The following is a 60948-nucleotide window of genomic DNA, read 5'->3' as shown; positions in this document are numbered from 1 at the left end:
GATTTATAGTTTTGAAGATTATTGCATTACGACTTTTTCATATTTGCCAACAGAGTAAATACACCAGCATGAGAGCTTTCAAATTCCCTTGCCCTATCCGATTTTGAAAATTAACCAACCATGTTTTAAAAGAAAAAATCCCCTGAGGATCCGGAAGGAAGCCCAATCTAGACCCAAACCAAGTCGCCCTAGCATGGAGACAAAAAAAGAGAACATGCTCTAGAGATTCCACAGGACTAGAACATAAAGGACATGTGGGGTTGGACATACATTTTCTTTGTAAAAGATTTTCCCTGTTGCTAAAACATTATGGCAAACTCTCCAAATAAAGGTTCAAACCTTAGGAGGAATGGGAATCTGCCATATAGAATTCCAAAAGGATGGTGGTGCAGTAGTCGAAGAGGATTGGTCTTGTCTCCCTATATTTTCCTTTAGCTTTAACTGGTAGTATACAACCGTTACTAACACTTGCCTATCTTTAAAGTGATGTCGCACATATTCAAGTTCCTTATAAACTTCTCCTAGAGGAATTTTGAGAGTCACATTGCTTTCTGCAGATGAAAAAAGAGTCACTTAAAATAATAGGGGTCCATTGATGAGAAAAAGGATTGATTAGATCAACAACATACATAATGAGACTATTCTCAGGTCTGAGACTTGATATCTTGAAACCAGATAAAGAAAGAACCCAAGGTTCAGACTAAACATTCACAAAACTTGGTCACGTAATATTCCAACGGATCCCTTCTCTTATTGCTTCTCTACCTGCTACAAGGCTTCTCCAACCCCAAGAGGCTTGTTGTCCAACTCTTGCTTCTAGAAAATAAGAGAAGGGGAAATAAATACCTTTCATAATTCTTGCCCATAAAGATTGGGGATTTTTTATGATATGCCATGCTTGTTTTGCTAGGATGGCTTTATTAAATAAACTTAAATCTTTGAAACCAAGCCCCCCACTTTCTTACTCCAAGAAAGTTTCTTCCAACTCACCCAGTGTATTCCATTTTTTTTTTCTTTAGACTGACTCCACCAAAAGCGAGCAGCCATCATATGGATATCATGAATAAAAGTTACAGGTAGTTTAAAAGAAGACATAAAGTAAGAATGTATGGCTTGAACAACAGCTCTAATTAATATCTCCTTTCCTGCTTAAGACAAAAGCTTGTTTCTCCAACGTTGGAGTTTGTTTTGAATTCTTTCCTTCAAGAATTGGAGAGCTTGCTTCTTTGATTTACTCCATTCTATAGGGAGACCAAGATATCGCGAAAGGGAACCTGAATTTTTAATCTCCAAGATTCTGGATATATCTTGTTGACTTTGAGGACCCGTATTCCTACTAAAAGTTACATCTGATTTTAACATATTAATTCTCTGCCCAGAAGCCCCACCATAGTCATTTAAAATATTTCTCAACTGATAAGCTTCTTGAACCGTTACTTCTCCAAATAGAATATTATCATCAGCAAAGAGAAGATGTGATAGTCTAGGACTGCTAATTTGAAAGCCCCTTAAAAGATTCCTCTGCACCGCTAGATCTATCATTCGAGAAAGAACATCAACCACAAGAAGAAATAAATATGGTGATATTGGATCACCCTACCTAATCCCACAGGAAGGTTGAAACACTGATGATTTCTCTCCATTGACAATAACAACATACTACATTGTTGAGATACAAGAATAGATCCACTTCATCCACATGGTTGAGAAGCCCATCTTGTCCATAACCCTCATCAGGAAGTCCCACTTAATAGAATTACATGCCTTCTGAATGTCTATCGTGTATGCTCCTATCAGGGACAAACACTGCTTGCAGAGGGGAAATGATATCCTTAAGCCACGGTCTCAGATGATTTGCTAAAACTTTCGAGATAATTTTATACTCAACGTTGCATAGAGATATTGGCCTGAAATCTGCAAAACATTGCGGGGAAGCCACTTTTGGGATAAGGCAATGGATGTTAGATAATTGGCTGAGAATAACACAATTGTGATAAAAATCCTACACCATTTTCACAACATCAATCTTAATTAAATCCCAAAACTTTTGATAAAAAATACCTTGAAACCTGTCTAGACCTGTGCACTATGTGCACCCATAAAAAAAAGCAGCAAGCTTTATTTCTTCCTCAGAGAAAGGAGCAGTCAGACTCTAGTTCATATCAATAGAAACTAAAGAAGGAATAGCTTCAAGGACCTGATCTGACCCAAAGGATGTGTTAGATTGATAAAGTTTTTGGAAGTAAATGAAAGCCTCTTGTTGTATTTCCCTTTGCTGATCAAGCCATAAGCCATCCATACTTCTAATCTTAGCTATGTAGTTTCGATGTCTCCTCTGCATCATAGTTGCATGAAAAAATTTAGTATTTTTATCCTTAAAAGATAGCCAGTTGACTCTGGACTTTTGGAACCAATACTTTTCCTCTAGCTCCCATAGGTCTTGCAGCTGCCTTCGAATAGCTATTATCTCTTGATCAGTATTATTTACCGAAGGGGAAGAGAGAAGCTTGTCCAGTCTTTTAGATAAGACTTCTATTCTCCTGCGAGAATTTTCCAGATGATCACGACACCATGCTTCAACTGTTAATTGACATTCAGATAGCTTTTTCACAAAATTATTTGAAGATGTATCCCATTTATCTCTGATAGCTGGGAAGCAATCTTGGGATTCTAAGCATCGAATATCAAAGACAAAAGGCTTCCTTATAAAACTAGGTTTGTTTTGTAATAGGATTAGAGGCCTATGATCAGAGGCCACAAGATTCTCGTGCATCAGATGACTGTGGCTAAACAAATTTCTCCATTCCCCATTACATAAAGCTTTATCAATTCTTTCCATAACTTGAGCTCTACCATCTTGCTTATTCAACCACGTATACTTCTGCCCAGAATAACTCATCTCCTCAAGATTATAGTCAAAAAGAAAATCCAGATATGCATGGGCCGATGATCTATGGATACCTCTATTACCACATTTATCCGCTTGAGAGCTACATATATTGAAATCCCCCATGACTAGCCATGGAATATCAACACTCATCGCCATCTGTTTTAATTGGTTAATAAAAGCAATTCGACCTTGGACATTTGGATTTCCATAAACAAAAGTGACATACCACGTCTGAAGTTTGGTGAATAATAGCATTAATCCATCAGCTTGAAGAATTCAATATATGAATACTCTTTCCTTCCTTCCACCAAAAAGCAAGACCTCCTAACCTCTCCACCAAATCAACATTAAATGAGTTATGAAACCCACGTCTCCTCTTCCATCTATCCGAAAAGGATTTTTTTTTAAAAGATAAAATCAGGCTTGTACTTAATAGTGAGCTCCCTCAGAGCTTTCATTGTCAAGGGTTGCCCAAGCCCTTGACAATTCCAACAGATTGTGGTCATGGTGCTTTTGGTGGCATTTGGCTAGCCACCAAAGTCTCAATAGTATTTTCGTCCCCATTTTGTCTCAATGATAAACTCTCTAGAGATAAAACCCGAGGCCCCCCTTCTACAGCCTTCTTTAAACTTACCTGCTCAATATTCAAACCACGTCTAGCTAAGGATTTGAGTTTAGGCTTTTAGGAAATGGGTCTTGGTGGCTTTCAAAATAGATTGGTTTCAAGCTGATTGCTATCTGGTTGTAATAAAGATGGATTGGGATCTTGTTGGCAAATGGATAAGTTTGTGAGAGTAAAGACTAGATTGCCATATGGGATATGGTCGGGCTTATCAGAGATTTGAGCCCAAGAAAGGCCTAACAAGGTTGAAAGATTAACACAATGTGGACGAAGAGATATAGAAGGAAGGGGTTTTGATTTTTTCTTACATGTCTCAAGCTCTTCTTCCTTTTTGCATTTTATTACATGGCTTCCTAATTCATACAAGTAATTCCAATCACTAGATGATTTTGTCCTAGAAGAGGCCGACAAGACAGATTCTCTAGGGATAATCGTGTACCTTCTTCTCTCTGCCATTTTCACAAATGGAGATATTTGATCCTTGTACGCTGTCAATTGAGGCAACCCATCCAATAAAGTATTTGTCGCAGAGCTCGAGACCCTCACATCTGAAAGCCTAGTAGGCGTGGCTCTCTAAACTAGCTCTTTGATCAACACCCTGCCATAAGTAGGTAGCTCATGAGTACTGTTAGAAGACCCCTGATTGATAGCCGGAGTGAGCAATTGAGAGGTACGCGCCGCCGTCATCACCATCACTTCCCCTCTTCTCTTGCTGGATTCTCCCACTAGATTCCTCCCTGCCTTGCCTGTTTCTAGAAGAAAAGAGCTCTGCCTTCATCCACGGCCCATATTCTTGTCTCTTTCTTCAATTTTCATCACTAGAGACTTCAGAGACATTTGGGCAAACCTGAATCTAGTGGCCCGCACATAAAGTACATATCTGAAAGCCTTTTATACTGAAAACAAAGCCTTTCTAATGACCCATTTTCCTTTCGATTTGAGAAATCTTTAAGTAACGATTTAGAAACATCAATTAAAGCCCTAATACGAAGACAAGATCCTATTGATACATCATGGTTGGAGGCAATATCTACTTTCTCTAACCTTTTAAATAATTTTTGCATTTTGTCTCATCATTTAGTCAAGGGACAAGCCATGAATTTGAATCCAAAATTGACATGAGGCAAAATCAATTTCTTGAAGTTTTAGATTTGATGTCCAAATTTTCAAAATAAGCAAATAATTATTAATGGACCACGGAATGCCTTCCATGGTTCTGAGTTTGTCTCACTCATAGAGAAAAGTGAAGACAACGCATCAACTTTGAATTCAAAAAGTAAAGTTTCAGATATTCTTTATAATATTTTTAATATGAGTTATCGGAAAGAACTTAGACAAAAAAGTGTTCCTACTAAAACAAGAGATGAGAGAGAAAATGCAGTTTTGTTATCAATATGCAAGTTTAATGTTATGTCTTCCTAAGAAAGGTGATTTATTTTTTCACAAAGAGTATTAATGTCAACCAATGGAGAATCCATTCCAAGAGACACAAATGCTCCTACAAAGAAAATAAAAACAAAAAGGGAATAGGAGATAAAAAAAAAAGACTGACCCAGAAAAAGACTGACCACACTTAACAAGAGGGAACATATACCCATCTCTTCTTCCAATATTATAGTAAAATCAATAATTTGGACTTGGTATTTTAAAAACATATTAATGAAAGTCCTATTAAACCAAAAAAAACACAACTTTATAAATTTTTACATTTATAATTAACATTTTTAATTTTAGATAAAAAAATAAAATTTCAAATTTATTATAATTATAATAATTTTTAAAATTAATTTTAATCATATTTAAATTAGTTCACATGATACTCCATATATCATTATTTTTATTATATAAATAACTTATTTAACTTGAATTAAACTTTAAGTAAGAACTTAAACTTTAATTACTTAAAATCCTCAATTAAGATATTTATTTAAATAAGAGAGAATTAAATATTTCAATTATATAATTTAAAATTTTTATATAATTAAAGATTTAAATATTTTAATTAAATTTTAATTTTAGTAAATCAAATTACTTATATAATAAAAATAATGACATGCAGCATACCATATAATTTAATTTAAATTTAGTTAAAATTAATTTAAAAAATTACTACGATAACAAATTAAAAGTTATTTCTTAATTTAAAATTAAAAATTTTAAATATAAATATAAAAAACCGTAAATTTATGATTTTTTGGTAAATCTTATTGATTAATTTCATCAATTATTTAGTCCATTCATCCGAACTTTGTATTAATTAATAATAAAATATTTTTATATCTAACATAACTTGATCCTCCCTCTCTTATTTCTCTATCCTATGTTTCTGCCTCTTTGTATTCACTCTCTATGATAATAGCAAGCCATCAAAACTGTAGAGGGAGACTTCTTGCTTTGGATTTTCTTCTTTCTGTGGGCTAGTCCTTTCTTTTCTTTACTATCAGTTTCGTAGGTATCTCCTGCCCTATCCGGGCAAAGGATAAATCTCCCTTTTTCTGGCTGTAGTGCAAATTACTCTCACTCTAATTCCGCCTTAGGTTGTACATATTTATATTTTTATGTGTTTTTTGTTATTCTACTAAATTAAATTGATTCGAAAATTTAATTTAAATTTATTTATTTTTTTTTTGAAATGGGAGATGGGGGATTCGAACCTGAGATCTATCAGATTTAACCGGATGCACTTACCATCAGGCTAAGTCTGGGAGTGCATTTAATTTGAATTTATATTTTTATTATTTAATTTTAAATTTTAAAAAATTTAATTAATTTACTCAAATTGATTTTAATTTGGAAAAATTTAATAAAATCAAATTAAACTAATTAATTATTAATACTATATTATTTTTATAATTTAAAGAAATCAATCCCTAATTAATATTGAAATACTTCAAATTGAATCATAAAATATCTAAAATAATATGTAAAAAAATAAAAAAATTATTAAAAAATTAAATCCATTCGAATTGAATAAAACCAAATGAAATCAGACCAAATTCATTTAGATCTAATTTAAATTAGAGTTTGGTTTCCATAAAAATTTAAATTTATATTTTCAGTTTATTTAATTCAATTCAATTTTCCTACTCCACCAACTAAATCCTCACCATCTGCCTCAGATTGCGTCGGTGACAATGAAAGCTACAAGCAAGGCCATCAACTGCACAATTCAACTTGGAGTTATCCAGTAACCTCAATCATTGTCACCGCTAATTGTCAAATGAAGGCAGTGCAGGGCAAACAATACACTGACCAATCATCTAAGCGTTTCTTAGGCATTCTGTGAAACTTAACATTAGTAAGATTTATACATGGGGAACTTGGAAATTGCTCCAAAAGATGAAACACCTTCTGAAAAATGCTTCAGCAGCATGCTAAACCAGTGGAATTGATGCAGAAAACCAAGAATTTACACTATATTTGGATATTCCTGTATGTCCGAGATAACAAATGAAGATGAAGTCTAATTCATCCTTGATCAAGAAAGTACCTAAAGCAGAAAATTTGATCACTAAGAAAAACAGCTATTTGATGAGATTGTATGCGTCCTCAGAACAGGATACAAGATATGATTTTTTACCAAGTAGAAAAGCTAGTCAATCAGCATAGGCTCCAACACTCCAATTTATTCCTCCTCAGCCAGAAAAATATTCTGGGGCAAAATTGTGGAACAAAAGCTGATAACCTTGTGAAACTTGTTCACAGGTGATGGCAATTGGGGCACTTTCCTCCAGCTACACTTGCCATACTCGTTGATGATCTCACAAATGCAAGCTGGGTACTTCTTGTGATACTCTTCGTTGAATACATAAATCAGATTCCCCAGCCCAACACATTTCAAGCTTGCAAACTTGTCATCCTCCTCATTATCTACCAACCCATAAAGCAAATCCTGAGGCATAATAGCAATTTCACTGAATTCCATGTTCTTCTCATCAATCCTCCACAAATTGAAAGATGGCCCTCGAGGCCCATTGCACATACCAGCCAAAACAAGCATTTCTTGACAAGCAATCAGGAAAGCAAAAAGCACACCAGGTGGCCTTAGTGTCTGCACTTGGCTCCAAACATGCTTATCCAAATCGAAAAAAGAAACAAAAAATGTGTAGATTCCAAAGACAAAAAATCTACCTTTGAACAGGGCAGAGGATAAAGTCTGAGATGAATTACCAGATCGAAAATCGGCAGGTAAAGGTGGACAGAGTTCCCAAGAATCGCACGAGGGTTTATAAATTTCAACGGCCAACCTGTCCTCGATGTCAACCAAATTGCCAATGAATCGAACGCCGCCAACAACTATAAATTGGGGCTTCGATGTGTGAGATTGAGATGTTTTAGGGTCAAAGAAAACGCCAAGAAGAGGATTGATCCTGGAAAAGCAAAGGGGAGAGGTGGATCTCCAGCGGGGTTTGAGAACAGGGGAAAAGGAGAAAGAAGGAGCGGTGGAAAAGAGGAATCCGTTCGAGCCAATGAAGTCAGGGGAAGGGAAAGGAAAGGAAGGGAGACGAAACCAGGAGTTGGAGGAGGGATCGAATGCGAAGGACTGGTTGTTCTTGGAGGAGGTGTTGTGGAGGCCGTGGAGGAAGAACCAAGGGAGATGGTGGTGGGGGAGGGAAGGGAAAGAAGGGGTGGAGATGAGAGAATGCCAGAGCTTGCAGACGGCGGAGGCACGGAGGAGGGAGGGGATAGGGAGGTGGGAGAGGATTAGTTCTGTGAGGTCGGAGCTTATGGAGCTGAAGGGTTCCGACATTGTACGGATTTGGGTAGCGAAGAAGGCGAGAGAGAGAAGAGGAGGAGGAGATGGGGTTGGCTGGTGGGAGAGGTAGTTGAGAACGTGACTGGAGAAGCGTCAGAATTGAAGAAAATGAACCAACAGAACCCACTGATGAATTTGCAATAATGGGAGTTTATTATATTTTAATAATTTGGACTTTTGAGAGATAATTATTAAAATAATATTTTTTAAAAAATTATTTACCAGTGTGAAATTAAAACAACATACAAAAATAATGTTTGCTTTAGAAAATACCAATTAAATTGGTGTTTTTGAAAAATATAGAAAAAGCCAATTAAATTGGCATTTTACAATTACAGTCGCATCCTTTATTATTTTATAATAAAAAAATCAATGCTCATAAAAATTTTAATTTTATTAGTGTTTTCAATAGCAGTGATGTCAGCTCTTCCATGAGAAATAGTTTTATTAAAAATTATCATTAATTCCTTATATATCATTAAAATTAATTTGATAGTTATTATTTATTTAAATTTCAATTAAAATTCTTAATATTTTATAAAATTAAACCTTTAGTCATTACAATTCTCTGAATTCTAATTATACTAAATTAGAATAATATAGAAAAAATAATTTTATATAATTGCATAAAATTAATTATAGTTATCTAAATTATAATTATATTAAACTGTACTAAAAAATTAATTTTATATTTCTCTAAATTATTGTATTAGAATGGTATTGAAAAATTAATTTTATACAATTATATAAAATTAATTGTAATTTTACGAATGATAATTATATTAAATTGAAATGGTACTAAAAATTAATTTTATATAATTATATATAATTAATTTTAGTTTTTCGAATTATAATGGTAATAAATTGGAATGGTATTGAAAATTAATTTTATATAATTATATAAAATTAATGGTAGTTCTCCGAATTGTAATGGTACTAAATTGAAATAGTACCAAAAATTAATTTTATACAATTATATATAATTAATTTTAGTTTTGCACTAAATTGAAATAGTACTGAAAAATTAATTTTGTATAATTATATAAATTAAATTGTAGTTTTAAAACTGTAATGGTGTTAAATTAGAACGGTATTAAAAAATTAATTTTATACAATTACTTTTTTTTTCTTAACGGTAATTGAATGATATCAAAAATTAATTTTATATAATTATATAAAATTAATTATAATTTTCTGAACCGTAATTATATAAAACTGGAATAATACCAAAAAATTATATAGAATTAAATTTTCAATATTATTTCAATTTAGTATAATTACAATTTAAAGAAAAAATTAATTATATAAATCAATTAATTTTGGTGATATATAAGAATAGGGGTGAGCATTCGGTCGGTTCGGTTTAAAAACGAACTGAACCGAATAAATCGAAAACCGAAATTTTAGTGTTTATAAAAATCGAATCGATTTTGGTCAGAAACCGAATCGAACCGAATCGGTCTGATTCAGTTCAATTTAATTCGGTTTGATCGGTTTCGAATTTTAATAATTTTATTTATTTTTTACACTTTATTTTTAGTATTTTAATTTTAATATGATTTAATTTCTCTATATTATTGAAAAAATATATTATTATTACTAATCGGTTCGGTTCGTTTTTTCGATTTTTTTTCTGATCAAAATCGAATCGAACTGAAATCACTGAAATTTTTAAATTAAAAATCGAACCGAACTGAAATATATAAAAAACCGAACTAAATATTTAAATCAATTCTATTCAGTTAATTTTTTCAATTTGAACCGAATACGGCTCACTCTATATAACAACCTAATGATAAGTTTTTGAGAAAATCATTCCTCATGGAATAGTTGACGTATTTAGGCATAAATAACTTATTATACAAACGCTTAATTTGGTGGGCCCTAATTCAACTAACCTTTCGGCACATATCTTGTCATTTATCATCCATCCATTTATTTATTTTATTTTATTTATTCTCTTTTACTAAAAGTCTTTATTAAGAAAAAAATTAAAAATATTAAATTTCATCTTTTAATTTAAAATTATTTAAATAATATAGATTCAATCATATTTTAAATCCTAATAACTAGTGGTTTTATTTAGTTTTTTAATGATAATTTAAGGTTAATTTTAAATTAAAAAATAAAATTTAATATTTTTAACATTTTGATGGACAAAATTATCCTTTTTATTTATTTTTAAGCTAATAAAACAAAAGTCTGTTTTTTGTTTTGAATCCACAGTCCATAAATCCAAATTGCATTACGTCAAATATTTTGTAATTTACAACTGGGTGAATTACATTATTAAATTTTAAGTTTGATAAAATAGAAAATTAATTTTTATTAGTCTGAAAATATAATAATTTTATTTAATTTTATAATGTAATTCTTTTCATCTCAAATATAGGCTAGTTTTTTAAGATGGTGGCTATTCATTAGTTTGCTAATATATATTTTTATTTAATAATTTATTATTCTGAAAAATAATTTAATAATATAATCTTTTAATTTTTATTAGAGTAATATGAATGAATGTGATATTTCGAAAAATGAGCTTAAATATGATTTATTAACCTGTAAAAATGATGAAAGTGAAATGATTGATGTTTAAAGCCAACCACTTTAATATTTAAAATAATAATTTTTTAAAAAGAAATTAATAAAAAAATGTGTTAAAATGTATAAATTATTTATATATTTTATCTTTATTTTATAATAAAATAATATTTTTTAATATTTTTTTTAAAATTTAATTAATATCCACTATTAAATAAAAAATTTTATAGCATTCTTTAATGATTGATCTTAGAAAGCCCAAATTATAATTATATGGAAATATGAGAATAATACTTCTAATTAATTATATGAAAAAATAATATTTTTGAACATTGTATATTGAAATAAAATAAAAATAGTTATTTTATTTAATGTGCATTTCTCATTTATTTAGGACAAGAAAAATTAAAAAAAATTATACTAATTAAACTGAAAAAAAAGTTAAATTTAAACATGCTGAATAATTGAAGATTATTCCATTAAACATGGTCAATAAATTGAAGATTTTCAGCAAAGTATTAGGGAAAACTGTTGTCAAAACTACAGAATTTATATATTTAATAAATACTAAAAGAATAATATGATTACAATGAAAAAATAAAATTTTAGTAATTATTTTTAAAAAATTTATTAATTTATCTCTATGTCAAAATTACTCTTAAAATAATTATTATTCACTTTATTTTGACTTATAAGACTAAATAATATATATATTTAAATATATATACTAAATAATATATAGTTAAAATTATATGGAATAAGTTAGGTTAATTGATTTTTTTTATAAAAGGGTAAAAAATTTAATTTTATAAAATATAAAAATATTTTAATAGTATAATTTTTAAATATGAACAAACTAATAATATTTTAAAATTTTAATTAATAATAATTTTTTATTTATTTAAAATTAAAAAATTACCTAAATATGTCTAAATAATTTTAAAAAGTTCGCCTTACCCCTCTGTAGATCCGTCCCTGGCGCTACCCATATAATAGAATTGCTCATGAAGAAGTACTTATAGTATTATATAATACTAAAAGAAAAGTTTTATTCAATTGCAAAAAAAAAAAGATATTTTTATGAATTTGGTTAATAAATACTAAAAAATTTACTAACGAGTCAAATAATTAGAATTGCCAAAATGGACTAAAAATATATATTTGTAAAAAATAAATAAAAGGGAAAAAAGAATTGATTACTTCGGATGTATAGATACCAATGATGTAAGTATTTCAGAAAAAAAAAAAAGATTAGCAATGACGTAAAGAAATCATATATGTCAAGTCATTCTTTCTGTAATAATGAGCTTAATGGTCCTTCCATGGCATTGGGTGGCTAGAGATATGAATCTTCTTATATCCATACAAATTAAAAAAAGTTGGTCAGATTACTATGCAGGTAGGCCATCTTCATTAATCTGCTTCCATTTTCAGATCCTTACAGCTGATGTTACAACTAAATCATCTACTTAATTATCTCAAAATTAACCCTCCCAGCAAAAAAAACAAAACAAAAAAAAAATGATCCTAGCACATAATACATTTCTTCAAGCATTCACTTGATTCATCCATGGAGAATCATCTACAGGCTTCTTGTTTCCCTTCATAGCTCTAGCACCACAACTGCAAATCAGAATACCATCGAAATTAATTAGTTATGTTGGAGAGAAATAGAGAGACGTTGTTAATTATATGATTTAAATTTTTGAATATATTTTTTTCATGGGTCAGAATCATGATCGAATCCAGAAGTTTCACGTTGTGACCCAGATAAAATATGTGAATATTTTACGAAATTTTGAAAAAAATATATTAGAATTAACATTTTAAGAGATTATATCATATTTCGTAATTTATTTCAGTTTTATCCATGAATGTAAATTTGTGATTGTGATTGAGAGTGCATGTGTATATTTTTAGTATCATGAGTTTGTCATAACAGGAGTAATAGGCAGCCGGGTGATATGTATCTTACATTCGGAATCTGTAGTGATCCAGTTTCCTTTCCTATCATGGAGAGGAGTAGAATTGAGTGAAAGCATGTTCATGGCCAGATCAGTCTTGGAACAAGAACCCATTGAAATGGCTGAATATACAGAAGAAGTGGTGGAGCAGCTTTCAACATCCCATCTGAAACTGATCTTTGGTGATTCATTGCTCAGTTGATCATCATCTGGCACTGCTTTAAGTGTTGCTTTATTTCTAAAGTGTAGAACCTGAAACATGAATTTCCTTCAGTGAAGAATATCCAAATCATGCATCCCAAAATTGTAAACTAACTTTAAAAATATTTATTACCTTTCTTCCTATGAAGTTCCCTTTCTTCTCAGATTTTGCAGCAGAAGCCCATCTGAGTAGCTCCTTCATTCTAGACATGGCTTTGGTTTTATCCCCTTTAAGGGTATTTTTCTTCTCCAATGAGCCACGTTGGCCAATATTTGAGTTAGCTGATAAGGAAGACAATGATGTTGTATCAGTTATAGGCAGAACTTTATTGCCTGCATGAGTAGCTGAATCCATTTTATTATTCATGCTTTGTTCTTTAGCAATTTCTTCTTCTTTCTTCATCTTCATAGAGTACACCCAATGCTGCTGCTGCTTCCTTCTATTGAAGCTATCAAGTCTTTTCAAATTGATTGTGCTATAGAAGCAAGCAGATGCAACATCCTTTCTGCATAAAATTACAAATTGTCTAAAACCCCTTCTACTAAATTTATTTTCTTTGCCTCTTGCTGATCTTTGATGACTCCCACTGTACTTAAACAGAATTATATCTCTTCCTTCAGTTTCTTGATCTGAAAATTTTCACAAATGAAAGGGACGTGTTAGCCATTTTCACAACACATGCAAATGATGAGGATTTAAAGTTCATCTTACCAATTGTATTGTGCTTATTAGACTCCCTTGCTTGTTCTTGTGGTAGCTTAAAGAGCCAATGAAGAATCTGCTATAATGGATGAGGAGGGGACATAAGCTGTCATGTGAAGATTACTCATTTTTTTCTTATCTAATTTTTAAGATACAAAGCTCACCTGCATATTATGCTTTGATATTTTGAGACCCTTTAGTCATATATAGAAGGGTGGTTTGGCTGTAGGAATGTGTGTAAGAAGCTGAGATAATGGGTGACCTTCTTGGTCAAATGGACAGCAGAGAGTGATCTATCTGTGATGTCTGTGTGCTAAAGATTCCTGTCTACACAATGAGGCTTTTAGGAAGAAGAAGACAAAGAAATTGGGGGGTGAATCTAGTGAAGATGGGGAGACAACTAGGCAGTGAGTGGAGGAAAGGTTGGCTTGTGATTCTGTGGAACATGGGATTTATTATAAGATGATCATGTGGTTGGTATCAAGGAAATAGATTGTGATTTAATTAATAGCTAGAATGAGGTGGCTTTTCTCTTTGCCATACACTTGTACATCTCCCAATTTACTCATCTGGGTGGTCCTTAAGATTGCTTTAGTTATAACAGATTTACTGTTCTTACACTTTAGAGCTAGTAGAACTAGTAGAGCATCTGTCTATTTTGTTAAGAAAGTGAATTCAAAGTTGCTTTTATTGGATAACAAAATTGAGGGAAATTATTATATCGTCTAATTCATTAGAAGTTCTAAAATATTCCCTTCTTGTCATTGCTTCTCTTTTCTCAAGGAAGATAACTTGCTAGATAAGATCAAGATAGCTCAAACATGTGCCAATTATGCATGTTTTAATATAAGGAGGCTTGAAAGATCATGTGGGAAACGCTAACCAACATGTGTCAAATGACTGAGCCAGCTAGGCCAAAGGCCAACTCCATGGTGATGTGGCTCAGTGCCCATCTCTCCACATGTGAGGAAGGAGATATTTTAGGAAACTGAAAGTTATATTAGTGAGAGCATTAGTTGCAGTGGGCACTAGCAAACGATTCCCCATTGGCAATGGGGCTTCACATGGAGCTCAAGATGTGTCAATGTTGTTGTATTAGATTTCATTATAATTAATTCTTATGGTTTGCAGAGAAGAACACGTCAGCTTTCTTGGATTTTAGCCACTTCTTATAGCATTGCTTGTCACCTTCACTCAGGGTGTTAATTGTGGAAGTCACTCTCTTCCACTGTGTTTGATGTTGACGTGGCATCATCGGAGCATAGGAATACATCAAGAATGTCCTCCGGACTTCCAATTGTATCACTCTTAGGTTAAGGTTCTAGTGGTGGGATTGCGTTCCACGTTCTTTATTTATACATCAAATGCCAATAGCTTTCGATAAAAAAAAAATGCCAATAGCTTCTAGTTGGGCTGGCTAGTGGCATATAACCTCAATCTTAGAACTTAGGATCGGCACAAATGTGTTCAATAGTGCAGAATGATCTCTGGATGCCAACACATCAGTGCCAATTTGACTGAACGATCACAATAGTTTTCTACTGACTGGTTTTTAATTTCTTAGCTTCAATTGAAAGTTTGCTGTCGAAGGTTGCCTTTGTAAGCCCATTTTGAATGCAGCGACGGTTGGAACAAAGGTGATGGCTTCCCTATTTTCTCCACACTCGTATATTTGGGGTTTCTGCTTGGAAGATACTTGGTTTAGGTTGGGTTGCTATTTTTTCTGGGCCTTGTTTGTGTAAATCTAGTGTTGGCTGGCGTATGGGCTGTGTTGGACTTTGCTCTCATATCTCGTGTTTTAACATGCGGCTTCTATGCAAAATATTTACCCTTTATTTAGAATTAAAAATTTTATAAAAATTTAATTCAATTTATTTCTATCAAATTTCATATTTAAAATATAAAAATTTATTTTTTTAATTTATAAAATTTTTACTTTTAAATAAAATAAAATTATGTGGGTCTTACTCTTTGAAGTTTTCAAGTATCAGTCTTTTAACTATTTTAGGCTTAAACTTAGTTTAAATATGTGGGTCTTAATATATTTTAAATAATTTTTTTTATTTTAAATTATATATTAAATAAATATATATACCTAGATGCATATAAAAGTTTCTCATTAATTTTTTTTCCAACAGCGAATTTATCTTTCAAAATAATGATAAGAATAAATAAATAAATAAAGACTTCAAAAAAAAAAGAATAAATAAATAAATAATAAATAATTCTTTCAAAAAAAAAAAAAAATCAATAGAAATTCTGGGGCTATTTCGGTCATCTCGTCATTCCCCACCAGTTAAATGGCCGAGGCGCCGTGAAAATAAATGAATATCGCGGCTAAGATCACCGCTTTAATAGCTCAGTTCACTGCCTAAGCTTGGTTCCTTGAATCCCATGGCCAATAATCCCTCTCAGCTCCTTCCATCAGGTCCATTACATCTTCTCTTATTATTATCTGCCATTTTTCTCGAGAAAATCAACCAGGAAAATGTAACTAGCTACTTATTATTTATTTATTTGGGAATTTTTATGTTTTGCAGAGCTAATAGACAGGTGCATAGGGTCGAAAATCTGGGTGATAATGAAAGGAGACAAGGAGCTCGTTGGTACTCTTAGAGGCTTCGATGTCTATGTCAACATGGTCCTCGAAGACGTTACTGAATAGTATGTCGCTCTTCTTCCTCTGGGGGTTTTCTCTTACAAATTAGGGTCTAAGAAATGCATTAGCTGTCGAGAATTCATTTTTTGTTTTTGGTTCGAGTTTCATATATATTTTTACATATGCCATTCTCTTTGAATTGAAGCAAGAATCTTCTTATAAATTTGCGATTGGAGGGGTCGAAGTAACTGATGCTTGCTTTACTTAGGGGACTTGTTCTTGAGGTTATTTCATGTTTACGGTGCTAAGACTACAGATAATGCTTGTGGTAGAGCATTGCAGAATGAAAATTTTTGCTCAAAACTTTCACAAATAGAACTGATTGGTTTAACTGAGCATACTGTTTGTTTTGTTTCCTTATGATACTTTTTGATAAAGATTAAAAAGAAAATCAATCTAACTTATATATATTGATTCCTTTATTTATGATACTGGTTAGGTGCTGTAATTAGTCTTATGATTATTTTACTGTTAGCTAATTACTGATTAGGTCTGCCTCCCCCTTTTAACAAGTTCAACCTAGAAGTGTGTGGGTCATAGCATGCAAGGGTTGCTGCTGATAGGTACCTAGCTAGTTATGGCCATCAATAGACAATAATGTAACTTGGACATGTTTGTTAGCTGGGATTTTAATGCCCCCTGAGCTTTGCTATGGAGATCATACCAAAAAATTGATTATATCAATTTACTTAATTCTGTTAGTATTCTATTCACACTACAGTCTTCTAGATGGAACGAGAGATTCATACTTCTCTAAGATTTTGAAGTTTTAGTTTCCTATTCTGCACTAAAAATTCAAATATTTAAATACAATGTAACTGCCAAATAGAAAATTGATTGGTAAAGAAATGAGACTAAGTAGTTTGAGTGCAATAGGAATGCAGTGTCAAAGATTTATCTATGGTCAGCTTCTCTTTCTTTAAAGGATTTTGATCTTATATGTAGATAGTGGGGATTCATGGTTGGGAAGGCTGAAAGTTGAGGGAAAGAGGTTGGGTTAATGTGTTCCTAATAATCGATTTTTTTTAATGAAGCCTATATTGATTTTATTTATGAAGCCTATTGTTTTATTTTTGCACTGTATCTTTACATGATATGATAGTTTAAATGTGCGTTCCTGATTCTGTAATGAGCTAGGCTCATTGACAGGGGATGTATAACTGTCTCTTGTGGATGGGAGAGTAGTTGAAGCCTGAATATTATGTACTAATGGAGGTAATGATCTTTATTTGCAAGTTTGTTAAGGTAGTGGATTGATCATTTTGATACAAGTCTTTTGAGGTTTAGCAATCTAGAGGAATGTGACCTGGTTTGAGTCAAGTCTTACTGGTGAAGATAAGCATTTGGAAGATATGAAGTGATGATATTTTATTTCATGCCACTTTTATTTAAGACAATGTTGCAAGGGAAACAATGGAAACATAATATGGGAAGCTATTTGCTTGGTGATGCAATCAAATACCAAGAGATCTGAGAGAATTTGAAAAACAAATAAATAATTTGTCCTCTAATTTTCTAACATTCAACTAAAGAAGTGTGATTGTGTTCATTACATGTACTATAGCACAATGATGCTTTTGATAATCTGATGATGAAAGTTCATTTCATAAAATAGCTAAAATTTATTTTATCATCAGTTGGAATCTTCTTTGTTGATCTGTCTCCCTCCCTCCATGCACAACTCACACATTTTCTTGGGTATCTGTTTGTTTGTTGATTTTACAGTGAAATCACAGCTGAAGGACGGCGGATTACCAAGCTTGATCAGATATTACTAAATGGAAATAACATTGCCATTGTAAGTAAACCATATTATTAATTTGGGATAAATATACCTTGGGAGCTCGTGCTTTTAGCACTCTCCCTGTGGATTTTTTTTGGTTGCAATTCACAGCTTGTGCTTTACATCATTAGCACTTAGATAACAATCAGCAACACCGTTTAAAATGTTGGCGTGGCACATTAAAGAAATGTTTTCTTTTGACATGCCATTACATGGGTCTCACTAGATTAAATGCTTAAATTGTAATTATTAAAATTATGGGTGAACTAATCTAAGGCCTTGATGTTTTTATTATTTACAAGTTTGTTCATATACTTCGACAAATTAGTCCCTGAATACTGCAATTGTTTACAGGTCGGTCCTTGTATTCTGACAAATTGGTTCTTCAACCATTAATTACAAATTGATCTCTCTCTCTCTCTCTCTCTCTCTCTCTCTTAAATGCATCAAAACAGCAGGAAACTTCAAATTCATCCTGTGTCGTAAATTGGTGGAGAAGCCAAATACCCAGAAGAACTCCCAAATCTAGAAGAATGCCCCCCCCCCCCCCGGGAAAAAACCCTAAATCGATGAACCCAAACTAGGAAAACACAATCCCACACTATATGGATTTTGATGCATCAATCTGAAATTTCTAAAACCAAGTTCTCTTCAGATCCATGTGAAACATCAAAACTAATCACATGAAACACCATACCTTCCTCATCAGCCTCCATCATCCACCATCACCTTTGTTGTATCGCAAAAAGAAACCATAAATCAACCCATTGAATTAATAATTTACAGAATTTGCAGGAATCAAAGAAAAGTTTTATTGCAGAGAAAGCAAGAAATAAAAAATAAAAAAGAAAACAAAATGAAAACGTAAGGAAGAACCCGAAGAGGAGTAGAGAAATAGGGTCTACTGCAAATTTTTCATTGAGTGAATGATCAAGGGCTGATGATTATGGTGAGACTATTTATGAATGTGATGAAGGGAAGAGGACAATGGAATGGATCAATCTGGATTATTTGTCACTTAAGTGCTAACTGTGAAAAACACAGGCCATGAATAGCACCGGAAAAACCAACCTGAGTGCTAGAAGTGCAAAATCTCAGAGTACTTTAAAGTACTTATCCCATTAATTTTCATTTTTGACTTGAGCTCATCAAGTTGTAAAATCGTGTTCCACTTTGGCTCTACCTTGAGCATCTAGAAAAGCTATTAATGGTACAAAACAATTCCTGTATATGTCTACTCTCACACATATGACAATTGTAGAAATGCTATCAGATGAACCTTCTGTAGATCATGTAATTCCCATGCTTACTAAAGCCAGTATATCTATCAAAATTCATAAGCACATGTTTGTGTTTGTGCCCCATGAACCATTTTCTAGGTTTCTTTTTTTGTTTTGTTTGATTTTTGTAGCAGGACTGACATTAATCTAGTCAATTCCCATTTATAAATGCAGAAACATGGATGGGATAGACTAACATTTATTTTGCATTGCAGTTGGTTCCTGGTGGTTCTCCTGATCCAGAATGATAGTGTAGCGGTTCTCTGCTGGTTTTAGTTTTTTCATATAAGTGATGATGGATACATTCCCATTTTCATTGAAAATTTTAGCAATTAAGAGATTCTTTCTTCTCTTGACATGGATGTAGTTCCAAGTATTATGGTGTAATAGATGATGTCTGTTTCAATGATTAGTATTACTCTGGAGTTGATAGTATAATCCTCTTCTTTCCTCCTATAGACATTTGTGAAGGCTTGTTTGAGGGAACTAGTTCCGGAGACCGAGATGGTGAAATGTATTGCCAAGTTCAATAGATTTTTGAAAATTACCATCAAATTTCAAAGAGTAGTAGCATTGCAGCTTGTGAAGAACCTTACAACCTTATTTTTTTATTTTTATTGATTTCGTTTGAATGAAATTTGACTGCTTTTTTTTCTACAGAACACCGAAACGATATAGGGATTTTTTTTTTTCAAAAAAAAAAAAGATTAAATAATTGATTGTCAAAGGATACGTAAATTTGATAGTAATTTATAAAAAAGATTAAATAATTGATTTTCCAAGGATACGTAAATTTGATAGTAATTTATCTTAAATATATTTTTCATGTGTATATATATATATATGTATATTTCTTGACAATTGCCAGATATATTGCATTTAAATTAATATATCATTTTGTTAATTAGATAAAATTTTGAAAGTTATGTTACAATTTACGTTTTTTTTTTTTTTAAATTCCATCTAATTCTTATTTGGTTATAAAAATTCAAGATTGTAGACTTCTTGTTAACTAAATATGTGAGGATAAATTAATTTTTACCTCTGAGTTATGTTAAAAGTATTGTATGTTCTTTTATTTTTAAAATTTAATAGTTTGATCTTATATTATGTCTTTGTCACTTGAAGGAGTTTTCTATTTATATTAAAAAATAATGTATTTTTTAATTTTGCTGTAAGTCTAAAATATATATGTGAAAAAAAATTAAGAGATAAATAGTTAACTTTGGCATAGTTTAAGGAGAAAAAATATATTATTTAGTAATTTTTAATATAATTAATAGAAAATTAAACGAAATCAGGAAATGTAATTTTAAAAATAAAAAAATTGGTACCATTTCAAAAAAAATAAAAAAATAAAAAAATTGGAAAAGTAATTCTAGAACAAATAATTCTGAAATGCACAAGGAATTATCATTAGCCAGCAAATAGGAAAGGCAGGAAGTGGAAGGAGCAAATTTGCAAATCAAGACGAGGGACGGAGAGAGAGAGAGAGAGAGAGAGAGAAAGTGACACGATGAGCTACACCTTAACGACGCTGACGAAGAAGAAGGATATAGACGCTATCATCAAAGACACCATCGACAAGGTCCTCGTCCTTCGCTTTGGCCGCGCCTCTGATGCCGTCTGCCTTCACCTCGACGACTTGGTGTAGTTTCTCCCCCCCCTCCCGCCCCTTTATTTTAAGGTGGTGTTTATTTTTGGTTTCTCAATTTATTCCAATTTTCAGCTATCAAAATCTGCTCGAGAGGTTTCCAAATTTGCAACTATAGCATTAGTAGATATTGATTCAGAGGATGTTCAAGTTTACGTCAAATATTTCGATATTTCTTTGGTGCCTTCTACCGTTTTTTTCTTCAATGCTCATCATATGAAGATGGATTCTGGGTATGGCTGCTTTCTCTTTTAATCAATTTCTTGTTTTTTTTTGGGAAAATTAGCAAACATCTGTTCCTTTTTTCCCCCCCTCTCCCAGAACTGCTGATCATACTAAATGGATTGGTGCCTTCCACACAAAACAAGATTTCATTGACGTAGTGGAGGTATATTCATCTCTGGTTTTTGCTAGTTAATTTGCCTCTTTAATTTCATTTTGTATGCCTTTTATTCACTAAATTTTAGTACAAGAGACCTAGTAGCATTTATGCACTAATATTTGAGTGATGATGCTGACCCCTTCTTTTTTGGAATGATGAAAATTGTTTTTATGTGTTATTGAGAAACTCTCCTCCGCCCTCAGAAGCGTTCCACTTCCTTTATTATCAGGTCTCTTAGTAGAGTGCATATGGAGGTTGATTGCTTATCTGCTTAGTAAGCAATTTTTTATCAGAGGTCCTCAATGATGGTTTCAGACTGCTTAGCTCATTTTCCCTATATGAACTTAGAGGTGAAGTAGCAACTATGCAGTACTAGTCCTCACTCTTTGGTAGCATGACTGCATGAGTACTTCCCTCTTTGATGTAATTCCCTAATGGAGTTACAGTATTTTATGGTGGGAGTAGCTGGGAACTTCTGATCTTGCAAATGAGACATGTTGATAATTTTACTTGAGCAAGCAATTCATGTGAAATACCAATAATGAATTGATAATCTTTAGGCACTTGTCAGAGTAGAGAGTTGGCAGATTTTGCTTTCTTAAGAGCAAATGGTTAGCTAATAACTCATCAATTTTGAATGCTCAAGCAAATAAGTAAAAGACAGCTAAGCATAGGAAAAGAGTTAATTAAGTGAGAAATTTCTGAATATTTTTTGTTCATGTAGTTCTCTACATGATATGAAGAACCTAATGCATGGAGAGTTGGGAGAACTGCTACCTATTTATCAAAGATCTGGCATGCTATTGTGGCTAGTTTTCCTGCGAAAAATCATGGAATTCTTAAACAATTTGAGGGAGTTGATTGAGAGAGCTATGAGGTTCAAACAGGTCTTGGTAGTGACTGTGACGAGAGAGAGAGAGAGAGAAGAGGGCTTTAAGGAGAGAGGGAGGGAAAGGGTGTAATGTGGTAAATAGAAAGGGTAAAATTGGCATAAGGTGTCTTCTGTGCCTATTCATTTGGATCCATGAACGGGGATAAAAGCTTTTCAGTGGAAAATTTGAAATACCTGAAAGGAAAGTACAATTTCACGTGTACTTTTTAATGTTTGGTTGAATATTTTCTTTTCTTCTTTTTCTGTTCCATATTTTAGTTTATTTAACTCTGTATTTAAATGCAACCTTTATTTTGTTTATGTTTAATTCAATTCACATATTTTTCTAGGGATCATAGTTGAATTACCTTTTTCTTGCCTCTAGGGGATTTGATTCTAGACTACAGTATACAGCACTAAAGTTGCTTATGACTTCTGCAGGCTATATTTAGGGGGGCAATGAAAGGCAAAATGATTGTGAATTGTCCTCTGCCTCCGGAGCGGATACCAAAATATCAGTTGTTATACAAGGACTTGTAAATGTAATCTCTATAGGTCTTATGTAATTTGTAGGCTTACATTGTACCGCACTTATGATTCTCCAATGTCATTTTTGAACGTATATGATTACAAGTATAACTAAATTTTGCCTTCTTTTGTTGACCGACTTCCAATCAGTTACGTGAGAGCTTAGCATTGCTTGCTTGCTTGATTATTAAGGCCAAAGGGATTATTGTGAACCTATTGATAAACTTCTGCAGTTAACCAGCGTCTATATTTGATGGCACTTGCATTATATTACTGTTATCATTTTTGCTGATCTTTTTTCATCAAGGAAAAATTAGGATTAGCACATTACAGATTTCATCTCGGTCAGCAACTTCTCAATGGATATTAGATGATCTATGGAGTGGAATTGAGTGCACATGGATGAACAATGAAAATATGTCATTAGCACCGTAACTTGTTTCCTGGAGCTGTTTTTATTCAAGCAAAACCTTGGTCTGCAGTATTACAGGTTTCATTATTTTACATGACATGGTTCATATTAATATACCTATTGCCAAATATCAATGCATATGGATGGTTCTTACCGAAAAAGCTGGTTAATTGTGTCAGTGAACCTCGTGGGATTAAAGGGATAAGATGGAAAGAAACAAATCAAGTTAGTTCACTGCCCCTTTTAATGTAAAAGACAGATTATCATTTTACGAGTACTAAATCATTTGAAGCAAAACATTGGGATCCGTACTAAAATTGCAATAGTAATCTAAATTTTTATCAGTCATGAAACTGAAGTACGCAAATATTCAACTTCTACACTGGAGAGGAAAGCTGACATTTTCCAACTTGCAGCACCCATGAGATGTCTACTTTATTCGATATCCTCTAGAACTACATATGAACCAATGAGCGAGAAGAAAACACACGTCTAAAGAGCATCCTTTGATAGAAGCTTGTTATTTTTAACCATTCGAGCATTGCATAGCTCATCGACACAATCTCCTCTCTCAAAAACAGCAGCAGCCCCCATACCTGTGCCTGCAATTGTGTCCAATGCTTCAAAATGTTAATAGGTGTAGCCAATACCCAAGTCAAACAAAGATTGTGACATGATAAATTCTACTCATTCACTTCCTCTTAGATGATTTTATCAGCTTTAAGATTGCTTCTCCATTATAAACAATGCTTTTGTTTTAAATGCTTTCATATGGATCAATTATTCCAGTTTCCCATCTGGTGGTTATAGAGCATCATTCTTGATCATGTTGTTATAAAGAAATGTGCATCATCTGAAAGATTTCAGCAGAAAGCCCAAGCTACAAAATTTACTAATTTGCATATCAGACTTGGTTGACTTTATCCCACTTTGGTTTCACAATAGTAGTATATTGTCATGCCCTTAGAGATGGGGGAGAGAGAGAAACCTATGCACATTGAGATTACTCCAAAGCGGCAGTCCTTCCCGCGACGCTTCATTTCATGCAGAAGAGTTGCAACACAGCGGGCACCTACAAAAAGCAACAGATGATACAGATCAAGTATTCTAACAGACAACAAACTGTTTCAAATCAAAGTAAAATTTCATTACATGCTATATTGTCTTATTTATTTATGTATATTCCTGGGATGATAATTGTTTTATAGCTGATCATGCATGATCCGTATATGTGTGCATGTGTTTCTCATGCATTCATGGTATATAGGTATATCAGCAAATTAGAGATATCACTGTTAAGTACCTGTAGCACCCAAAGGATGCCCAAGAGCAATTGCGCCACCATTGACATTTACCTTTTCTGGATCAAGCTCCAGTTTCTTACAACAATAAACATACTGGGATGCAAATGCCTGAACAAAGAACAATTATTATGATGTTCTGAACCCAGAACTGCAGTTTACTGACAGAACCACCAAAATTATAATAAGCAATCTTTAATCTGCTCTACCTCATTAATTTCAAACAGATCAATATCATTAAGTTCTAGTCCAGCAGCTTTCACTGCAGCTGGAATTGCAAAAGCTGGGCCTACTCCCATAACAGCAGGATCCACACCAACAGCAGCAAAACTCCTGCAAGAAAAGCAACTGAGTGATAGAGCAAGACATGCAGGTTTGTTTCTCAATCGTAACCATAAAATATGGCCCCACCCCATCCCTTGCTTAGATCCCAGATGATGCATAATGTGATGCTGACTATCATGTACTCAATGACAAATAGCTGAAGGCATACCATTGCCTCAAGAAAAACAGTAAAAATAAAATAAAATAAAATAAAACTGAACTTTCTCTTAGAATTCAGTTTCTTATATGTGGCTATACAAGGCCTCTGTATATTGTTGATATGCTCAGATCAGTAAAGATATCTTGTGTGATCATCCCCTATATCTCTTGTTTTTGTTTGTTGTAGCAACAGAACACTTCAGAATACCCACAGAGTGTGCTAATTATAGCATTTTTGTGTAGAAAAGGAAGTGGAATGAAGTTGAAAAAAGGGTATAGTTAATATGTACTATTGTCAAAGAAAGAAAAGTATGATATAAACACACGAGTCACCCTAATTTCTCAATTAAGGTTTATAATCAAGTGTACTACCTTGCAAGCATCAAAATAGCCATATTTGACATTTGCTAAAGTAGCAAGAAGAAATAAGCACCTGAACACACCGAGAACTGGAAGTCCCTTCTGCACAGCCACACTTCTTTTAGTAAGAAGGACTGCGCCAGCACCATCACTGACCTGGCTAGCATTACCTAAAGATAAAATTGTCTTCAGATTGTCAGTTGCATAATTATGGAGAACAAAATATTAACTGGAAAATGAGGAATTATTAAATACCAGCAGTTGTGGACCCATCCTTTTTGAATGCAGGCTTCAGCTTTGCCAGATCTGCCATGTTTGTGTTTGGTCGAATTCCATCATCCACTGAAATTGTGACAGACTTCTCTTCACCAGTTTTTGGGTCTACAATCTTTGAACAGTAGTCATACGTAAAAAAAATGATAAAAAAAGAAGATAGAATAGAACCTCATAAGCCAGCACTCTCCTCTTGTTTACCTTTGTAGAAACTGGAATGATTTCATCTTTGAATTTTCCAGATATTGTTGCAGCAGCAGCTTTCCTATGAGATTCAACCTATTTAAAGGTAAAGTGTCAAGATTATTATAAATCATGTCTCCATAAAAAAAAAAAAAGGAAATTAAGGTAAGCTTAATGTTCTGTGCAACTTACTGCAGCATGGTCTTGCTCTTGCCGTGTAACACCATACCGCTGTGCAACATTTTCAGAAGTAATACCCATAGGAAGGAGACAATCTCGAGCTTGTACAAAGGCATCTACCTTTTCACAGCAAAAAATCCAGTTCAGATATACCATTAACCAATTTCAGTCCTTCAGGGAAAAAAAATAAAAAACAAAAAAAAGAAAGAAAGAAAGAAAGAAAGAATAGGGAATTACTCTTGGGTTAACTTGGGGAACCCTGCCAATTGCATCCACTGTCATGCACTCCAACCCAGCCCCAATGCCTAACATTGGGCAAGAAGAAAAAAAGTTGAGAGCAAAGAAGGTTATTAAGATGGAAAGATATTCCAAAATTACTCTTACCAATGTCATAAAATCCAGCTTTTATGGAAGCAGCAACATCAGCTACCGCCTGCAGGCCAGAGGAGCATTGCCTGTTGACTGTTCTGATGGGCACCGTTTCTGGAAAACAGATAAATCATTTACAAAAGAGAAACGTAAATTTGAAAAAAATATATATGATGCATTGTTTGAAGAAAAACACAGCAAAGTTGCAAGCAATCCAAAAAACTTTGTCTATGCCTTCAAATTATACATGCAACATATGTATCCATATTCTACAACTATGAATACAGAATACAGGGTCCAATTACAAATAAAGAAGGGTTCATTAAGAAGAGTACACAAAGGTCATACCAGGAAAACCAGCATAGAAAGCTGCCATCCTGCACTCAGTTGCCCTTTGTGAACCAGGAGGAAGAACTGTACCAACAACTATGTCCCCTACCTCACTTGGATTCACATTTGTTTTCTCTATCAGTGCCTACAATTCAAGTTCTATAATTTGTTAAGGTAGGCAGGGAAGTGATTAATGCCTTCAATACGGAGCAAAGAAACATAAAAATAAACTAAATGTATTAAGACACTAGATGCAAGAGAGTGGATTCATCAGTCTTCTCCAAATTGTATAAAAGAAATTATACAATTCCTGACCATTCATCAAAAGTATATCTAACCTTCAAAACAGAGCCAAGTAGATCATCAGGATGGGTATCCTTGAAACCACCTCGCTTGGCTTTGCAAATGGCAGTACGGTAAGCACTGTTTAATATGAAAAGTAGAATAGACAACAGGGATCAGAAGAGGACAGAAATTCTAAAAATAAAAAACAACACAATTGTGAACAAATATCCAGAATTGGTTTAGTTCTTAAGATTTAACATCTTTCTCTCAAGAAACTTACCCCACTATCACTACATCATCACCAAAAGCAGCTGTACGGTGATATGCAGCACTATCTCCAGCCGCACAAACTGAAGTCTAACAAATAGATAGAGATAATAAGAAACAAATCACCGAAAATCAAATCAAATTGATCCATATGCTAATAACCTAAGGAAGAAACACTGTTAACTAAAACCACAGCAGCAAGATCATTCATGTTAGCCAAGTCAAATAAATAGAAGATCTTAGTAAACGTCACAAGTCAAAGGAAGTAAAAATCTTTTATTTTCTTTTCTTCTCTTTTCCCTTACTCTTAACTGTAATTGAAATTGGAAGATACCAGCTCCTCAAAGCTTCCATAGTTAGCTCATACCCTCCAAGTGAGATTTCACATGAGCAGAATCCATTTTGACAATGAATCACAGGCAAAAACAACAGATTTAATTCTTCAATCCATTTAAAACCCTTCAATTTAACCCACTTCTGATTGTAAGCAGCAATAATTAAACAGCATACATACACCAAATATGCCAAAATGAATCAAAAGCAACTTACAGAGAAACAAGCTGACTCATGGGATTGCGAAAGAGAAGAAGAAGAAGAAGAAGAGGGTTGCAAATGACCAAGAAGAACTTTCTGTCTGTTTACTGCTTTCTCCATTTTTCTCTCTCTCTCTGAAAATGGGCAATGACTAAAAGGTATTACAGTTCTGAAGTGAGATGGGCATCTATAAAAATCCAAACTTTCTCTGGATTGGAAGAATGAGAGTGGTCCCAATCACCAAATGAAAGAGGAATCTGCAAAACGACGACCACGACTAATGTAAATTTCTAAGAAAACAATCGTGGGTGTTTGGTATGTATCAGGATCACACGTTCACATTTCCACTCTCTCTCGTTCCACGCTTGAGACTTCTATATCAAACTTTTCTCTTTTATTTATAAAATTTAATGAAATTTATAATTTAATTTTATATTTTAAATTCAATACTAAACTTTTTGATTTATTTTTTTTAAAAAATACTTATTGATATAAACTTTATATTTTTGTTATATTTTTATATTTTACAAATTGATTATTAAATATTATATAATTATTTGCAAATAATCTGTTTTATTTTTCAAATTAATCCTCCATATTAATTAAATTTAAATGCTTTAAATTTGAAAAAAAAAATAAAATTAAATGAGAATCTAATAATTACATTTTGCCTAATTAAATCAGAAAGTTAAATTGATGATGAAAAGGTTAAAAATTAGTTATTTGAGCTTGAATATATACGAAATTACATTTAAAATCGTGACTTAATTTAATTTTTTTCAAATATAAAATATTAAATTTACTAAACATGAAAAATTAATTTGTAAAAAATATAAATATTTATAAATTACTATAATATTCAAATAATAATTGATTAAAATAGTAGAAGACATTGTACTATTTTTTTTGAAAGCAATTATTATTATTATTATTATTTCGGTGGTGGTTAATGGTAGTTGGGTGAGAAGGGCTGCTTTGAGTTTTGATGGAAAAAAGTAAGTATGAATAATGTGAAACTCATTGTTTTTTCCCCTTTTTTTCTTTGAAAGGAACTGGAGCTTAGAATAAAACACGTGAATCATCACTTTTAAATTTTAAGATACTCCTTCAATTTAATTTTATTTTTCTACCACTTAAGAAATTTTAATTAATATAAATTAAAATAATATATTTTACTTTATTTCTTTAAAAATAACTTATATTATTAAATTATTTTCACTTTATTTTTTAATATTATTATCTAACAATTTATTAGTAAAATAAAAATAAATTATTATTTCAAATTTCTTCATTAGGATTTACGATCAATAAATAAATTTTAAATTATAAAATTTTGATTTCATAAGTTAAATTAAATTAAACGAATAAATATAGAATTATGTTAGAAAAAACATTTTCGTCAAATAAAATAATATTTAAAAAGATGAAATGGGTGTGAAACACGTTTCAAGATCAAATTGACTGACTGATGAAATGGGTGTGAATCCATGTGAGCATTCGGTTGGTTTGGTTTAAAATTGAATCGAATTGAATAAATAAAAAATCGAAATTTTAATATTTATAAAAATCGAATTGAATTGATTTTGATTAAAAATTAAATCGAACCGATCTAATTCAATTTGATTTAATTGATTTCGATTTTTAATAAAAAATTTTATTTTTTACACTTTATTTTTAGTATTTTAAAATTTAATTAAAATATTTTAATTTTAATATAATTTAATTTCTCTATATTATTAAAAATAATATATTATTATAACTAATTAATTTAGTTTGATTTTTTGATTTTTTATGATTAAAATCAAATTAAATTAAAATAATTAAAATTATTAAAATTAAAAATTAAATTAAACTGAACTAAATTAATAAAAAATTAAATTAAAATTTTAAATTAATTTAATTTAATTAATTTTTTTAATTTAAATTAAATTCTGATTAGCCTGATGTGAATTATGTTATTATAAGTTTGACTGATGGCTTCAATAATTCATCTTTCTTATTTCCGCCATTTTCTTTTTTTTTTTAAAGAAAAAAAAAAGAAAGTGACTATTTGATGTGACTTTAAAGCTGAATCTGAGAGGACATGAGTGCATAGCTAAAAAGCGCACAAAAGGCAATATAGCTCTCATTTTACCTAACGGTACATCTTTTGGCTTGGTATTTATTTTTGTTTATTTAGCAAAAAGAAAGAATGATATGAATTATTTAAAAATTTGTGTAATAATACTGGAAAAAAATTGTAATTATGAATAATCAAATTTTAAAATACACATAAAAATAAAATTTATATTATTTATTAAAATAAAATTATAAATAATACAATATTTTTGAATTAGTCTAATATTCAATTATATATAGTTTATAATTGTAATTACAATTATATATATACACTAGGATGTTAATTGATTTAATTTGAAATAACGAAATACCATACACATCCTCAATTTTTAAGGGTATTGACTTTAGTTATCTCAATTTTACTGTATAAACAATGACAAATAAATTTTATATTATATTTTATTAAAAAAATAATGTAATGCATTTTAATAATGATTTTCACTCAATAATATACTAATAATGCAATAAAATAATAAAATATTATGAAATAACTAATAAAATGCATATGTAATTTTAACTAAATTTATAGTGTTTATATAATTCATAAATATTCTAATTAAATTTATAATATTTATATAATTTATTATTTTTACATTTCACGTCAATTAAGCGTGCTTGATATTCTAACTAAATTTATAGTATTTATATAATTTTTTTTTGTTGATTATTTTTACACTTCATTTCATTTAGAAAGCAGCTTTTCTGTAGCTATATCAGACTAAAAATTGTACACTATCTCTTTTTTGATGGTCTTTGACGTTCAGTTTTGTGTTGAATAAGGTTTTCTTGTTTCCATCTGGATTTTTCTTGGCTTGCTATTGTACTGGTGTAAGGCTTGTTTGGATTTGGTTTAGCTTGGTCTTGGGTCTTGTTCTATCTATTTGTATAATTGGTGTACAGTTGGACTTTAAATGTATTTTTTTTTTCATAATAAAAAAAGAAAATTATAAAAAAAAATATCATATCATTTTATTAATTTTTTATTTTATGATATATAAATTAATTTATATCAAAATTAATATTTTATAATAAGTCTATATTAAAATATTTTAAATATTTATTAATGATATGAGATAATATTTTGATATAAATTAAATTATAAGTTAAAAATTGAAATAGTTTATAAAGTCGATATATAAAAATTATATTATATTATATTATAAAAAATTATTTTTAAATTTATAAATTTAATTTGATAGTAAATATATCTCACTAAATTTTGAGAAATCTCGAATTCTACCTTTCCAATTTTCAATTAAAAAAAAACTTCCTTTAAAAATTAAACTCAACCATGTACAATAGCATCATTATTAATACTAGTAAATATATTATCAATATGTTAAAAAAGCTTAACATTATAGCATTAACGTTTGCCCCTCTGCGAACTTCTTGGAAAATTTCCAGCCTAAAAAAAAAAATATTTACAACTAAGTGTCTGAATTTTAACAAAATTTATAAATAAGTTCTTACTTTGAATAACAATTGGAAATGTTTTAAAAAAATTATTTAATACTTATATTTATTTAATCTATTAATTTTTAAAAATATATTAAAATATTTTTAAACATTTTAAAAAATATATTAGTTAATTTCTTATTAATTAATTTTAAAATTTATAAAAAAATTATTAATTAATCTCTTTATATTATGAGATATTTTTTAATTTTTTATAATATTTAATAGTTAAAATTAATAAAAGATTAATTAATAAATTTATTAAAATATATTTTCTAAAATAAAATAATTAATTAATAATTTTTTTCAACTAAATAATAATTTTTTTAAAAAAATTGGGCTTTCTATTAAACAAAAACTAATTTACCGTTAATTTTTTTACTTACTGCAAATATTCTTTTAAATGTCAAAAAATGCGCTTGTAAAACTGGAATACTCTCTTATTTTCCCTCCACATGTTGCTTTCACTTTATTTATCCCCTCTTAAATCAAAACCCATTAACCCACAAAGCGCAACGCGCAAACCAGCTACTCTTTCTCTTGTTCCCACATCCTCTCTTGAGATCACCTCTCACTGCCCTTTAACCATCATAACGGCTAGTTTTTCTGATGGCTCCAGAGCAAATTACACTTGAGAAACCAGAAAAGAGAAGCCTCACAGCAAATGTTCAAGTCTACTTACCTTTTTATGATCTCTTGTGGAAAATGATTGCAAATGCAAATATGACCACATGAAATAACAGCAAACATACAACATAAAATTGCAAAGGCTTCACAATCTCGAAGACTGAATTGGAATCCTAGACAGATCACAAACAACCAAATAATCGAAGAAAATGAGATGATTCTTTAAAAGGAATTGAAAGCAAAAATTGTGAAACAGATGAGCAAAAGCACCAATTATATTTACCCTTTCCCTCTTTATGAGTGTATACACACATTTTCTAGCCAAAAAACATACTAGTCAGAGAATCCTAATGCTCTATTTACTATTTACCTTTTTTTTTCTTTTTCTTTTTTTCCCTTCTCGGGTTACAAAAGAATAAACAAATGAAGATATTTCATTAGCAAAGGTGAGAAACAGGAAGATACGAACTCCATCCATGCTTGAAGATGCTAGACAAGTGCTTCTATACAAGATACTAGCCAGTCCTGGCGCTTAAAGACAGAAACGGGGGACATAATATATGCTGCTAATTCATGGGAGTAATTTTGCCTTCACTGGTCTTGCCTGAATATTATTTCCTTTTGTCTGAAGTGCGAAAGACATAGCTCGAAGCCTATTTGTTATCTCAGTAAATGATGGTCGAGATTCAGGGTCAGGTGACCAGCACTGCTCCATCAGCGTCCTCCACTCAGGATCACAACATTCCGGAATAGGAGGCCGAAGAGTGTTTTTAACTATTCCACCTTCATTATAATTCAGCAAAAAAACAGAAAGTAAACAAACAAAAGTCTATGCAGAGCCATCTGTAATATCCACTCTCAATTCTTGCTACTTGATAGCATGGCTAAAAATGGAAAGAATTTTCTTTTTCTTTGGTTTTTTTTTTTTTTTTAAAAAAAAGACATTAAAAATGAACCAAGTTTTAATGAAGACCAATTTATGACTGAAAAATCATGCTTTGCTTAATCTAGTAAACTGTTTCATGTTGGAACAACATAGAATGACTTGATGTGAAAACTACAGTTGTCTCTTATGGCTAACCATTTCTCTTTTATGGCCAAGTTGGGTTGTTGAACTTGAAGCAGTGCATTTAATTAGAATGTTATTAAAATGAACCACTCCCAGTGATATCAAGTAGCATACCTAGTTGAATGCTCATTTTATGTGATAGCAAATACTTATGTTAAAATTTTAATATGCTTGGTTTACATTTGCTCAAAATCAGTCCATAATCCTTCTATCCTAAAATTGGGGTAGTTTATCGGAGTTCAATACTCTTTACTCCCAAGGAAAGAAAGAAAGAAAGAAATACACAATCCAAGATGGATTGCTAGGGAATAAAAGAGAATTTATGACATTTTTTTCTGCTCAACACAATGTGTAATTTCACATCAGACAACTATTTTGTCGACACATCTTAAGTATGGTCAAGCTTCCCCTTAAATAAACAGACAGCAGGGGGCACAAGATATTGAATTAGGGGCCAATTTACATGTTTTTGGAAAATAAAGAGACATTTATTTTATTCTTGGGAACTGTTAGAAACTAAATTGCTTCCGCTTAATTATTCTAGATAATTTTTATATTATAAACATGCTTGTAAATCTCAACTATAGAATTCTCTCATATGGTAATTGAAATACGACCATAAACAGAATAAAAGTTCTCATAACTATTCCCAGAGTTGAGACACCAAAGGAATTTCCAGAAGCCAACCCCCAGCTGGAACTCTGCAGCATTGAAAATAGTAATATGCCCAATCAAGACACTCAAACCCCTGTAATCTGGGGCAGTCTAGTGCTCAACCCTCGAGGGAAAATTGACATCCCTAAATCTGGTGTTAGACTTAATACGGAGCTAAGTTGGTTTGCCACCACATTCCAAGAACTGAGTTGGCATCAACCTTATATAATAGAAGCCAGTTCCGCCTCAGTAAATTCCACATGATTAACAAGGCATTCTAATAAAAAAAGAAACACTTACAGGTTTTGCCTGTAAGATATATAATTAGATATGAAGGATACATTTCCTTGAAGTTTTATTATCCTTCAAAATTTTCACACATGCCATCAAGTGAGGCCCTCAATATATTTACACAAGAAGTGTGAAATGATCCCTATGTCTTGTGTGCTTTCAAGAAATCCAATTGCAGTATGTTTCATGCCTTGTATTTCATTTTCTCCAATATTTTTTTGTTTCACGAATTTTGAAGAATCCTTCTCTATGTGATCAAGTTTTGGATCACATTTTGTAAGTTTGAGGAAATTATATTCATAGAGCACATTTCATCTAATCTTACCAGATTATATTTCATTTACTATGTCTTCCTATTGTATCCTAATTTAGCATATGAAATATTTTCTTGAACTTCTATTTTCTTTCAGCAAGTAATTTCATTCCATATTGTTTCACACTTCAATCCTAATCTTAGTGTTTAATCTTGTTTTCATCAAATACAAATTTTTTGGAAGCAAAGTGTGAGGCGTGAACAAAGTGATAACATAAAAATCCTTCAAGTGTTAAACACTATTACAATTAAAGCATAGCTATCAGTTCTTAATTTCCTCAGGAATGCACATTATTAGAGGACCCACCATTTTTACAATTTCGGTTAGATTCAGATATGATAATAAAACAAAAATGCAGATTTATATACAATAAACCCACATATAGAAAATTTGTTGTTTTGTATTGGCTATGTTAAATTGTTTGACATTTATTATCAGCTAGTATTCATTTCTATGCAATGCGGAGATGATCATTCTTACCTGTATACGTACTAAGAAAATTAAATGAGAAAATACTCCACTGCCTGTTTTATAATGATTCTATTTCCTAATAAATGTAAAAGGGAAAGTGCAATGTTAATTCCATTGCCGCATATGTAAATTTCCATCAAGGTATCGGTACAAGGTTAACGACACATACCGATGATTGCACCACAATGCATATCTGCATAAGGTTCCTCACCAGTCAAGATCTCCCACAGTGAAATGCCAAATGAGAAAACATCAACCTGCACCGACCAAAATGCCCATTTGTTAATTGCTTTACAAATGGTTCATCAATTCCATATATGCAAGACAGAGAGTGAAAGGGATCAATTAACCTTCTCAGAAACCCGACTGCTGCTTCCATTCAACAATTCTGGTGCCATCCATGGAAGGGTACCTCGCACGCCACCAGATACAAGAGTATTCCGTTTGATTCTTGATAGACCAAAATCTCCAACCTGAAAGCAGAAAAAGGTTATGAGTGTTGAATTCTTGAAATCAGAAATCCTAATTGAAGCAACTTTATGTAGGAAGTTCAGATGTTAATGATTCTGAATAAGATATAACATATAGTTCTCAGGTCTTTCACAGCCCTTAGCATCACATGAAGTAGAAAAGACAAAACATCACGATTATGTCTTTTTTGCATATATTGAGTTCACAATAGGAATTTAAAATGTTTACCTTGCATATGGGTCTTTGAGGATCCCTTAAATTGACAAGCAAATTGTCACATTTCAGATCAAAGTGGACTATATTTTTCGAGTGCAAGTATTCCATCCCAAAAGCTGCATCCATGGCAATTATGAGCTTTTTACGGTGATCCAGTGATCTGCATAAAAAACAAGGCCTCTTAAACCTAATGCATAACTGGAGGATGCACATATAGAGGAAACAAATGAATTGAACTTGCCTATCCTTCTTAAGTAAGACATGCCTAAGTGATCCATTGACCATATATTCAGTCACAGTGGCTAATGTTCCTCCAGCCCCATCTGGAACTACCCCATAAAATGCAACCACATTTGGATGATGAAGATTTGAGAGGATCTGCGCTTCTCTCCAAAAGTCTTTTGTCTGTTATAACCAAACAAACCATCCATGTTATATTTAAGGCACCTAGAATAATTTAAATAAAGAAAAAAAGTGAATTGCATATAGAGGACCATACTTGAAGTGAGAGTGAATTTCCCCTCCTCTTCTTTTTTGATTCTCATATTGAAATACCAGATATACAGAGGTCATTATCTATCGCACCATGTTGACAAGCAAGTATTTTCCCTTTATGTTAAACACTAACATAGCTCAATTTTGTCCATGTGCTTCTCACATCAATCGGATCTCCTTTCCTTCTCTCCCTCCTACACATTATGTTTATAGGCTAACTATGTTCCAGAATTTTAGCCAGCTCATGATCCTAAGAGGTTAATGACTCAAAATTTGGATCCAACTCAATTCTTTCTTTACCATATCAACTATACATATGTACTCAATTTGTATTGATTAGCCTAAGAATGCCAAAACATCTCAGATGTTGACATAGATAATATTTCATGCACAGAAAAATGAAAATGTAGCTGTGTATGACATGGAAGATTGAGAAAGAGAAAAATATATTTTTCCCATTTTAAATAATTAAAGCACCTTAAGTGGTAATTTAATAAATTTAATAAATACTAAATGGTATTAATATCTGGAATTGATTTCAAATAGAGCTGAAATGCTAAAAAGAATGTTTCTAGGCTGAGCACAACTAGTTTGAGATTAAGGCTAAGCTGTTATTATAGTTGAAAATGATATAAATTCAATGATTTGACTAAACATGTCAGATCAGCAAGCATTTTTAAAAATTTTGTGCATAAAATATATTCCATATCATGACATGAGGTTCATTTGCATACACGTCCTTTAGTCTGGCCAAAATTGACACAAATGCTAAAATTATGTATGTAATTCAGACCAAACTTTTGGATTTCGTTCATTAATCCTCCAAAAAGCCTGTTTGCAGATCTGCGTTTGTGAATGCTAAATTTGTGGTCAAGGGCAACCATATACCTTTACGTTTCAAATCTTTCAATAGGAAGACTTGTTAAACACATCAAAATTTCTCAACCATACATGAGCAGTTAAAGCATAATTATAATAGGCAAACAGATTTAAAATCTTTAAAAGTAGAAAACAGGAGGCAGAACAATGCAGTGCACATTGTGTCAAAGAATTGAAGAAAATGGGGCCTAAGAGAATATTAGTTCAAGGAGTTAGCAAAAATTTACCAATGTTGCCTTATCTAATAGCTAATTTGTTGAAGTTTAACTATCAATCAAAACTGGTATATGCCTTTAGTTGGAGAATACACCTCCCTACATGAATGTGGACACAAACAGCCTTTTTTCAAAATTATAGACACGTGCTCAAGAAAATGTGAATCAATGACAGGTTTCTTCAGTAATTAGTGGTCATCCAAATGGAAAAAAAAAATCCACCTTTTAAAAATGAGTTGGAGAAACTCACCAAACGTTCTTGCTCTGACGATCTCCCCGAAAAACAGCTCTTTTTAATTCTTTTTATGGCAACATCTGTTCCACGCCATTTTCCATGGTAGACTGTGCCATATGTGCCGGATCCTAACTCTCTTAGTTCTTCAAGATCAGCATTCTTTATAATCTGTACAGCAACATTGCATAAATTCAGTCACAAATAGAAATTAATTATATAGATAAAATGTAGTATTTCACAGAAACTTCAGTTGCAAGAATAAACTTAATTTTTCCACGAAATGACATGGTTTGTACTCAGAAATTAAAAAATGTCCAATTAAGAAAACTGATATTCACAATTGGATATTCTTAAAGGGTTGCACAGGACCTGCAAGCCGTAGATGCTAGCTTCCATTTCAGCTATCACTGCATCGCTAATAGATTTATCCTTATCTCCAGTATCATCCTTTATGTCCTATAAACAAAGCAATGATGCATGTTAAACCTAGAAGTAAATTCATAAATATAGAAGCTATAAGTGATTTTACCTCAAACTCAGTTTCTAGCATGATGCTTTCAGATACTGTAGCGGAAGGAGATAAAAAATCACCGCTGGTTGGATCAGCAACATGTGGGCGAACATGTGGGATGATACTCACCGAGTCTGTTGCACTTGGAAACATAAGGTCAAAGCTGGTTGGATCAGTAACAGGCATAGTAACATGTGGCATACTGCTCTCAGCCTCGATTGCTGAAGGAGATCTAAAATCATTGTTGACTGTATCAGCAACATCTCTGACAATTGCATGAGAAGATACAATGATACAAGGCATATTATCGGTCAAAGATTCCTCGGTAAATAATGGCTCCAGCTTGTTTTGATCTTTATTTTTACTTAATGATTTTGTTTGAGCCAAGATAATCTTCTCAACATTTGACTTCTCATAAGATCCTCCATGATCCAACTGGTCAACCTTCTGATCAGGATAACTTCCATGGTCATCAACCATGCGAGGAACCTTTATCTCATACAAAGCATCTTTAGTGTCATTAACTGCTGCAGAATGGAGTTCATTCACATGCAAGGTTGTATTTGCACCAAAGTCATCATGAACAGCAGATTGGTATGAGTTTATAGATTGTATGAGCAAGGAGTCTTTGTTACCCTTACTGTTATGACTTTCAAATGGTTCACCTTGTGCTGATTCAGGGGAAAATTGATTGTTAGAGAATCCAGATAAAAGATCAAAGAAAGGACTTTCATCACAAGGGTGCAGCTTCCCATTTTTTAATAACTCCTCAGCTTGTGAACTGCTGTTCCCTAGGATGTTGCTTCCTTGTTCACCATTCACTTTTCCACTCAAACTGATGTATTGGTTGCTCACAGTCCTCTGGTCCATGAATAGGAGATCAGACGGGGCTTGATAGTTCTGGGACTGCTCGATGAAGTTGTCTACAGAAGGTTTGAAATCATTGGCTTCAGAAGGTAGCAATTTGGTGTTGTACTTCAGAACTGCAGCTTTCTCCTCATAAGGCTTTTCAGCTTGATGGCAAAATGGATTAATTTTATCAATTGCATTCGTCATTTCTGAATTCATTTCCATGCAACCCTTTGAAATTTGGCATTGCTCATCAGTAATGGCGTTAGCTTTATGAATGGATTCATTCCTTCCAGCTGATTTCAAGCATGAAGAAAGATTCAGCAAATCCAGCCCATTCTGAGACAAAGAAGACTCAATGTCCAGTAACTTACTTTGTAGGGTAGGATTTACCAAATTAAAATTCTCATGCAGCTGCTCAGGTTTATCTTGTGAAGTACTTGAGACTATTGAAGACAACTGTGACTTGGAAAAGTTCAATGGAGATGATGGGCTCATCCCCTCTTGTGAACAGTAAGCAGACAGCCTCCCATGCTCTTGTAGCTTGGAATCTGAAAAGGCATGTGGCATTCCATGATGAGAATCAATGGAGTCTATGGACCCTGAGAATAGACCCAATGGATCCTGTGGGCCCAATAAAGTCGTCTCCGACTGAATTGCCCTGTCCTTACGTATAGGCCTCTCCCCAGAGAAACCATTAAAATTGACTTCACACTGATGAAAAACTGAGGGGGTCACGTGTTCTGTGCAAAGATTATGGTTGTGGAATTGCACTCCATGTGGTTGTTCAGCCTGAAGATTGTCCACATTTTTGCAGTGATTCATCAAAGCTACCAGCTCCTCAGTGGGTTGTTTGCAAACTGCAGATATGCTGCAGTTCTCAGGCGACAACTGAGCAGTAATGAAGGAACTGCAGCTCTCAACACTGGAGTTAGCACCATGTGATTTTATATTAGAATTCATAGAGTCTAGATGCTGTAGAGGAATTGGAGAAATATGAGGAGAGTGACAGGGAGGTTTGGCCATATAGTTGGGTTCATTTGAAAATATAGGAGGATGAAAAGCATTAAAACCACCTTTAGCCTCCAAAGGAAATAGAGGAGATGGAGAATGTTTGGGAAAGCTTGGATTTTGATCTGAAATATTTCCAGATTGACTTGCTTCATTTGTTGAAACCTGCCCACCAGAGTTTTTCCTAGGATTAGGATCGAACACGCCGTTTACAGCAAGAACATAGTCGTAGTTGGGGCTGTCCTGCTGGATGGTAGTTCCATCAAAAGAAGATGACTCCTCGGATTCACCCAGAGGAATCAAAAATATTCGAAGCCTTTGAGAACCCTCAAGCCTCTCAAGTCCATGGTACTCCTCTATCATATTTTGAAGATCTTCATCAGAAGACACAGAAATAAGAGCATCAAGATCCTCACCAGGAAGCTGATACTTGATGGAGTGAGGTTGGTTGCAAATACATCTAGTTTTCTTGAGGAGTTCATCCCATGTAAGATTCTTAGAAATGGAAATAATGCGGGTCTCTCCTCCCACATATCTGAGCTTGCCATCACTGGGCCTTGGCAAAATCTTACCCCCAGAACTGCAAAGGAACTTCATCTTTCCTGGCTGAGATATATCTGAACAAGGGGATTCTTGTGCCTGAATGGCTGAAGCAGATGGACCCAAAACAGCACCCTTCTCACAAACCAATTCACTGAGAACTTTCCCTGATCTATTTACAGTATCACCATCCTCCATTTTCAGTTTGTTTAACTTGTCAGCATAAGCCACACTTTCAGTCTCCTTTGAAGACCCTTTTGCAGGTGCAAAATCAGCAATATCATCAGCAGACTCAGAATCCATTCTCCTTAACCCAAGTATGTGAGCAAGATCCTCATATCCTCGCTGATGAACTTGATCATTAAAGTGCCCATATTTGCTTTCACAATTTTGAGCTGTACTGGGCATAGGGCAAATCCCTCTGGTGGTCGCACGGTCCTGGAGGAACTCCATGGAAAATTCCTCACCTGTCTGCACAGATATGTTATGTATATTGTTTCCTGTCTTGGGGATAAAAGATGCCGGTTCCTGTTGTTGTTGGATCCTTTGACAGGAGGGATTAGGCGCCTCACTGGTCATTGAATCAGACAAGTTCTTGGTCTTATTTAACTGCACAATAATATTTCATGTCTCTTTGATGCAGTATATCCTCTCCAACAAGCAAACGAATGACCATAGATAACCAGCTCCTTATTTCCACGAAATGTGCTCAAGTCCAACTTTTAGACACCATATAATAGGATCAAAATTTTACAATATAAAATATACCTTCACAAAATACGACCATTAACACACCATGTACACAGTTTATAGCTTCACAATCACACTAATGTAGATAAAATACCCGCAGCCCTATCACTTCATTCTCGCTCAAACCCAACACATTTATTAAAAAAAAAAAAATTTTTTTAAAAAAAAAGGAATCTCTATTTTCAAAATTCACTATACAATGGACAATTGGAACTCCAAAGTTAAATGAAGAAATTGAGCTATACATCTATATCCGTTCGATCACCTCCCTCCTTATTTCCACCCACGATGGCCACATTCAGAATCGCATATCCCACAGATCCAAAAGGCAAAATTACTTTCTGAGAATCAATAATCACCAATCCACCCTGTACCGCACGATCTCATATTAACATTATGTACATCAAACCTAAACAGATCGAAACCAAATTCGAATCAACAAATCACGCTGCAATTTCGAAATTACCAGAAAGAAATGCGCGTACATCCATTTAAATTAAAAAAAAAAAAAGAAATAAAAAACAAATACCTGATTCTTAAGTTATGTGCCTATCGTTCTCTTCTATTAACAGAAGATACAAAGAGGCTCAGAGCTGCCATTGCTGGAACTGCATGCGAGAGAATGGATTGGCAGGATCGAAACAGAAGGGAGAAAGACATTGAATCGGATAATTAGTTGAAAGGGGAAAGTGAAAGAATAGAGAGGAGAGGAGGAAAGAGAGGATCAATATCGCTCGGGTATGGGGATTGAGAGGAGAGCGACATTGCCGAGAAATCAGCGGCATCGACAGTAGAGAAATTAAAATTAAAATTAAAAATCCCTCTTTTTAACTGTAACGATTAAAATTATTATATTTCCTAACTTCCTATTGGTTGTTTCTTATTCTCTCTCCTACGTGGACTCCGCTTGTTAGACGTTTGAATTTATTACCCTCTCAAATTTGAAACGGAAAAAGTTTTTTAAATTTAATTAATTAAAAAGAAATATTAATAATGCTGGAAACCGGAAGGAGGGAAGCTTTAGAACGACGAGACATGTACGAGGTATATCCACATGTGCATATTTCAACACGTCATCATCCACAGCCAGATCTTAGGCTGGGGCTGGGCCCGCCTTTTTTGCGCGATGCCATTTGTCTAAATACGGTGAAATAAACTTTTATTAAAGAAAATGATTTATTTGTTTATAATGTTTTTTTATTTATAAATTCAGCTTATGTAATAAAAAATAAGTTTGATTTTATGAAATTGTACTATATGCAAAAAAAAACAAAAAACGAGATAATTGGTGCCAAAACTCCAACGTTAAGCAAGTAAATTAATAAAATGAATAAATATAATAAATTATTTTTAATTTAAAATTTAATAATATATATTTAATTTTTATATATATTTATTTTTATATCATAAAAAAATAAAATGTTATTAAATCTCTTAAAAACCTTATGATTATTGGTTAATTTTTAGAGATCTTCAGACACGGTGGTAATTTCACATATTATATTCAGTAACTTTTTACTAATAATGGACCTGTTTGATAATAAATGGCTTTTAATAAAAAATTGAGTATTATAGTAATAAAAAATCGAGTATTATAGTATTTTAATTTTTTTTATAGGTATCAACTTAATCACTTTAATTTTATAATAACGGTTTATAATTATTATAAAAATTAAATTTATAAATTAATTTGATTAAATAACTAATGTACTTATAAATTAAGTAAAATACTTTATTATTCAAGATTTTAATTAAATTTTTTAAAATTTCAAAGTAGGAGGGCAAAATAACTAAAAGGGTCACTTAATTTTCTATTCTAATCTAATTTCAATCCTTATTTTATTTTTGAATCAGTCTATTAAATTTTCTTTTAAAAAAATCAAGTTTGATGTGGACTTATTAAGAAAATTCATAATTTTTCAATGTATTGTTTCATCCTTCTTGCCCCTTCCTTATTTTTTTCCTTCTAATTTCATATGTGAATTTGGAATGGGGAGAAGTTATTGAATAGTGGTTGACTTTGCATATTTCTTTGATTAAATTTTCTTGTATCACCAAATATTATTTTGAATATGTTCGTGTTTTTCATTGTCATTATTAGTTTCTGTTCATTCATGTCGATCTCGAGCGAGCTGCATAAATTTTGGCATTGCTATCGACGCCAGCATTTCCATCCAATCATGTCATTGAAGAAGCTTATAATCATAAACTCATCTCTTTGTCTTCTTCCTAAAAAGTAAAAGTGAGGAATTTTAGCTCATAGAGGAAGTGGCAATGTATTTAATAAAATTGAAGAAATTAGAAAATTTTAAACCAGGGAAGAGAAAGAAAATTCTCAAATGTCAAGAATGGCTCACGTGACTCTAGCATTACTCTCATTATTTTCAGTCTTGGTCTATCTCTTTTAACGTTTTAAATATGGATCTAGTACAATGTACTTCTTATTCCTCAATTCTAGATTAACAAAGCCCTGAGTTCATAAATCCAAGGTTTTGAGTATTATGCTTATTTTTCTTCAGCTTTGGGTTTAAGTATTTATTGATACATTGCTTTTAGAATATGAGTGTTAGAAATGTCAATCATAATTGAGGACTACTCCATTCAAACACAAGATGTATGAAATGATAATTTTGTGGTAAAATTCATTTTGATTCGTAAAGTTATCAATATCGTTATGAATATTAAGTTTCCGAATCTCATTTTAAAACTCATGAAAATTTTAAGAACAGAAGAAAATTATGAAAAGACAATTTGAGATTTTTAATTTTTTCAATATCATTTGATCAAATTTTTTATTAAAAAATAAATTGAAATTGAATGGAAGGATTAAAGTATTAATGGACTTAAAAATAAGAATATCTAAATAAATTTTTAAAAATATAAAAAATTAAAATCGTGAATAATAATAAATTTAAAAACTAAATTATAAATCTCCTCATATAATTTATTATAAAAATCAATTTCAACTACTTGTTACAGTTCAACATCAATGATAAACTATCAGCCATATCCAATATCTTTCTCTATCATCCCTTAACTCCCTCTCTTTGTCTCTTTTATCCCACGCTTGCAATAAAAATTTTACAATAATTTAATTTAATGAATTTATTTTATAACAATTATTATTTAAAAATAAAGAATTTAATTTTTATATTAAAAATTTCTTATTTTAGAATAAATTAAAATCTTACATGATTTTCTGTATAAAAATCATTAATTTTTTTTTCTTTGAAAAAGATCTACATCTTTCCATTAAAATTATAATTTGAGAAAAATCTATAAATTCAGCCTTTCCCCGATAATGGGCTGGCGAAGCTAAACAACGACGAAGAAGAAAACAACAACAACAACAATAATAATAATAATAATAATAATAATAATAATGTTCTCACTTTGTTACCCACACTATCAAATTGGACCTTTTCTTTTTTTTTTTAAATGATTAATTTTATCTTCTTTTTTTATAAAATGTTTAATTTAATTTATACTCAACCTTTTATTTAAATTAGTTTATAACTCCAATTTAAACTCAATTTCACCTAAAAATTCTAAGGTTAATTTACTATAAAAATAAAGCTTCTAAATTGAATTTCTTAATTTATTGTTTCAGATAAAACTTATGAAACTCAATCTCGTAATTTTTGGGCTAATTTTTTAATTGCTTAGTTTAGGCTAAAACTAAGAAGACTAATATTTTATTTTTTTTTATTTTTATGCTAAATTAAATTAAAATTTTAGAGTAGTTTAAACATTTAAAAAAATTATTGTGGATTTGCACGTTTTTAAACTCGTTATAATGTTTGTGAATTTTATTTATTTATATATATTATAAATTTAAATTATAATAAAATTTTAATTATAATAATTTAAGTATAAATAGTAATAAAAAATTTAAATTTATTATATGAAATTGATGATATATAATATCTGTTCATGATAAAGGACTATTTAGACTCCGTCACGAGTTTCAATCAATATCATTTAGTTAAGACGAAATAAGATAAAAGATAGGATAAAAGACTAAAAGTCTTATTGAAATTTCTCAAAAATTGAAAAGTATCCTTCTAATAGCCAAGAAACTATTTATAATAGAAATAAAACCTTAATATGCAAAATTATGAAAATACTCAAAATATTAAAAAAATAATTAAACTGTAAAAATGACCCCCTAAACGATGAAATTTCCATGTCGAACTTTATAACAGACCTATGGCCCTTGTCATACTTTTGAAAATCGTGCGTCTCGAAATTCCCTTTTTGAAAAGTTATCGTGGGTCTCTATCGGATGTCGGCAGCGCCCGATCCAAATCTGCCGTAAAGTCTAAGGTTAACTGCTCCATATCAGTTCATATAGAAAAAACCGAGATAAGAGTTACGTAACAAGTATTTAACTGAGTAAAAGGAAATTAAATACTTTAACATTCGAATTACCATTATAATTTACTAAGAGAAATCCACTTTGAAATCTATTTTAGAAAATTTTATTTTACTTTACTTTTCTTAAAACAGAATGTTAAAGATTATGCTGTAATTGGGCTTTTACCTTGTTATTATGCTGTAATTGGGCTTTTACCTTGTTATTCTCAATAAAATCTATATTTGGTAAAAAAAAAAAAACTACTCATTTGAGGATGATTCAAATTGTAAATTGTTAGTCGAAGTAAAATTGAATAACCTATGAAAGTAATCCAAATTTATAACTAAATATATTGTTATATTATTTTGATGAGACCATGCATACGAGATTAGGTTAATGCCCAATTTGTTACATTCTCAAAACATGCGCTTTGGCTGTCTATAGAAAGAGTACTTTTGCCGGTTTTGTTGTTGAATCTCCTGGAAATAAGGGCGGTAGTTTTGCATGGAGGTTTATCGAATTGAGGGTGCTCTGCCGGATCAAGATGACGGGTCCTAAAGCTCCGGATCTTTTCTTAATTGTTTTGTTTTGGACTCTAGACTTTTTTCAGTTTGAACCTTTTTATATGAATTTAATTTTACGTGTACAAGTCTTGAACTTATATATTTGTAGGCCTTTAGCCTTTTACTTTTTAATAAATATCCTTTTCGATAAAAAAAATAAAATAAAATTGAGCCTAAGTTTCTTTAAAAAGTTATTAGAAAAGATAAAATTTTATCTTTAAAAAAGGCCGTAGTATTGTATAAATTAAAAAATTGAACCTATTAAATATAATCAAGTTAATTCAATTTAATTTTTTACTTTTAATAAAAAGTGCTTAATCGTATTGGTGATATGCCATATGGGATCCATTGGTAAAAAATAAAAAATACCATACGGGTTACTGCTAGATACAAACATACTTTCCTCAAATCTTATTTCTAATTTAGATAAAATGTTTTAAAATTTTAAATTTTTATTTATTATAAAGAAATTAAAATTTTAAAATTAAAATATTATTTATAAAATTGTAGCAAAGACTTAGGTATGTCCTTCCTGATATTATTGATCATTTTGAGAGTGCTTTTGTATTAGTTTGCAACATGGTTGATAATTTCTTGATTCGCTTTAAATGTATTTGATAACTGTTGAGTTTTGTCTATTTAAGGCGAGGGCAAGTTCAAGAAAAGAACAACCGTCTAAAAGCCATCAAGTCCTTCTTAAGTGGGTCGACCCAACGTCTTAAACTCTGGTCCGAACACATAAGGCAAGTTGGTCCTATCGAAGACCCGGGTCCAAATAGGAAGCAGGCCAGCCATGTGATGTGAAGGAAAAAAGTTGGTCCAGTCATTTCGCAATCTGCCCGCATGGGCGCCTGGGAATTTAATGGCTGCCTAGTGTGGAGAGAGATCCTGACACTCTTATATGTACAGAGTCTGAGTGACAGATACAAGTGACACTATAGCAGAGAAGCGGTTAGGCGTCACTAGCAAGGAAAGGGATAAAAGGGAGGAACTTCTTTCTCTTCTCTTAAATTTATACAACTATTGTAAATCCTATTTTCTAAATTTCAGAATATCTTAAAAGATGTATTCAAGGACGTGATGGTCACTTGGCTTTAAAACTTAACATGTCTAAGATCTATGACCAATTAGAATGGCCTTACCTTCATATGATAACGTTTATGTTTTCCTACACATTTTATCTCGTTGATTATGCTTTACATCTCTTCTATTTATTATAATGTTTTGTACAATAGAAAAGAGTTTGGTCCGATAACACCTAGAGTCTTGATCAAGCCTGTCCTTTATGACCATGTTTGTTCATTCTATGTGCAAAAGGTGTTTTTGCTCTTCTTAAACAAGTTGTAGCTCAAGGTAAAATTCATGGTTGTTGGGTAGCTTGAGGGGCCCTACTGTTAGTCATTTATATTTTCGGATAATAACTTGTTATTTTTTAAAGCAACAGATGTGGAAGCAACTAAGATTCAGGATGTGCTAGAACTTTATGAGATGACCTCTAGTCAATCAATCAATTATGCAAAGTCAATTTTTTTTTTTAGTTTTTCAATGTCTCCTCTTCATTGCCATTGAGCTTCTAATTTGCTTGGTGTTGGCTCTTCTTTGAATGTGGGAAGTATTTGGGTTTTACCATGATTGGTTATTCTAAGAATGAAATTTTTGCATTTATTTTTGTCCTGGGCCGTAAAAGGAAATTATTCTTAAAACGGTGGCCCAAGGCCTTTCTAATTACACAATGAGTGTATTCTTACTACCACTTTCTTTATGTTTTGCACTAGAGAAGAGGATGAATAGTTTTTTATGGAGTTTTTATAAAAATTCATCCTGCGGTATTAATCGGATGTCTTGGGCAAGGTTATGTATTGGATCTCTGTGGTTTCTAATCCGGCTATGCTTGACAAGCAAATGTGAAATTTATTATTCAATCCAGATTCGTTGGTTGCAAGAGTATTGAAGGCTCGGTATTATCCTTATTGTTCTTTCTTGGAAGCTCACTTGGTAATAATCCTAGCTATACTTGGCGTAGTTTATGGGCTTCAAAAGATTTGATTCATCGGAGTAGCTGAGGGCGGGTTTGGGACCCATATCAATATATGGAGTGATCCTTAGCTGGGAGATCTTTTGAATCCATATATCTCTACTATTCCTTCTATGGATTGTGATTTGTACTAAATTTCAGCCTTATGGGATATTGGTCGTGGTAGCTAGAATGTATCTCTTATTAACCAACTGTTTAACTCCTGTCATAGACATTTCATTTTCCAAATTCCTTTGTCTACAAAATAGGTTAATGATAAATTGGCGTGGTTAGGGAGAAGGGTAGCTATTCTGTTCGAAGTGCCTCTTGCTTGTTGCGTTCTGTGGAGAATGTGCATGTTTCTTCAGTGCCTCAATCTATTTGGAGGAAGATTTGGTCGGTTAAGATTCCTTGTAACTGGTGAAGTTTAAAATCTAGTTTAGCGAGCTGTTCATGGTGTGCTTCCTATTGCTACTGCCTTGTTATCCAAAAGGGTTGATATTGATCGTTGGTGCAGACGTAATATATGGCTGAAGAGTCCGTGTTTGGTATTTTAGTTGAATGCACTTATGCTCATCATTGTTAGGAATCCACATCTATAGGTTATATTTAGGTTCTTTCTGTTCGTTTGTGGAGTGGTTGTGCATTTCTCTATGTTATCATTAAATGATTGTGCTCTCCTCTTGACTGTTGCTGAAATTTATGGTTTCATAAAAATAGTGAGGTTTGGGATTCAATTGTCAATTCTCCTTTTCTTATTGCACGATATGATTCGGAACTCTTGGAGCCTTGGTGATCTGCACATGCATTCAAATTCTTCAACGATCGATATTTGTGCGTTGGTCCGCCCCTCCATCTGAGTCTCTTAAAGTAAATATTGATATTGCTACAAAGGTTAATGACAGGCATAGGGATCCAGATAGTTGCGCGAGACTCTGTTGGATGTTTCGTTGGGGCTTGTTCTTTGGCCATACTTGGCATTTTTTCTCTTTCTAAAGTTATAGATGTTCGCCATGCTTTATTTTGGATTAAGAAAAGTGATTAACAGAGATCTATTGTAGAGTCTGATGTATCAACGGTGGTTGCTGCTCTCCAAACTCCTCGTATCAGTGCGTTAAGAGATCTGGGTTTCGCATATTTTGGCTCGGGGGCTCAGACCTCCCTATGAGGTGATTTGTTTTACCATCTTCTGTAATTGTAGATGCTTGTCTTGATTTGCAGCGGTGGATAAGTTTCTTTTGAAAAAATTAAAATGTAAAAAATTGCAAAGATGGACTTATAAAGGCTTTTTTATATTATAAAAAATATATATATATATATTAAGCAATGAGATAGATAGACAGATGGCGGTAGATAAGCCGCTGCCATTTTAGAAAAACATTGGCTTTTGCACGCGGCAGTTGGAAAGTTACACTACAGTCTATGCCTGACAGTTTGTTTTCTATCCTTATTTCTCTGGAAAGTTTCGCAGATCCCGGATCAGGAGCATCGACAGAGCTAAGCCGGCATCGATGGCAGAGTCGCCGGAGCTCATCATCATCATCTTTTTCTTCTACTTCAACTTCCGGCAAAGATTCGGCGACAACTTGCAGGGAATTGGCGCTGGAACGGGCACTAAAGTCAAATAATTGGAGACTGAACAGCCGCTGGTGGTTCAACGAACAATGGAGGCTCGTTTTCTTCAGGTTGCATGAATTTTGCTCTATCAAATGAAATTTAGCTGAGTTTGACTTTGTTGCCAACTGTTCTATTGGAATTCTATTTTTTTTGCTCCCTTTATTTTATTTTATTTTTTTGAATAATTTTGCTCCCTTTATTTATTTATTGCATATATGAAAGCTATTTTATGTTTTACTTTGACTTGTCTGTTACATTTCTTCTTGATAGCGGTTTCTTAAGTACGTTAAACATATATATAAACTAGTACGTACTGATCAATGTGGATCCTCACAGCAAGTGGAAAAAGTGCGGTAAAAAAGGTTTCTTAATTATTGTTCATGCCCAGTTATCTTTCTCCAACTGAGATTTTGAAGGAAATAGCTACCTATTACTCAATGGCTCACTTCTCTTTATACTGGATGCTCTGTAGGAAGGTCAAATTCATACAGTTGTTCGAGGGCATGCTTTGTTTGCAGCTTGTTGATGTATGTTGATTTTATTCATATTCACCAGATAGCCAGTAATATATAGTTTAGTCTGTAGGGGTTACTGAGACGAGTGGTACAGTTGTAAGATTCACACATAAGCTACCAAAGTAACTTCTATAATTATGAAAATTTTTGCATATAATACATAAAGGATTCTTCCTATTGATGAGAAAGGAAAAAAAGAGCATGAAATATGACAGATCCTTCTCAATTTTAGGGATGACTTTTATTTGGCATATGTTCAAGTTCTCAACCCATTTTTGTCTTATGGTTGGCAAAAATTTGTATCTCATTTTCTAGTCATAATGGTAAAGGCTTTGATATTTGACTTTGAATAGAAAATAATTTTGCTAGGAGAAAGAAAACATCAAGATTTGCTCATCTTTTCCATTAGCCCAACTAGTGAATTTCCACATCCTTTTGTGTAAAGCAATCAGCTGGCTATTGAAAATGTAAATGCTAATCATTAAAATTCAATCAAGATAGGAGTATGAGTGCCCCAAATTATTGGATTATTAAATAGAAGGTGACAACTAAATGTATATGAGCAGTTGCCAAAAAATATGTTGCTAGTTGTTTGCTCTTTTCTTCATCTGACACTTCTATTGAATGGATGTTTGGCTTTGCGTCACCAATGCATTTGACTTGGTTCTTACGTGTATTCTCTGTTTTAGTATTTGTGAAATGTTGGGTTACATTTTCCTTTTCCATGTCAGTCTGTTCAAGAACCAGAAAGAATGATCCAAATAATTGCGGTTGCATTGAAACAAACTGGCTAGCAGGAAATCATTAACAAAAGCCAGGGTGGCCTGGGTAACAGTAATTTTTTTGTTCCACTTTGGACCTATGGAGCTTTGTAACAAATTCTATTGTTTTTGTTGTATATCTATATACCAGTATATCTGTGTCTTTCTTGGTGCTGATATATTTCAGTTCCCACATTGGAAGTACCAAATGACTTCACATATTTATTGGATAACTGCAGTCATGCTGGCTACTCTTACATTGCAAGACCGTGGTAGAAATTAATATATGGTTTTCTTGTGTATAGGTTTAAAGTGCAGCTGCTATTGCTGCATAACTCCCACAAGAATTTATGTGTAGCCATTGATGAATGAATTATAGGGATGATTTTGACCTAAACAAAAGAAGGTCTACTTATCTAAGTCCAGGTTCACTTGCAGATGTGGTCATATTTCGATGGTCTAATAAGTAAATTAGCCCCTGAACTATTTAGGAAAGTTCTAGTGCACCCTTGATCTTTTATTTTGACCTAGTAGATGTTTGACTTTTTATTTTTGACCTATTTCATCCCTTCATTTTTTTTACTTTTATAATTAATAAGTACATTTTTTTCCAACTCTATAATTGAATAAATAATCAAGTTTATATCCATTAAAAAATATATATATATGAAGTGATATATTTAATCATTGTTCTTCGATAATGTGGAATAATTGTGCCTGCTAGCTACAAGAAAAAAAATATCGATGAGTGTAATAAGTTGAAAGTAAAAATCCAGTGTCTTTCGAAATAGTTCAAGGGCTAATTTATATATGCAACCTATTTTGAATTTTTGATAATGTTAATTGTCGCCCCTAATTTTTATGAACATATTCTTTTAATCAAGTTTTCTTTAACTATTGTTTTTTTAATTTGGTATATTTATAGCATGTTCACATCAATCTGCTGTATGCTTTTAGGTTTATCATGGATCTGCTGAAACAACAGCTGCTGGTCTTAAAGCTGCGGTACTGGCCACAACTCATGTCCTTCCTAGATTTAGAGTTTCAGTTTCCATATGTTCTCTACATTATTTTTGACCTTCTGTCTTTTTGTTTAGTGGCCCAAAACCATTATGCCTTTGTCTGGTGACCTATCATTCTAGGGTGAGCAAGTACATGGCAGAGAAGTTGATCCTCCATCCACACCAGTTGATGAGTTCTCACTTCCTAAGTTGGTGGATACAATAAATTTCATGCTGGATCCTAAGGTAACATTGTGAATTTCTTAAATGTTGGATTTGATTATTCATGTTTGTGCTCGCAATGTTGAGTGGAAATAAAAAATGGGCGCTAGTTTCTATTTAAATTTGAAGTCCTTAGTCCTTGCCCCTCCCTCTGCATCTTTTCTTCCCTCTCTCTCACACCTCCTTCTCCCTCTGTTTCAAGGACCAAGGTAGGTGAAGGTAGAAGTGGGATTATGAAGCTGTTGATGTACGATACAAGGCAAGCATTTGAATTTTAGGCTGGCTTAATAGCTATGCCAAGTTATGCCAAGTTATGCCAAGTAATTTCTCAGCTTGTTAACCTGATAACAGTTTGAGAATGCATCAGGCTAAAACAACAGTTGTTCTTAAGTAGATTACAGTTCCTTTTTTGAAAAATAGTATAAGTTTACACTGCTCTTCTTTGTGGTATTCACTTGTCTGCAGATTTTATTTCACCCTGTAATCACGCTAAAGGAGCTTGAACTTGGATTATCTTCTAGGCGGCAGCTGGATAACGCTGAAAAATATAACTTTGACTAAAGCTGTTGTGGGCTTGTAGCGTTCTGCCTAAAGGTAACAGAGAGGATAAAGAACTTTTGGTGGAAGATATTTATTCTTAAAGAACAAATCATTTTGAGGATAACTGACAAAAACCAAATGCATAAAAAAAAAAGGAACTTAGCCTGCAGCATCGAGTCTTTGCACACTTTAAAAGGGGAATCATTTTGATTGGAACTGGAAGAACACTGATTGTAATTGTGGATTCTGGAGGATGGGAATTACCTGATGTTTATGATGCAGGTGAAGGAGCATGCTGTTGAACTTGCAAAGGCCATGGAGATGAGGATGGGGTAACTGCAGCTGTGAAAGCATTCTTTAAGCATCTCCCTCTGATAAAGCTGGAGCCTGAGCCGCTGCCAGAAAGTCCAGTTTCTTTTCTGTGTTTTTTTTTTTTAAGCAGATGTTTCAATTGTTTTCCTGAATGTCATCTGGAGTCGTTTTGTCGGTATGTTCTTCTTAGTTATGCATTAGCAATATAGCATGATAATATTCCTTAGCATTATTGTGTCTACTAAACAAGATACAGCAGCCCGTTTCTGATTATGCTATAGAATCTCCATCCTAGTTCCCTAATTGTAACTATCTCCATTCTACTATACATATTGAGTGGCATTAATCTAGTTGAATGGAAACCCAAAAAAAAAAAAAGAAAAAGAAAAAGAAATACCTTTAAGCTTCATGACCATGCCATTGCTGTGGGTGGTGGTTGTGTAGAATTTGAAAGCGAAGAGTTATACATTTATTTTTTGGGTGTTGGTTTTCCTTATGGCCAATGAATGCTAGCATCTTAGGTATAAATGTCTCCTAGTTCAAGATCGGCATGGCGTGTTTCAAAGCCAACATACTTGATACAAGAGACGTTGATTGGAGATGGTAATGGGTGCCACATGGAGCGGAAACAAAGCATTGGGTTCTTTAGCTGGGGGGGCATTGACAACGAGGGTTAGAGGGCATGCTAGGAATGGATGAAAAGTGACAAATTGCATGGAATTGGCGGTGGGAAATGCAGGACCAGTGGCTGTTAGCCCCATAACTATTTATAGAAAAAGCAGAGAAATGCAGCACAAGAGCCAAGCCATTTGCATGCAGATAGATAGATAGAGAGAGAGAGAGAGAAAGAAAGTGCTGAAAAATATTTAACACAACACCACTACTTAGTTTCAGACCAAGTGGGGGACTGATTTTAGCTTTTAAGTCACCCAATCCATCCACATTGGCCATTGGAGATACAAAACCTGATCATCCCAAGCTTAGCTGCTCTGCTCTGACAATCTGACTTCCCATTATTCACTTCTCTCTCTCTCTCTCTCTTCCCAAATTTAATTTGGCCTATTCATGTTGTTCTTTTCAAATTTGCACCCCTCCGTATTGAATGCTCCATGTTGGAGAAGAAAACTTCACCAATTGGGAACCTTCTTAATCCACAGTCAAATCACATTTGATTAAGCTCTTTATGGCATGAAAGCTTCAAAATGCATCAAAGAAACACAGAGTTAAAACTCCTGCAAGAGAAACCCATTTGCCCACGAAACTGATATTTGTCAGACAATGAAAGAGAAACAAAAAATAAATAAATAAAAGATTCCATTTCCCAATCCAGGCATTTTTCTCCACCAATAACTCTCTTTCTCCTCAGGATGTAGAAGCATCCCCACTTCTCTCTTTTCTCTCTCTCTCTTATCTCCTCTGTTCCCAAGCCCATACAGCACCTTGTCTTTGTGTCAAAGCACTCTATATAATTATTACACGTTGAGGCTCTTCCCATTTTTCAACTCTTGAAAACTTTTAAGCTTCTGAGCTCTCTTCTTTTTTATCAGATCAAACGCCATACTTTTCTTTCTCATTCTTTCCTTCCTTCTGAGTAATATCTTGTACTCTCTTTGAATCTCTTTTTTTCACAGGCATGGAATTTGAAGAAAAGGTTTCTCAGACCAACGTAGAAGAAGACAGTAGCAGAGCAAGAGTGTTTCCTTGTCTATTCTGTTCAAGAAAGTTCTACACTTCTCAAGCCTTAGGCGGCCATCAGAATGCTCACAAGAAGGAAAGAAACGCTGCAAGAAAGGCAAAAAGAGCATCTGAATATGCACCGCCGCCGCCGCCACCACCACCATCACTGCCAATGATTTTTGCGCCGAGTCATCATCATTTAGGCTTGTTACATCCTTCAATGTACGTAAATGCCCATGCAGCCACCCTGCAGTGTTATCCTAGCCACCAGTTCTCTGATAGTTTTGGATCCAGTGGTGCACCAAGGTTCGATAATGGACTGTTGTATGGTGGGAGTAGTTGCTCAAGCCTTAGCAGCAGGTTTCATCAATGTGAAGAAGAAGAAGAGCAAAGTTTCTTGAATTGGCAAAGAAGCATAAGATTCAATAGCTTTAATGGAAGTACTGGGTCCAACCAACACTCTCCAGCATTAATGGTGAATAACGGAAATGGTAATAAAGATAAAAAACTTGATTTGTCTCTCCATTTATGAATAAGAAGGATGGTACTTGAGAGAATGTTCATTTTTGTTTTCTACTTAGGATTTCCATTTCTCATCTCTTTTTGGGAATTTGCATGTCCTTGTAATAAGACCTTTCTAGTTATTAATTTTTGACAAATGATAAAAAAAAGCCACTTTTAGTTGGCCAATAATCTCCTAATTTTAAGGATGTCAAATTATAGAATAAAACCGTTTAATTTCTGAATGAAAACTTAAATGAAATACACTCCATTATATGAAAATATTTTCAAACAGGACACAAGATTTTGAATCATAGTTTAATAGTTTTACTTGCAGCCCTTTTTGTTGGGGGGAGTATACAACTGTGGGCTTTAGCCATTCTCACTGGAATGGTCTGAGTAGGCCCTGCTATCATTTCTACTTTAGGCCCATTCCTATTAGAAGTACATGGCTGACACGTCGAAATTTTTTTTTATTTATCTTATTCATAAGATGATTGCAATCAGACAGGCCCAACACATTGGAAACAAAATTAATGAGAACATAACATGGATTTTTGAGACCAAAATACAAATCAGCCCACTGAAGTCTAAATTCTAAAGATCTAAATGAAATTGAAAAATTTTTAATTTGTCAGCTAATTTCATGTTCAACAAGCAAAGCAAGCAGTTTTGAAAATTTTGAAATTTTGTTTTGCAATTTTGTTTTGAAATAAATTTAATGAAACATTAGTATTTAAATATTGAGCATGAAAAATTATTTGCATGGTGGACAAATAATGAGAGAGAGATGGGAAATTAATGGGGTAGGTGGTGAGCATCCTACAAACATGACCACATGATTATTATCCTATTTAGCTAAATGGTGAGAGATATGATGAGTTGTTTACTCTTATGCTCTCTCCCTAAGTCCACAGCTTAATTATGCAACACCAAGAAACTAAACAATTGATTTTTACTATAATTTTTCAAATGGAAAAATTCACATGAGAATTATTACAAAAAATAATTTTTATAAAATATTTTTATAAGTCTCTTTGAGGTCTTCTGATAAACGCAGACAAAAAAAAAACAACATATATTAAAACAATTATTACTTGATTATGTAAAACAATGTCTTTTTTTAAAAAAAAAAAAATAATAATATAGCTTTCTCTTCTTTAAAATTTAAAATTGGAACGTAACAATTAAAATATAAATAAATATATATTTTTTAATTAACTTAATACTCCTTTTTTTTTCTAAGTCATATTTGAAACCGCTCATTCGGTTAATTGAGATTTGCATTAAATTTATACAGTATACGAGATAAAAAAAATTTTTCTTTTTAAATTTTAAAAATACTTCCTATACAACATTTAAATTTAAAATTACTGGTTGAAGAAAAGACTTAGTTTTATTTTATTTCTCCTTTTAAGAATTCATTTTTTAAAAATATTAATCTTACATTTAAATAATATTTAATTTTTATACAATTAATTAAAATAAAATTACGTAAATATTTTGTATGAAGGGATGAATATTATTTTAATTTTATCAAATGTCTACTCATATACAAAAGTGCAAAATATTATATTATTATATTTAGGATTGTACATATTTTTTGAAGTTTCAAACAAAATTAAAAAAATTATATTGAAATGTACTAAAATTTAAAATAAATCAATATCGTAGAAATCAAATCATATTGAACTGAATTTATTTAATTATTTAATTTTTATTCTGCTTCCTATGAATATTATAAAATAATTTATAATCTAATTAGTTATTAAAAATTTTTAACAATATAATTTAATTAGGTAATTATAACTTATTCTACCTATATATATTTTTATATTAAAAATATATAATTAATAATTATATATAAAATAACATAATATTTTTATCAAAAATTATATAGAATATATATTAATATTGATATTATTATTGTTTAAATATTAATATTATTATTTTGATATTAATTATTTACTATTTTAAAATAAACGTAATAATATTATAATTTTATTTATAAAAATCAAAATTTAAGTGAAATTAAAATTAAAGTTAAAGTTAAAAAAATTAAAATAAAAATCAGAATCAAATTAAAATTGTACAATTTAGAATCATAATAGAATTTTATCAAAATTTTAATTCTAAGTATAGTTTTTAAAAATGAAAGATTTGATTTTTAACAAAAAATAATACCAAAATCGAAACCGAATAACCTACATACTCTGTATACCTTTTTAGTGGAACTAAAACATTATTTTCACTATTTTTATTTTATATATATTAAATTTAATATTTCAATTCAATTGAAACAAGACTTATATAAAAAAATATGTAAGAGAAAACTTTTCTATAGTTTCTTCCTAAAATTCAAATCCTCATTAAAATGCATAGCAAGAGTTTAACGATTTAGCAACGAAAAATTCTGTTGCTAAGCATTGAAAAATCCTTCGTTATAAAGATTCGACAACATTATTTTTTCAGCTGTTTTGTTTGTTTGTTTTTTTTTTTCAAATGATTGATTTAATCTAAAGTTTGGATTCAAGAGATCTCGATCCTAAAGACAATTCCATTACCAATACACTAAATTAATTGATGTCAAACTCATAATTTCAAAAGGAAAATATAAAAAATCTCATATTTTTATTTTAAAATTAAAACAGTAAAAAATATAATTATTAATTAATATTTAAAAAATAAAAAAAATTATTATATAATACAATTTATATTAAAATAATATTTCATAATATAATTTTTATATTCATATTTTTTTAACGATATATAAAAATTATTATTATTAAATAATAATATAATATCAAGTAATATTCTTGTCGTATATAAAGAGGTAGAGAATAAGAAACTAAGAGCTGAGCTGGCTTTACACCTTAATATATACTCCATTAGATTCTTCGCATTTAATTAATATATGAATTTTTATTTGCAAATTACTAAATCCAGCTGTCATTTAAAAATATTTTTAAGAGAATTAATTCTGTATATTATATTCTATATATTATTAGGGTATCAGCCACATGCCGAGTCCAGCATACTATGGCTAATTAAGTAATTTCCATGCATTTTTTATTCACATTATTATGATAAGATGATAAATACATATGTTCTTATCAGATGGGTTAACTCCTATTTATTAAATAAGATAGATTTTTAAGCTTGAATCGGACCGTACCCCATTAGATCTCATTCCAATTAAATCGGTTTACTTAATTGGTTTGATCTAATTCTAATAATACTAATTATATATTCTACCCAATTTCACATTTTTATGTCTTTTTCTTCATCTTTACTTTATCATCTTTTACCTTTTTGTATATATTAAGAAAAAAATATTAACTTTTTAATTATATATATTTTAAAACATTAAATTTTATTAAATATTAAAAAATATTTTAAAAATTTTATGCATTAATAATAACTTAATAAAAATTTTATATTTATCTTTTCAATTACTTTCTCATTTAATCATATTAGAACCTTTATGGTGAGTAGTATTTAGTTTAAACAACTGAATTAATTTGAAAATTCAGTTCGATTTTTTATTTATTTCAGTTTGATTCGATTTTCAATTTTAAAATTTTTTATTATTTCAGTTTGGTTCAGTTTTGATATAAAAAAAAAAAAAATCAAATCGAACCTGATGATCGCTGGATTTCTTCACCCCGGTATAAAGGCCAGGCCCATGAAAACAGTCCATGATCCGAAAGCTTCAATATTCCCTTCGAGAGCCAGGCCCAGCCCTCTCAGTCACAGGACCGGACTCCGCCTAGACTCCTCAATCAAGCCGGCCCAAACCTCTCAGCCCAGTAATCAGGCCCTCACCAGGCTCAACTTCAGCCCTACCATTCAACCCAGCCCGGAAAGGGGAAAATGACCAAGATGCCCCACTGGTAGGTCCTTCCGCATGCGTATCAGAGGAGAATTAATGGCCGTTACGCATGGAGCAGGCGCCTGACACATCCGTACATACGGAGCTAGGCGACAGAAGACAGCTAGCATTGTGACAGAGAGACAAATATATATATATCACGGTAGAGGCTACGCAGGGGGGGCTCTCTTCTAAAATATTTCTCCTTCCTGGACACCATTTTTATTCTTTCTGTAACTCTTGCCTAAATATACTACTCTGAGCCATAAAATCTGACTTGAGCGTCGGAGGGCCTCTGCTGGGGCACCCCCGGTAGACCCCTGACCATTCTTTCTTATTTTACAGATCCTTTCACCAGGTAGAACATGGAGAGACCCATCAGGGAGCCCAACAAGAAAGGATCCAGAAGAAAACCAGATCTATCATGGACCAGGAAGAGGAAAATATTTATCAAATGGCGCCGTCTGTGGGAAACGAAGGAGATCTTTTCATCACCGGAGTTTTCACTTTCAAAACCCACTGAGATCCACAATGGCAAACCACCAAGAAAATAACCTTAACGTCATTCCAAATAATCTGAGCTCTGCCCAAGAGGGGCAACGGTTCTTATTTTCCAGTCCTACAACTCCAAACAACCAACCACCCATTCCTTTTAACCCCTCGCCGAGCTTGGCTGGGAATGTGCCCTCCACGAAAGAGATTTTACTATCTCAAAAGTTTTCAGATCCACCCATTGAGATCCACATACGGTACGAAAGTTTGAGCAGATAACCCAGCTGAAAAGAAAGGTTCATTGTGCTAAAGAATATTTTGATGGTCTTTCAGATAATTTATTTTAATATTTATTAGATTTTATTACGGCTGATTTTTTCTTTGAAGTCTGGTGAATATTTTCTGTAAAAGAAAAAAAAAAAGAAGGGTGAGGAATATATGTATTGTTGAAATTCTGAGGTCCGCTGTATATATATAAAAAAAAAAAAAATTCTGAGGTCCGCTGTATATATATAAAAAAAAAAGAGAGAGAAGAAGAAGGTGAGAGAAAGAGAAGAGGAGTCCGTGAGAAAAAAGGAGGTCGGAGCCGTGTTTAGCAAGACAGAAAGGACCTCAGCAAATCCGACGACCACAGCGATAGATTGCTCGTTGAGGTCGGATCCATGTTCGAAACTAGATTCGTGGTCGAGGTTGGAGTCGCATTTCAGGACAGATGGAAAGCATCGGGGCGACAGGGAGACAATACAAAAAAGAAAGCTTACACGAAAAAGAAAGCTGGAGATTTACAGTAACCCAGCTAAAAAGAAAGACCCAGCTGGTGTAAGAATATCTTGACAGTCTCTTAATCTTCATTTTCCTACCCTCGTTGTTTATTTTAACATTTATTGAATTTTATTACTACTAACTTTTTCTTTGAGATCTGATGAGGTGAGGAGGTGAAACTTCAGATTGAAATGCTTGTCTCTGAGTGTAGATTTTAATCTTTTCTGTAAAAGGAAAAAAGAATGAGAAGTATATATATATTTGTTGAAGTTGTGAGATCGGCTGTAAAATCCCAGGTTAGCAAGTCAGAGAGAAAATTAATAAATGAAAAATAGATGAGGTCGGGCTAATATTTCAGGTCGGATAGGGTATGAGGTCGGAGGAGACACGATTCATAGCCATTCAACTCGGTTGCAGAGCAACGCCCCTCAAGTATCAGAGCAACCTGGAGACAATAGCAAATAATCAAATATCCAGGCAAGGTGGATAAGTTCGGACGCGGTACGCCGTCCAGCTCAAAGACAAGGTGAGATGAGATACCCAGGTCGGCATGGTCGGCATTAGTCCGTCTGAATTGTCGAGAGAATGACTGATCAAGCACCGCTAGTAAAACCGTCAATGGTTTCGCTAGTCGGAGTAACAAAACTGAAAGGAGCTCGACATATCCAACGACCCCGACATTAGATTACTCGTTGAGGTCGGATCCATGCTCGAGCTTAGATATGTGATCGAGGTCGGACCGCACCACAAATGATGAAAAA

General features: G+C 32.3%; 7 protein-coding genes across 9 annotated transcripts; 3 read left to right on the top strand and 4 right to left on the bottom strand.

Moving 5' to 3' along the window:
* Positions 1-6864: 6864 nt before the first annotated feature.
* On the bottom strand, positions 6865-8401 carry LOC110628840 (F-box/kelch-repeat protein At3g24760). The gene has a single exon (XM_021775655.2). It carries the CDS (start codon positions 8260-8262, stop codon positions 7138-7140), a length of 1125 nt encoding a protein of 374 aa, XP_021631347.1. The 5' UTR covers positions 8263-8401; the 3' UTR covers positions 6865-7137.
* Positions 8402-12174: 3773 nt separating this feature from the next.
* LOC110628028 lies at positions 12175-14122 on the bottom strand. 2 transcript variants are annotated; one of them, XM_043948661.1, is made up of 5 exons: positions 13842-14122; positions 13687-13756; positions 13108-13604; positions 12785-13025; positions 12175-12432 (listed from the first exon to the last, which is right to left on the bottom strand). In XM_043948661.1, the coding sequence occupies exons 1-5, from the start codon at positions 13845-13847 to the stop codon at positions 12413-12415; spliced, it is 834 nt and encodes a 277-aa protein (XP_043804596.1). In that variant the 5' UTR covers positions 13848-14122; the 3' UTR covers positions 12175-12412. The 2 variants fall into 2 exon arrangements, with proteins under 2 accessions (XP_043804596.1, XP_021630159.2); XM_021774467.2 differs by having other exon boundaries at positions 13687-13753.
* Positions 14123-15947: 1825 nt separating this feature from the next.
* Positions 15948-19837, top strand: LOC110627735 (sm-like protein LSM5). Its single transcript, XM_043962262.1, has 4 exons — positions 15948-16105; positions 16218-16341; positions 18062-18134; positions 19615-19837. Exons 1-4 carry the CDS (start codon positions 16072-16074, stop codon positions 19645-19647), a joined length of 264 nt encoding a protein of 87 aa, XP_043818197.1. The 5' UTR covers positions 15948-16071; the 3' UTR covers positions 19648-19837.
* A 966-nt stretch (positions 19838-20803) lies between these two features.
* On the top strand, positions 20804-22967 carry LOC110628406 (thioredoxin-like protein 4B). Of its 2 annotated transcripts, XR_006348016.1 has the most exons (5): positions 20804-21047; positions 21129-21286; positions 21375-21441; positions 21665-21785; positions 22748-22967. XR_006348016.1 is itself a non-coding variant. In XM_043948958.1 (4 exons), exons 1-4 carry the CDS (start codon positions 20916-20918, stop codon positions 22844-22846), a joined length of 456 nt encoding a protein of 151 aa, XP_043804893.1. In that variant the 5' UTR covers positions 20806-20915; the 3' UTR covers positions 22847-22967. The 2 variants fall into 2 exon arrangements, 1 of the variants encoding a protein (XP_043804893.1); XM_043948958.1 differs by lacking the exon at positions 21665-21785 and having other exon boundaries at positions 20806-21047.
* A 486-nt stretch (positions 22968-23453) lies between these two features.
* LOC110628699 (3-ketoacyl CoA thiolase 1, peroxisomal) lies at positions 23454-28171 on the bottom strand. The gene is made up of 14 exons (XM_021775493.2): positions 27827-28171; positions 27291-27367; positions 27064-27148; positions 26744-26870; positions 26411-26509; positions 26264-26331; positions 26039-26146; positions 25865-25942; positions 25646-25778; positions 25464-25560; positions 24757-24880; positions 24550-24658; positions 24235-24318; positions 23454-23848 (listed from the first exon to the last, which is right to left on the bottom strand). Exons 1-14 carry the CDS (start codon positions 27929-27931, stop codon positions 23739-23741), a joined length of 1404 nt encoding a protein of 467 aa, XP_021631185.2. The 5' UTR covers positions 27932-28171; the 3' UTR covers positions 23454-23738.
* Positions 28172-32268: 4097 nt separating this feature from the next.
* On the bottom strand, positions 32269-41469 carry LOC110628407. Its single transcript, XM_021775051.2, has 10 exons — positions 41449-41469; positions 41228-41350; positions 37851-40856; positions 37691-37777; positions 37337-37489; positions 35739-35902; positions 35510-35657; positions 35161-35283; positions 34980-35067; positions 32269-32794 (listed from the first exon to the last, which is right to left on the bottom strand). Exons 1-10 carry the CDS (start codon positions 41467-41469, stop codon positions 32583-32585), a joined length of 4125 nt encoding a protein of 1374 aa, XP_021630743.2. The 3' UTR covers positions 32269-32582.
* An 11028-nt stretch (positions 41470-52497) lies between these two features.
* Positions 52498-55232, top strand: LOC110627832 (protein LATE FLOWERING). Its single transcript, XM_021774202.2, has 2 exons — positions 52498-52626; positions 52855-55232. Exon 2 carries the CDS (start codon positions 54518-54520, stop codon positions 55091-55093), a length of 576 nt encoding a protein of 191 aa, XP_021629894.1. The 5' UTR covers positions 52498-52626; positions 52855-54517; the 3' UTR covers positions 55094-55232.
* The last annotated feature ends 5716 nt before the right edge of the window (positions 55233-60948 follow it).

The sequence above is a fragment of the Manihot esculenta genome, chromosome 12 (genome assembly GCF_001659605.2).
Source record: "Manihot esculenta cultivar AM560-2 chromosome 12, M.esculenta_v8, whole genome shotgun sequence".
Lineage (NCBI taxonomy): Eukaryota > Viridiplantae > Streptophyta > Magnoliopsida > Malpighiales > Euphorbiaceae > Manihot > Manihot esculenta.
This window is presented reverse-complemented; position numbering and strand designations above follow the sequence as displayed.

Excerpts from the sequence above, each read along its gene's own strand:
- LOC110628840 (XM_021775655.2), bottom strand. The coding sequence starts at position 8,262 with ATGTCGGAACCCTTCAGCTCCATAAGCTCCGACCTCACAGAACTAATC.
- LOC110628028 (XM_043948661.1), bottom strand. Across the intron at positions 13,026-13,107 it reads GGAACTTCATAGGAAGAAAG|GTTCTACACTTTAGAAATAA; the intron begins GTAATAAATATT and ends TTCATGTTTCAG. Across the intron at positions 12,433-12,784 it reads GATCACTACAGATTCCGAAT|TTGTGGTGCTAGAGCTATGA; the intron begins GTAAGATACATA and ends TCTGATTTGCAG.
- LOC110627735 (XM_043962262.1), top strand. The coding sequence starts at position 16,072 with ATGGCCAATAATCCCTCTCAGCTCCTTCCATCAG. Across the intron at positions 16,106-16,217 it reads CTCTCAGCTCCTTCCATCAG|AGCTAATAGACAGGTGCATA; the intron begins GTCCATTACATC and ends TATGTTTTGCAG. Across the intron at positions 16,342-18,061 it reads CTCGAAGACGTTACTGAATA|TGAAATCACAGCTGAAGGAC; the intron begins GTATGTCGCTCT and ends TTGATTTTACAG.
- LOC110628406 (XM_043948958.1), top strand. The coding sequence starts at position 20,916 with ATGAGCTACACCTTAACGACGCTGACGAAGAAGAAGGATATAGACGCT. Across the intron at positions 21,287-21,374 it reads CATATGAAGATGGATTCTGG|AACTGCTGATCATACTAAAT; the intron begins GTATGGCTGCTT and ends CCCCTCTCCCAG. Across the intron at positions 21,442-22,747 it reads ATTTCATTGACGTAGTGGAG|GCTATATTTAGGGGGGCAAT; the intron begins GTATATTCATCT and ends TGACTTCTGCAG.
- LOC110628699 (XM_021775493.2), bottom strand. The coding sequence starts at position 27,931 with ATGGAGAAAGCAGTAAACAGACAGAAAGTTCTTCTTGGTCATTTGCAA. Across the intron at positions 27,149-27,290 it reads GATGATGTAGTGATAGTGGG|TGCTTACCGTACTGCCATTT; the intron begins GTAAGTTTCTTG and ends CATATTAAACAG. Across the intron at positions 26,147-26,263 it reads TTCCCCAAGTTAACCCAAGA|GTAGATGCCTTTGTACAAGC; the intron begins GTAATTCCCTAT and ends TGCTGTGAAAAG.
- LOC110628407 (XM_021775051.2), bottom strand. The coding sequence starts at position 41,469 with ATGTACGCGCATTTCTTTCTG. Across the intron at positions 35,903-37,336 it reads CGTCAGAGCAAGAACGTTTG|ACAAAAGACTTTTGGAGAGA; the intron begins GTGAGTTTCTCC and ends TGGTTATAACAG. Across the intron at positions 35,284-35,509 it reads CTCAAAGACCCATATGCAAG|GTTGGAGATTTTGGTCTATC; the intron begins GTAAACATTTTA and ends TTCTGCTTTCAG.
- LOC110627832 (XM_021774202.2), top strand. The coding sequence starts at position 54,518 with ATGGAATTTGAAGAAAAGGTTTCTCAGACCAACGTAGAAGAAGACAGT.